Genomic DNA, 72,089 nt, shown 5'->3' on the forward strand with positions numbered 1-72,089 from the left:
CTCGTACACATACGGCTCCACTCCGTACACCTCGTACACAAACGGCTCCACACCGTACACCTCATACACACACGGCTCCGCTCCGGACACCTCGTACACACACGGCTCCGCTCCATACACCTCGTACACACACGTCTCCGCTCCGTCCACCTTGTACACACGTGACTCCACTCCGTACACCTCGTACACACACGGCTCCCCTCCGTACACCTCGTACACAGACGGCTCCGCTCCGTACACCTCGTACACACACTGCTCTGCTCTGTACACCTCATACACACACGGCTCCGCTCCATACACCTCGTACACACACGGCTCCGCTCCGTACACCTCGTACACACACAGCTCTGCTCCGTACACCTCATACACACACGGCTTCGCTCCGTACGCCTCGTACACACACAGCTCCGCTCTGTACACCTCGTACACACACGGCTCCGCTCCGTACACCTCGTACACACACGGCTCCGCTCCGTACACCTCGTACACACACGGCTCGGCTCCATACACCTCGTACACACGCGGCTCCGCTCCATACACCTCGTACACACACGGCTCCACTCCGTACACCTCGTACACAAACGGCTCCACTCCGTACACCTCATACACACACGGCTCCGCTCCGGACACCTCGTACACACACGGCTCCGCTCCGTACACCTCGTACACACACGTCTCCGCTCCGTCCACCTTGTACACACGTGACTCCGCTCCGTACACCTCGTACACACACGGCTCCCCTCCGTACACCTCGTACACACAAGGCTCGGCTCCGTACACCTCGTACACACACGGCTCCGCTCCGTACACCTCTTACACACACGGCTCCGCTCCGTACACCTCGTACACACGCCGCTCTGCTCCGTACACCTCGTACACACAAGGCTCCACTCCGTACACCTTGTACACACACAGCTCTGCTCCGTATACCTCATACACACACGGCTCCGCTCCGTACACCTCGTACACACACGGCTCCGCTCCGGACACCTTGTACACACACGGCTCCGCTCCGGACACCTCGTACACACACAGCTCCGTTACGTACACCTCGTACACACACGGCTCCGCTCCGTACACCTCGTACACTCGGCTCCGCTCCGGACACCTCTTACACACACGGCTCTGCTCCGGACACCTCGTACACACACGGCTCCACTCTGTACACCTTGTACACACGGCTCCACTCCGTACACCTCATACACACACGGCTCCGCTCCGTACAAATCGTACACACGCCGCTCCGTACACCTCGTACACAGACGGCTCCGCTCTGTACACCTAGTACACACGCCGCTCCGCTTCGTACACCTCATACACAGACGGCTCTGCTCCGTACACCTCGTACACACAGCTCTGCTCCGTACACCTCGTACACACACGGCTCCGCTCCGTACACCTCGTACACACACGGCTCCGCTCCGTACACCTTGTACACACACGGCTCCACTCCGGACACCTCGTACACACACAGCTCCGTTACGTACACCTCGTACACACACGGCTCCGCTCCGTACACCTCGTACACACGGCTCCGCTCCGGACACCTCTTACACACACGGCTCTGCTCCGGACACCTCGTACACACACGGCTCCACTCTGTACACCTTGTACACACGGCTCCACTCCGTACACCTCATACACACACGGCTCCGCTCCGTACAAATCGTACACACGCCGCTCCGTACACCTCGTACACAGACGGCTCCGCTCCGTACACCTCGTACACACAGCTCTGCTCCGTACACCTCGTACACACACGGCTCCGCTCCGTACACCTCGTACACACACGGCTCCGCTCCGTACACCTCGTACACACACAGCTCTGCTCCGTACACCTCATACACACACGGCTTCGCTCCGTACACCTCGTACACACACGGCTCCGCTCTGTACACCTCATACACACATGGCTCAGCTCTGTACACCTCGTACACACATGGCTCCGCTCCGTACACCTTGTACACGCGGCTCCACTCCGTACACCTCATACACACACGGCTCCGCTCCGTACACCTCGTACACACGCCGCTCCGCTCTGTACACCTCGTACACAGACGGCTCCGCTCCGTACACACGCCGCTCCGTACACCTCGTACACAGACGGTTCCGCTCCGGACACCTCGTACACACACAGCTCCGTTACATACACCTCGTACACACACGGCTCCGCTCCGTACACCTCGTACACACGGCTCCGCTCCGGACACCTCGTACACACACGGCTCTGCTCCGGACACCTCGTACACACACGGCTCCACTCTGTACACCTTGTACACGCGGCTCCACTCCGTACACCTCATACACACACGGCTCCGCTTCGTACAAATCGTACACACGCCGCTCCGTACACCTCGTACACAGACGGCTCCGCTCTGTACACCTAGTACACACGCCGCTCCGCTTCGTACACCTCATACACAGACGGCTCCGCTCCGTACACCTCGTACACACAGCTCTGCTCCGTACACCTCATACACACATGGCTCCGCTCCGTACACCTCGTACACACACGGCTCCGCTCCGTATACCTCATACACACACAGCTCTGCTCCGTACACCTCATACACACACGGCTCCGCTCCGTACACCTCGTACACACACGGCTCCTCTCCGTACACCTCACACACATGGCTCCGCTCCGTACACCTCGTACACACACGGCTCCGCTCCGTACACCTTGTACACGCGGCTCCACTCCGTACACCTCATACACACACGGCTCTGCTCCGTACACCTTGTACACACGCCGCTCCGCTCTATACACCTCGTACACAGACGGCTCCGCTCCGTACACACGCCGCTCCGTACACCTCGTACACAGACGGCTCCGCTCCGTACACCTCGTACACACGCAGCTCTGCTCCATACACCTCATACACACACGGCTCCGCTCCGTACACCTCGTACACACACGGCTCCGCTCCGTACACCTTGTACACGCGGCTCCGCTCCGTACACCTCATACACACACGGCTCCGCTCCGTACACCTCGTACACACACGGGTCCGCTCTGTACACCTCGTACACACGCGGCTCCGCTCCGTACACCTCGTACACACGCGGCTCCGCTCCGTACACTTCGTACACATGCGGCTCTGCTCCGTACACCTCGTACACACACGGCTCCGCTCCGGACACCTTGTACACACATGGGTCCGCTCCGTACACCTTGTACACGCGGCTCCACTCCGTACACCTCATACACAGATGGCTGGACCTTCATTGTAAATACACCATTGTAAATACACACCTGTACTCTGTATCTCCCTCACCTCATTGTAGATTGTACGCTCTCACGAGCAGGGTCGTCTTATTTCGTCTTATTTTGCTTTAATTATTGTATTGTTAGCGTTGTTACTTATGACTTGTGTTTTGAAAGTGTTAAACTGTAAAGCGCTGCGGAATATGTTGGCGCTATATAAATAAAGATTATTATTATTATTACACACACGGCTTCGCTCCGTACACCTCGTACACACGCCGCTCCGTTCCGTACACCTCGTACACACACGGCTCCACTCCGTACACCTCGTACACACGCCGCTCTGCTCCGTACACCTCGTACATACACGGCTCCGCTCCGTACACCTCGTACACACACAGCTCTGCTCCGTACACCTCACACACACACGGCTCCGCTCCGTACACCTCGTACACACGTGACTCCGCTCCGTACACCTCGTACACACACGGCTACGCTCCGTACACCTCGTACACACACGGCTACGCTCCGTACACCTCGTACACACACGGCTCCGCTCCGGACACCTTGTACACACACAGCTCCATTCCGTACACCTCGTACACACACGGCTCCGCTCCGTACACCTCTCCGCTCCGGACACCTCGTACACACGCGGCTCCGCTCCGTACACCTCGTACACACGCGGCTCCGCTCCGTACACCTCGTACACACGCGGCTCCGCTCCGTACACCTCATACCCACACGGCTCCGCTCCAGACACCTTGTACACACATGGGTCCGCTCCGTACACCTTGTACACGTGGCTCCACTCCGTACACCTCATACACACACGGCTCCGCTCCGTGCACCTCGTACACACGCCGCTCCGTTCCGTACACCTCGTACACACACGGCTCCGTTCGTACACTTAGTACACACGCGGCTCCACTCCGTACACCTCGTACACACACGGCTCCGCTCCGTACACCTCGTACACACACAGCTCCCCTCCGTACACCTTGTACACACGGCTCCCCTCCGTACACCTCATACACACACGGCTCCACTCCGTACACCTCATACACACACGGCTCCACTCCGTACACCTCCTACACACACGGCTCCGCTCTGTACACCTCGTACACACACGGCTCTGCTCCGTACACCTCGCACACACACGGCTCCCCTCCGTACACCTCGTACACACACGGCTCCGCTCCGTACACCTCGTACACACACGGCTCCGCTCCGTACACCTCGTATACACACACGGCTCTGCTCCGTACACCTCGTACACACACAGCTCTGCTCCGTACATCTCATACACACACGGCTCCGCTCCGTACACCTCGTACACACACGGCTCCGCTCCGTACACCTCGTACACACACGGCTCCGCTCCGTACGCCTCGTACACACACGGCTCCGCTCCTAACACCTCATACACACGTGACTCCGCTCCGTACACCTCGTACACACACGGCTACACTCCGTACACCTCGTACACACACGGCTCCGCTCCGGACACCTCGTACACACACAGCTCCGTTACGTACACCTCGTACACACACGGCTCTGCTCCGTACACCTCGTACACACGGCTCCGCTCCGGACACCTCGTACACACACGGCTCTGCTCCGTACACCTCGTACACACACAGCTCCGCTCCGTACACCTCATACACACACGGCTCCGCTCCGGACACCTCGTACACACACGGCTCCGCTCCGTACACCTTGTACACGCGGCTCCACTCCGTACACCTCATACACACACGGCTCCGCTCCGTACACCTCATACACACGCCGCTCCGCTCCGTACACCTCGTACACAGACGGCTCCGCTCTGTACACCCCGTACACACGCCGCTCCGCTCCGTACACCTCGTACACAGACGGCTCCGCTCCGTACACCTCGTACACACACAGCTCTGCTCCGTACACCTCATACACACACGGCTCCGCTCCGTACACCTCGTACAAACACAGCTCTGCTCCGTACACCTCATACACACACGGCTCCGCTCCGTACACCTCGTACACACACGGCTCCGCTCCGTACACCTTGTACACACACAGCTCTGCTCCGTACACCTCATACACACACGGCTTCGCTCCGTACACCTCGTACACACACGGCTCCGCTCAGTACACCTCGTACACACACGGCTCCACTCCGTACACCTCGTACACACGCGGCTCTGCTCCATACACCTCGTACACACACGGCTCCACTCCGTACACCTCGTACACACGCGGCTCCACTCCGTACACCTCATACACACACGGCTCCGCTTCGGACACCTCGTACACACACGGCTCCGCTCCGTACACCTCGTACACACACGTCTCCGCTCCGTACACCTCGTACACACGTGACTCCGCTCCGTACACCTCGTACACACACGGCTCCGCTCCGTACACCTCGTACACACACGGCTCCGCTCCGTACACCTCGTACACACACGGCTCCGCTCCGTACACCTCGTACACACACGGCTCCGCTCCGTACACCTCTTACACACACGGCTCCGCTCCGTACACCTCGTACACACGCCGCTCTGCTCCGTTCACCTCGTACACACACGGCTCCGCTCCGTACACCTTGTACACACACAGCTCTGCTCCGTATACCTCGTACACACACGGCTCCGCTCCGTACACCTCGTACACACACGGCTACGCTCCGTACACCTCGTACACACACGGCTCCGCTCCGGACACCTTGTACACACACGGCTCCGCTCCGGACACCTTGTACACACACAGCTCCGTTACGTACACCTCGTGCACACACGGCTCAGCTCCGTACACCTCGTACACACAGCTCCGCTCCGGACACCTCGTACACACACGGCTCTGCTCGGTACACCTCGTACACACACAGCTCCACTCCGTACACCTCATACACACACGGCTCCGCTCCGGACACCTCGTACACACACGGCTCCGCTCCGTACACCTTGTACACGCGGCTCTGTGATGTACAATGTCTGTGAGGTATGGGGTTTTGTCCACAAAATATGATGTTTTCTGTTGTAACTTTCCAGAAAGATCCGGCAGATATGACAATCCAGGCTGCTAGCTCTGCAGCTTCATCCCTCCTCCCTTCACACACACACAGAGCAGTGCCACCCCCCCTCCTCTACAGCCTGTGTTCGCACTAGTAATAGGAGACCCCCCTGCTGTTACAACCATTTGTTTCCTTCTCTCCTCTTCAGAGCGGGAAAAACTTCTTTGTTTGAAACGAATAAAACTATGAGAGACTATACCATAAGAACCAAATACCCTAGAGATATGAAAATCACATTTTTGTAATCCGGGTGGTCACAGCGTCGCTGCCGTGGTTCTGGCGAAGCGTAATCCTTTCAGAACCTGAGATATGTGTTCCAGCTAAACGATGTATCAGAACTGCTGCATATTTGGTCTTGAATTATTGTACTCAACAAATCACAACCAATGATGCCCTATATGTGTCTGTGCGGGCTGCCCCCACGGAGTTATGATTAGTATAAGTTTTCTAGTGTAATTCTAAATCCAAAAGGGAGAGGTGGGATTAACCCAGCATGCATCTCTCCGTGATGTCACATAGCAAGTCTATAAAGCATTTCCTGGACAAAACCAGGGCAGAACAGCTCAAGTTGTCGTGCTAGAAAGATCCCCAGATGAGCGGAGAAGTGCAGCTCCGCCTCCACCCACCTTAGCCGCATGGTCTGCCTAAGGAACAATATGGAACTGTGAGTGTACTCTCTTTGTTTTCTCCACTTTTATTTTATACCTGTACTGTACATATTTTATGTCTCAATTTTATAGCAACTTTTATCTGTAATCACTGTCCTCTTTCGGAAAATAAATGAAATAATTATTTAGATCTGTCTCTATGCTCTAAGACTCGAACTATACGCCTTTGATAGATAATCGCTACTAATTCAAGGGGTTTGCCACGGACCCTCTTAATTTAACACTGTGAATTAAGTAACCGTGACTGGTGGCAGCGCGCTGTGCACGGCTATTGCGGCTTGCTGGCAGTCTAGAAGGGTCTTATATAGCTGAATAAGGGTCTGCGGCACCAGCATTCATAATTCCCTTACTGCAGAAGCCTAATTGCCGGTTCACAACAGGCAGCCCGTCCGGCGACCAATTATCCTAGGTGCAGTTCCCTGACTGACCTGAGGGTAAGGGGGGCGCCGGAGAGCTGCAAGTTCCAAAGTGGAACTGAGAAAGTGGGATATACATAAATCCCCGCAGTACTTGGAAGATTGATAGCAGTGGTGGGGCATCCAAATTAAACTCCCCCTGCGGCAAATTGTAGAGCGAGATTAGCTTGCTGGATATTTTTGGTCACATGGTGCCAGTGTTGGGATAACTAAGATAAGCCCCACTGCGCCTGTGATAGCCGTGTGCCGGCATTGTGTCACGCCCCTCCGTCCGCTGATACACCGGTGTCAGTGGTGGGACTGTGACATAGTGGTGACACAGGGTCCGCTGTCCGTCACGTTTTGGTGGCAGCGGGACCCCCGTTAGTCGCCTCCGTAAGTGGACGAACGGCCGTGGGCTGTTCGTCACATATTGGTGGCAGAGCGGTGGGATAATCCTAGAGCATTAGTGATTTGGTTTGAGCAATCATTCCTCTCACTAAAGACCTGCACGGTTCCTGCGGGAATCCTGCATCATAGGTTTTGGAGAACAGACTCAGTGGTTACTAGTCCTGAGACATTAGTGTGTACTTGCAAGTATTCCCTCCCTTTTTCTCCGTTTTTCTTTTCTGTCTTTTATTTGGCAACCATGGCTACGATGGGAGCAGATTGGTATAAGCAGCATAACAAGGCATCTCTTATTGCCCTCTGCGGGGTGTGGCGGATCGACACCACGAACAAAAACAAAGCCCAAATGATCGCGGCTCTGGTGCAACGGGAACACGACCAGAGCCCAGCAAATGCAGAAGCGGGCTCAAGTGGCAATGGGGCTGCAGCAGAGGCTCCACTCATGAGCGCTGGCCCCACATTCAACCATAACGGGGTGGACCCCTATCTGCAAATGGCCTTGGACGAACTCCCCGCCGAAGACAGTGATGGGCGGGTGAGGCTGATCCAGCAAGCTCGAGAGAGAGCAGAGCAGCGAGCCGAGCGCCAAGCTGAGGCTGAGAGAGCCGAGCACCAGGCGCAGAGGGCCCATGAACTGGAGGTACTCCAGCGGGGTGGGAATGCCCCCACAGCCCGAAGCCGTGAGCCCAGCAGCGTCCAGACTCCTAAACCCCGGCCAGAGCATTTTCCCGTGATGGAAAAGGACGGGGACTTGGACACGTTCCTGCGAGCCTTTGAGAAAGCCTGCAGACAGTACCAGCTGCCTAGAGACCAATGGGCAAGGTACTTGACCCCAGGGCTAAAAGGCAAAGCCCTGGAGGCATTTGCTTCTCTTCCGCCAGAAGCCGATGACGACTATGTCGCCATAAAGCAGGCGCTGATCGCCAAATACCGGCTGACACCTGAGGTATACCGAAAGAAGTTCCGGCACCTCCAACGTGGCCCACATGATAGCTACAGTGATGTGGTGCAAGGACTCAGGACCCACTTTGACCAGTGGATCCATGGACTGTCCGTTGAAACCTTTGAGCAGCTACGGGACCTGATGATCAAAGACCAGTTCCTGCATCTCTGCCCAGCTGAGGTCCAACAGTTCATCCTGGACCGCGAACCAACGAATGCGGACAAAGCAGCGCAGATCGCCGACAACCACGAGGCCAACCGGAAGCCCGAGACGCGGAGGCCAGTCGCCACCAGCTGGAAAGGGGGTAAACCAGCAACCAACCCCAATGCCCCAGCTAGCCGTCCCTCCGGAGGCCCTGTCCCTGTTGCCAACAACAGGCCGGCTACTGACAGTCGCCTGTGTCACCACTGCCAGCGGCCTGGTCACTTCTTTTACGCCTGTCCGAACAGGCCGAAGAACCCCCCAGCCAAGGCCCCCGGGCCCAACGCCTCTGTTCTTTTGGTGGGAGGTGTGGTTGGGAGGGCTGACGACAACGTTCAACCTGTTCAGGTGGGGGCCCGTCTTGCTACAGGCCTCAAGGACACCGGGGCTGAACGAACCCTCATCCGTCCTGGACTGGCGGCCCCTGAAGAGTTTGTTGAGGGGAAAACCCTGACTGTCACCGGGATTGGAGGCACCCGTTGTCCCTTGCCAGTGGCACAAGTTTATCTCGATTGGGGTGCTGGGAGCGGGTTGAGGGAGGTGGGAGTGTCTGAAAACCTGCCCACTGATGTTTTATTGGGGACTGACTTGGGGCGGATGGTTGCATACTACGTCCCTGACACCCTTCCCCAAACTGATAATAAGGGTAACGTTAACCCTGATGATGATGATGATGACGGGAAACTGAATGTGTTACCTGCTAATGCCTTGAAGAGTAATGATGCAACTAACAACCATTCTTTCCCCAGGTACGATGCTGATGCTGATGTGAATGTACCAAAGCAAACTGATAACCATTCTTCTCCTAGGAAGGATGATGATGATGTTGATGTATCTGTGCCGACTGAACCCGTTAACCCTTTCTTTGAAGTGGTAGATGTGTCCACAGGTACCGAAGTGCTCAGCCCCGTCACTCTGCGGAGTGAGACGGCTGAGGAACCCCTGGCAGGAGTAAGCAACGGTGCTCAAGGAAATGGGGAGGTGCATGGGGACCATGAGGAAGGTAATGCCATGCAGCTGACCAGTGCCACCGAGGAAGGTAACTGGCCCATAAGTAGCACTGCTCCTGAAGTGTTGGGGGTGGATGGGGAGGTAGAGCCCAAGCCAGCACCGGCTGGTGGGTCTGTAGAAATCCCCAGGGAGACAGCATACATAGCAGCTGTCACACGCAGTCAGAGTGCCCAGATCGGACGTAACGCACTGTCTTCTGGACCCTCTGCTGCTACAGGAGAGACTGAACCAGAGGTGAACCCAGAGCCGGTTCCAGAGGGTCCCAGTAAAGAGGGGACCCTGACGTCACTTCTGGCAGCCTTCAGCATGGAGTTCCAGGCTGCTCTGCACTCAGATGCCAGCCTGGAGAAATTGAGAGGTCTCGCCGAGACGCCCACCTCCAAGTCTGATAAGGAGAGGGTGTTCTGGGAACGAGGAAGGTTGTACTGGGAGACAGTACCCGGAGATCCTAAAAAGGAGTGGTTGAGGGAAAGACAGCTGGTCGTCCCCTATCAGTTCAGAACTGAGTTGTTGCGGATTGCCCATGAGATTCCACTCGCTGGACACTTGGGGATCAGCAAAACAAAGGCACGGCTGTCTCAACACTTCTATTGGCCCAAGATGGGGACAGATGTAACACACTACTGCCGCTCCTGTGCCACCTGCCAAAAAGTGGGTAAGGCGGGGCCTGCTCTTAAGGCTCCCCTTATTCCTTTGCCGGTGATAGAGGAGCCTTTCCAGAGAATCGCGGTGGACATTGTAGGACCGCTGTCCGTCCCCAGCAGCTCCGGAAAGCGATACATTCTCACCATGGTAGACTACACTACCCGGTACCCAGAGGCAGTAGCTCTGTCTTCAACCAGGGCAGATAAGGTGGCTGACGCACTGGTGACCATCTTTTCAAGAGTAGGATTTCCCAGGGAGATGCTTACCGATCAAGGGCCCCAATTCATGTCTCGCCTAATGGAGGCTCTCTGTGAGAAAATGCAGGTGACGCAGCTGGTATCGAGTCCGTATCACCCACAGACTAATGGTTTGTGTGAACGTTTCAACGGTACCCTCAAACAGATGCTCCGCATACTGGTTGAGACCCAAGGGCGCGACTGGGAGCGGTACCTCCCACACCTGCTGTTCGCTTACAGAGAAGTTCCGCAGGCCTCTACCGGGTTCTCCCCCTTCGAGCTCCTGTATGGCAGGCAAGTCCGGGGACCCCTTGGGTTGATAAGAGAATCCTGGGAAGATGAGCCAAACCCCACAGAAGTGTCCATCGTGGATTATGTCATGCGTTTCCGTGACAAGATGCAGACCTTGACGCAGTTGGTGCATGACAACATGACGCAGGCTCAGGCTGACCAGAAGCGCTGGTACGACCAGAACGCCCGGGAGCGGACCTACCAGGTGGGTCAAAAGGTGTGGGCGCTGGTCCCTGTACCAACGGATAAGCTTCAGGCAGCCTGGGAAGGCCCATACGTCGTCCACCAACAGCTCAACCCGGTCACCTACGTGGTCACGCTTGACCATGCTCGGGGTAGGCGCAAGGCCTTTCACGTCAACATGCTGAAGGCGCACTACGAACGTGAAGCTTGCGTCCTACCGGTCTGCAATCTGCCAGAGGATGGGGAGGAAGATCCCCTCCTGGACATGCTGGCCCAGGCCAAGGCCGATGGGTCCATTGAGGACATGGAGATAAGTGGTTCGCTCACCGTGTCCCAGCGGTTGCAGTTGATGGCCACCCTGAAACTCTTCCTGCCCGTGTTCACCAACCAACCGGGGAGGACGGAGTTAGCGGTTCATGAGATGGACACCGGGAATCACGCCCCATTATGGCGAACACCCTATCGGATCTCTGAGACGGTGCAACAAGTCATGCGCCAAGAGATCGATGAGATGTTAAGGCTGGGGGTGATTCGACGGTCAAAAAGCGCGTGGGCTTCACCTGTAGTCCTCGTGCCTAAAAAGGATCGAACCACCTGGTTCTGCGTGGACTACAGGGGGCTCAACGCCATCACAACCTCTGATGCCCACCCAATGCCACGCATCGAGGATCTGCTCGAGCGGTTGACAAACGCCAACTACATATCCATCATGGATTTGAGTCGGGGATACTGGCAGATTCCCCTGAGCCCTGAGGCGCAGGAGAAATCCGCCTTTATCACCCCCTTTGGACTGTACGAGTCCACGGTCATGCCCTTCGGCATGAAGAATGCCCCTGCCACTTTCCAGCGGATGGTCAACCACCTGCTTCGGGGACTGGAGGAGTACGCAGTGGTGTACTTAGACGATATTGCCGTCTTCAGTTCCACCTGGGAGGAACACCTTCAGCACCTCCAGGAGGTGCTCAAGCGTCTTCACCAGGCAGGCCTGACCATCAAGCCGGGGAAGTGCCAGATAGGCATGCGCAAGGTCCACTACCTGGGGCACCGGGTAGGCGGGGGTTCCATGAGTCCGGAGCCAGAAAAAGTGTACGCAATCGTGTCCTGGCCCACCCCCAGGACCAAGAAACAGGTGAAGTCCTTCTTGGGCACTGCAGGGTACTATAGGCGGTTCGTACAGGACTATAGCGCCCTTGCCAAACCCTTGACTGACCTCACCAAGCAGAGGCTACCCCAAACAGTCAACTGGACAGATGACTGTGAGGCGGCTTTCCAAGCTTTGAAAGCAGCCCTGTGCAACTCTCCAGTGTTGAGAGCAGTCGACAGCAGTCGCCCGTTTCTGGTACAGACCGACGCCAGCGAGTTTGGCCTCGGTGCTGTGCTTAGCCAGGTCGACTCGGGGGACCAAGAGCACCCCGTGTTGTACCTGAGCCGGAAACTTTTGCCGAGGGAAGTGGCATACTCGACCATCGAGAAGGAGTGTCTGGCCATGGTGTGGGCACTGCAGCGTTTGCAGCCCTACCTGTACGGGCGTGCCTTCACGGTGGTAACTGACCACAACCCTCTGAGCTGGTTGCACACAGTGTCCGGAACCAATGGAAGGTTGCTCCGCTGGAGCCTTGCCCTTCAACAGTACGACTTCACTGTAAAACACAGGAAGGGCAGCGAAAACGGCAATGCCGATGGGTTGTCCCGCCGGGGCGAACCCGCTGAGGTGCGCATGGCCGATTACCGAGAGGTAATGCCTCCTTAGCGCCCTCTTAAGGGGGAAGGTGTGATGTACAATGTCTGTGAGGTATGGGGTTTTGTCCACAAAATATGATGTTTTCTGTTGTAACTTTCCAGAAAGATCCGGCAGATATGACAATCCAGGCTGCTAGCTCTGCAGCTTCATCCCTCCTCCCTTCACACACACACAGAGCAGTGCCACCCCCCCTCCTCTACAGCCTGTGTTCGCACTAGTAATAGGAGACCCCCCTGCTGTTACAACCATTTGTTTCCTTCTCTCCTCTTCAGAGCGGGAAAAACTTCTTTGTTTGAAACGAATAAAACTATGAGAGACTATACCATAAGAACCAAATACCCTAGAGATATGAAAATCACATTTTTGTAATCCGGGCGGTCACAGCGTCGCTGCCGTGGTTCTGGCGAAGCATAATCCTTTCAGAACCTGAGATATGTGTTTCAGCTAAACGGTGTATCAGAACTGCTGCATATTTGGTCTTGAATTATTGTACTCAACAAATCACAACCAATGATGCCCTATATGTGTCTGTGCGGGCTGCCCCCACGGAGTTATGATTAGTATAAGTTTTCTAGTGTAATTCTAAATCCAAAAGGGAGAGGTGGGATTAACCCAGCATGCATCTCTCCGTGATGTCACATAGCAAGTCTATAAAGCATTTCCTGGACAAAACCAGGGCAGAACAGCTCAAGTCGTCGTGCTAGAAAGATCCCCAGATGAGCGGAGAAGTGCAGCTCCGCCTCCACCCACCTTAGCCGCATGGTCTGCCTAAGGAACAATATGGAACTGTGAGTGTACTCTCTTTGTTTTCTCCACTTTAATTTTATACCTGTACTGTACATATTTTATGTCTCAATTTTATAGCAACTTTTATCTGTAATCACTGTCCTCTTTCGGAAAATAAATGAAATAATTATTTAGATCTGTCTCTATGCTCTAAGACTCGAACTATACGCCTTTGATAGATAATCGCTACTAATTCAAGGGGTTTGCCACGGACCCTCTTAATTTAACACTGTGAATTAAGTAACCGTGACTGGTGGCAGCGCGTTGTGCACGGCTATTGCGGCTTGCTGGCAGTCTAGAAGGGTCTTATATAGCTGAATAAGGGTCTGCGGCACCAGCATTCATAATTCCCTTACTGCAGAAGCCTAATTGCCGGTTCACAACAGGCAGCCCGTCCGGCGACCAATTATCCTAGGTGCAGTTCCCTGACTGACCTGAGGGTAAGGGGGGCGCCGGAGAGCTGCAAGTTCCAAAGTGGAACTGAGAAAGTGGGATATACATAAATCCCCGCAGTACTTGGAAGATTGATAGCAGTGGTGGGGCATCCAAATTAAACTCCCCCTGCGGCAAATTGTAGAGCGAGATTAGCTTGCTGGATATTTTTGGTCACATGGTGCCAGTGTTGGGATAACTAAGATAAGCCCCACTGCGCCTGTGATAGCCGTGTGCCGGCATTGTGTCACGCCCCTCCGTCCGCTGATACACCGGTGGCAGTGGTGGGACTGTGACATAGTGGTGACACAGGGTCCGCTGTCCGTCACGTTTTGGTGGCAGCGGGACCCCCGTTAGTCGCCTCCGTAAGTGGACGAATGGCCGTGGGCTGTTCGTCACAGGCTCCACTCCGTACACCTCATACACACACGGCTCCGCTCCGTACACCTCGTACACACGCCGCTCCGTACACCTCGTACACAGACGGCTCCGCTCCGTACACCTCGTACACACACAGCTCTGCTCCGTACACCTCATACACACATGGCTCCGCTCCGTACACCTCGAACACACACAGCTCTGCTCCGTACACCTCATACACACACGGCTTCGCTCCGTACACCTCGTACACACACGGCTCCGCTCTGTACACCTCGTACACACACGTCTCCACTCCGTACACCTCGTACACACACGGCTCCGCTCCGTACACCTCGTACACACACGGCTCCGCTCCGTACACCTTGTACACGCGGCTCCACTCCGTACACCTCATACACACACGGCTCCGCTCCGTACACCTCGTACACACGCCGCTCCGCTCCGTACACCTCGTACACAGACGGCTCCGCTCCGTACACCTCGTACACACGCCGCTCCGTACACCTCGTACAAAGACGGCTCCGCTCCGTACACCTCGTACACACACAGCTCTGCTCCGTACACCTCGTACACACACGACTCCGCTCTGTACACCTCGTACACACACGGCTCCACTCCGTACACCTCGTACACACACGGCTCCGCTCCGTGCACCTCGTACACACACGGCTCCGCTCCGTACACCTTGTACACGCGGCTCCACTCCGTACACCTCATACACACACGGCTCCGCTCCGTACACCTCGTACACACGCCGCTCCGTACACCTCGTACACAGACGGCTCCGCTCCGTACACCTCGTACACACACCGCTCCGTACACCTCGTACACAGACGGCTCCGCTCCGTACACCTCGTACACACGCAGCTCTGCTATGTACACCTCATACACACACGGCTCCGCTCCGTGCACCTCGTACACACACGGCTCCACTCCGTACACCTCATACACACACGGCTCCGCTCCGTACACCTCGTACACACGCCGCTCCGCTCCGTACACCTCGTACACAGACGGCTCCGCTCCGTACACCTCGTACACACGCCGCTCCGTACACCTCGTACAAAGACGGCTCCGCTCCGTACACCTCGTACACACACAGCTCTGCTCCGTACACCTCGTACACACACGACTCCGCTCTGTACACCTCGTACACACACGGCTCCACTCCGTACACCTCGTACACACACGGCTCCGCTCCGTGCACCTCGTACACACACGGCTCCGCTCCGTACACCTTGTACACGCGGCTCCACTCCGTACACCTCATACACACACGGCTCCGCTCCGTACACCTCGTACACACACGGCTCCGCTCCGTACACCTCGTACACACGCAGCTCTGCTCTGTACACCTCATACACACACGGCTCCGCTCCGTACACCTCGTACACACACGGCTCCGCTCCGTACACCTCGTACACACGTGACTCCGCTCCGTACACCTTGTACACATACGGCTCCTCTCCGTACACCTCGTACACACGTTGCTCTGCTCCGTACACCTCGTACACACGCTGCTCCGCTCCGTACACCTCGTACACACACGGCTCCGCTCCGTACACCTCGTACACACACGGCTCCGCTCCGTACACACACGGCTCCGCTCCGTACACCTCGTACACAGACGGCTCCGCTCCGTACACCTCGTACACACGCAGCTCTGCTCCGTACACCTCATACACACACGGCTCCGCTCCGTACACCTCGTACACACACGGCTCCGCTCCGTACACCTCGTACACACGTGACTCCGCTCCGTACACCTTGTACACACACGGCTCCTCTCCGTACACCTCGTACACACGTTGCTCTGCTCCGTACACCTCATACACACGCTGCTCCGCTCCGTACACCTCATACACACGGCTCTGCTCCGTACACCTCGTACACACGGCTCCGCTCCGTACACCTCGTACACACACGGCTCCGCTCCGTACACCTCGTACACACACAGCTCCCCTCCGTACACCTTGTACACACGGCTCCGCTCCGTACACCTCATACACACACGGCTCCACTCCGTACACCTCATACACACACGGCTCCACTCCTTACACCTCGTACACACACGGCTCCGCTCCGTACACCTCGTACACACACGGCTCTGCTCCGTACACCTCGCACACACACGGCTCCCCTCCGTACACCTCGTAAACACACGGCTCCGCTCTGTACACCTCGTACACACGGCTCCGCTCCGTACACCTCGTATACACACACGGCTCTGCTCCGTACACCTCGTACACACACAGCTCTGCTCCGTACACCTCATACACACACGGCTCCGCTCCGTACACCTCGTACACACACGGCTCCGCTCCGTACACCTCGTACACACACGGCTCCGCTCCGTACACCTCGTACACACACGGCTCCGCTCCGTACACCTCATACACACGTGACTCCGCTCCGTACACCTCGTACACACACGGCTACGCTCCGTACACCTCGTACACACACGGCTCCGCTCCGGACACCTTGTACACACACGACTCCGCTCCGGACACCTCGTACACACACAGCTCCGTTACGTACACCTCGTACACACACGGCTCCGCTCCGTACACTTCGTACACACGGCTCCGCTCAGGACACCTCGTACACACACGGCTCTGCTCCGTACACCTCGTACACACACAGCTCCGCTCCGTACACCTCATGCACACACGGCTCCTCTCCGGACACCTCGTACACACACGGCTCCGCTCCGTACACCTTGTACACGCGGCTCCACTCCGTACACCTCATACACACACGGCTCCGCTCCGTACACCTCATACACACGCCGCTCCGCTCCGTACACCTCGTACACAGACGGCTCCGCTCTGTACACCTCGTACACATGCCGCTCCGCTCCGTACACCTCGTACACAGACGGCTCCGCTCCGTAAACGTCGTACACACACAGCTCTGCTCCGTACACCTCATACACACACGGCTCCGCTCCGTACACCTCGTACACACACGGCTCCGCTCCGTACACCTCGTACAAACACAGTTCTGCTCCGTACACCTCATACACACACGGCTTCGCTCCGCACACCTCGTACACACACGGCTCCGCTCTGTACACCTCGTACATACACGGCTCCACTCCGTACACCTCGTACAGACACGGCTCCGCTCCGTACACCTCGTACACACACGGCTCCGCTCCATACACCTCGTACACACACGGCTCCACTCCGTACACCTCTTACACACACAGCTCTGCTCCGTATACCTCATACACACACGGCTCCGCTCCGTACACCTCGTACACACACGGCTACGCTCCGTACACCTCGTACACACACGGCTCCGCTCCGGACACATTGTACACACACGGCTCCGCTCCGGACACCTCGTACACACACAGCTCCGTTACGTACACCTCGTGCACACACGGCTCCGCTCCGTACACCTCGTACACACAGCTCCGCTCCGGACACCTCGTACACACACGGCTCTGCTCGGTACACCTCGTACACACACAGCTCCACTCCGTACACCTCATACACACACGGCTCTGCTCCGTACACCTCATACACACGCCGCTCCGTACACCTCGTACACAGACGGCTCCGCTCCGTACACCTCGTACACACACAGCTCTGCTCCGTACACCTCATACACACACGACTCCGCTCCGTACACCTCGTACACACACGGCTCCGCTCCGTACACCTTGTACACACGGCTCCACTCCGTACACCTCATACACACACGGCTCCGCTCCGTACACCTCGTACACACGCCGCTCCGTACACCTCGTACACAGACGGCTCCGCTCCGTACACCTCGTACACACACAGCTCTGCTCCGTACACCTCATACACACACGACTCCGCTCCGTACACCTCGTACACACACGGCTCCGCTCCGTACACCTCGTACACACACAGCTCTGCTCCCTACACCTCATACACACACGGCTTCGCTCCGTACACCTCGTACACACACGGCTCCGCTCAGTACACCTCGTACACACACGGCTCCCCTCCGTACACCTCGTACACACACGGCTCCTCTCCGTACACCTCGTACACACACGGCTCCGCTCCGTACACCTTGTACACGCGGCTCCACTCCGTACACCTCTAACACACGGCTCCGCTCCGTACACCTCGTACACACGCCGCACCGCTCCGTACACCTCGTACACAGACTGCTCCGCTCCGTACACCTCGTACACAGACGGCTCCGCTCCGTACACCTCGTACACACGCAGCTCTGCTCCGTACACCTCGTACACACACGGCTCCCCTCCGTACACCTCGTACACACACGGCTCCGCTCCGTACACCTCGTACACACACGACTCCGCTCCGTACACCTTGTACACGCGGCTCCACTCCGTACACCTCATACACACACGGCTCCGCTCCGTACACCTCGTACACACGCCGCTCCGCTCCGTACACCTCGTACAAAGACGGCTCCGCTCCGTACACCTCGTACACACGCCGCTCCGTACACCTCGTACACAGACGGCTCCGCTCCGTACACCTCGTACACACGCAGCTCTGCTCCGTACACCTCATACACACACGGCTCCGCTCCGTACACCTCGTACACACACGGCTCAGCTCCGTACACCTCGTACACACACGGCTCCGCTTCGTACACCTCGTACACACGTGACTCCGCTCCGTACACCTTGTACACACACGGCTCCTCTCCGTACACCTCGTACACACGTTGCTCTGCTCCGTACACCTCGTACACACGCTGCTCCGCTCCGTACACCTCGTACACACACGGCTCCGCTCCGTACACCTCGTACACACACGGCTCCGCTCCGTACACACACGGCTCCGCTCCGTACACCTCGTACACAGACGGCTCTGCTCCGTACACCTCGTACACACGCAGCTCTGCTCCGTACACCTCATACACACACGGCTCCGCTCCGTACACCTCGTACACACGTGACTCCGCTTCGTACACCTTGTACACACACGGCTCCTCTCCGTACACCTCGTACACACGTTGCTCTGCTCCGTACACCTCGTACACACGCTGCTCCGCTCCGTACACCTCGTACACACACGGCTCCGCTCCGGACACCTCGTACACACACAGCTCCGTTACGTACACCTCGTACACACACGGCTCCGCTCCGTACACTTCGTACACACGGCTCCGCTCAGGACACCTCGTACACACACGGCTCTGCTCCGTACACCTCGTACACACACAGCTCCGCTCCGTACACCTCATACACACACGGCTCCGCTCCGGACACCTCGTACACACACGGCTCCGCTCCGTACACCTTGTACACGCGGCTCCACTCCGTACACCTCATACACACACGGCTCCGCTCCGTACACCTCATACACACGCCGCTCCGCTCCGTACACCTCGTACACAGACGGCTCCGCTCTGTACACCTCGTACACATGCCGCTCCGCTCCGTACACCTCGTACACAGACGGCTCCGCTCCGTAAACGTCGTACACACACAGCTCTGCTCCGTACACCTCATACACACACGGCTCCGCTCCGTACACCTCGTACACACACGGCTCCGCTCCGTACACCTCGTACAAACACAGCTCTGCTCCGTACACCTCATACACACACGGCTCCGCTCCGTACACCTCGTACACACACGGCTACGCTCCGTACACCTCGTACACACTCGGCTCCGCTCCGGACACCTTGTACACACACGGCTCCGCTCCGGACACCTCGTACACACACAGCTCCGTTACGTACACCTCGTGCACACACGGCTCCGCTCCGTACACCTCGTACACACAGCTCCGCTCCGGACACCTCGTACACACACGGCTCCGCTCGGTACACCTCGTACACACACAGCTCCACTCCGTACACCTCATACACACACGGCTCTGCTCCGGACACCTCGTACACACATGGCTCCGCTCCGTACACCTCATACACACACGGCTCCGCTCCGTACACCTCGTACACACGCCGCTCCGTACACCTCGTACACAGACGGCTCCGCTCCGTACACCTCGTACACACACAGCTCTGCTCCGTACACCTCATACACACACGACTCCGCTCTGTACACCTCGTACACACACGGCTCCGCTCCGTACACCTCGTACACACACAGCTCTGCTCCCTACACCTCATACACACACGGCTTCGCTCCGTACACCTCGTACACACACGGCTCCGCTCTGTACACCTCGTACACACACGGCTCCACTCCGTACACCTCGTACACACACGGCTCCGCTCCGTACACCTCGTACACACACGGCTCCGCTCCGTACACCTCGTACACACACGGCTCCGCTCCGTACACCTCGTACACAGACGGCTCCGCTCCGTACACCTCGTACACACGCAGCTCTGCTCCGTACACCTCATACACACACGGCTCCGCTCCGTACACCTCGTACACACACGGCTCCGCTCCGTACACCTCGTACACACGTGACTCCGCTCCGTACACCTTGTACACACACAGCTCCTCTCCGTACACCTTGTACATACGTTGCTCTGCTCCGTACACCTCATACACACGCTGCTCCGCTCCGTACACCTCATACACACGGCTCTGCTCCGTACACCTCGTACACACGCGGCTCCGCTCCGTACACCTCGTACACACGCGGCTCCGCTCCGTACACCTCGTACACACGTGACTCCGCTCCGTACACCTTGTACACAGACAGCTCCTCTCCGTACACCTTGTACATACGTTGCTCTGCTCCGTACACCTCATACACACGCTGCTCCGCTCCGTACACCTCATACACACGGCTCTGCTCCGTACACCTCGTACACACGGCTCCGCTCCGTACACCTCGTACACACACGGCTCCGCTCCTTCCACACTGTAAACCCCTCCTGACCCCACACATAAACTTCCCCTCATCCAGCATCATGACAACCAGCACAACCAGCACACACTGAGGCCCCTGATCATGTGACCCCTGACTCCTCCCCTCCTGTGACCTCATCACAGGTCCTGTGCGCACAGAGCAGGTGGAGGTCGGTGCTGGAGATTCCACGTTATTGGGAGCATCCAGTGGATTTGGATTCTGGAGAACCAACCTTCTGAGTGGCCCCACACCAGGTAATTCTGATTACACTATGATGGCGCCCCCCTCAGGCCAGAGTCACACTGTTAGGGCTGGCGGAACGCACCAAATATTAAGAAGGTAGTAATAAGGTGCATTCGCAGCCCGGGGTCCACCGTGCAGGGATGTTACCTGCTGCCCGGTAATGGCGGACGCTATATGGCGGTATGATCGAAGAACCCATTTGGGTTAGCCTCACCCGGTTTGTACAGGGATAAGTGGATGCTGGCCGTAGTTAAGGAGGAATGGGGTCTGTCCAGTAGAGTTGGCTACATCATTGTTCAGTGCAATTTCCACCCACGGTAGCAAGGATGCCCAGTCATCCTGCCTGGCCGAATCAAAATGTCACAGCTATGTGACCAGGGTCTGGTTGGCCCTCTCTACCAACCCGTTCGTCTCAGAATGGTAAGCTGAAGATAGATTCAGCTCAATGCTGAGTAGGCGACAAAGTTCTCTCCAGAACCGAGACGCGAACTGTGGACCCCGGTCGCTGACAATTTTGTCAGGCATACCGTGTAGGCGAAAAATGTGCTTAATGAACAACGCCGCCAAGGCCCATGCAGAAGGTACCCGCGGAAGGGGCACAAGGTGCACCATTTTACAAAAATGGTCGGTGACTACCCAGTTGACTATGCAGCTACGGGATTTGGGTAAATCCACCACAAAGTCCATCCCGACCATTTCCCAGGGCCTGTCCGCCACCGGCAGGGGATAAAGTAGCCCAGCAGGCCGTTGTCGAGAAGACCTATTCTTGGCGCAGGAGATACACGCCAGATATGGTCTCCGACGCCACGGGCCATATGTGGCCACCAGTACGTCCTCGCCAGAAGCTCAGATGTCCTCTTGGTCCCAAAATGTCCACCCACCCTTGACGAGTAAGAGAGAACCTCAAGCGAAACCGGGGCCACGGTCCTCAGGCTCTCAGAAGGGACAATTAACCGAGGCTCCTCCTTCTCCTCTGATGACACTACGGAGCAGGAGAGAGTGTCGACATGAATGTCCTTCTCCCCAGAGAGAAAATGGAGGGTGAAATGGAACCGCGCGAGAACATGGACCATCTAGCCTGGCGAGAATTTAGCCGCTGGGCGGTTTGTAGGTACACCAAATTCTTGTGGTCGATGTAAGCTTGGAAGGGAAAACAAGCCCCCTCCAGGAGGTGTCTCCACTCTGAGAAGGCCAACTTCATAGCTAGCAACTCCCTGTCCCCCATGGAATAATTTCTCTCCGCCGGTGTGAAGGTCTTGGAGAAAAAGAAGCAGGGATGCTTCCGACCTTGAGCATCCTTTTGGAAGAGGACTGCTCCAGCACCGAAGGATGAGGCATCCATCTCCATTATAAATGGTTTATCTACATCGGGGCGACGTAAAATAGGGGCGCTAGCGAAGTGGGACTTAATAGAGAGGAAGGCTTTGGAAACCTCATCCGACCACAATTTGGGATTTGCTCCCTTCTTGGTGAGAGGGCTACCAAGGGAGCTACCAAAGTTGAGAAGTGGGGAATGAACTGGTGATAATAGTTAATGAGCCCCATAAAGCGCTGCACCGCTTTGAGAGAATGGGGTTCCTGCCAGTTCATCACAGCCTGTAGCTTGGCAGGATCCATGGCCAACCCCCGGGTGGAGGTGATATTGCCCAGGAAAGACAAGGACTCCTGCTCAAACACACACTTCTCCAACTTGGCATAGAGGGAGTTTGCCTATAGGAGGTCAAAGACTAGGCAAACATCTCTCTGGTGGGAGTCTATATCTGGAGAGTAGATGAGAATATCATCCAGATAGACTACGACCGAGGTGGTGAGCATGTCCCGGAAGATATCGTTTACAAAGTCCTGGAAAACCGCAGGAGCATTACAAAGCCTTAAGGGCATCACCAGATACTCTTGATGGTCGTCCCTGGTATTAAATGCCGTCTTCCATTCGTCCCCCTCACGGATGCGTATCAGGTTGTAAGCACCCCGCAGATCAAGTTTAGTAAAAAACCCTGGCTCCCCGCAACCTATCAAATAGCTCAGATGTCAGGGGCAGAGGGTACTTGTTCTTATGGGTGATGGCGTTAAGACCCCTGTAATCTATGCATAGACGTAGTTCTCCATTCTTCTGCACGAAGAAGAACCCCGCCCCTGCAGGTGACACTGACTTCCTAATGAATCCTCTTGCCAGATTCGCCTGGATGTACTGAGTCAATACCTCCGTCTCCGGGAGAGATAGTGGATAGACTCGACCCTGGGGAGGCTCAACACCAGGCAAGAGGTCAATAGGGCAGTCATAGAGGCGGTGAGGCGGAAGGCAGCCTTCTTGGAGAACACGTCTGCATAGGGCCAATAATGTTTGGGGAGAGAGGAAAGATCTGCGAGTACCTCTGTAGTAGCAACCTGAACGCACTCCCTCTGACATCTACCCTCACAGGATTTACTCCATCCCAGAATTCTCCCTGAGGAAAACTCTATATGAGGGGAGTGGTAGTGTAGCCATGGTATCCCTAAGAGGACCTTATCAGTTCCCTCGGGAATGACTAGCAAGGAGATGATCTCCTGATGGGATGGAGACATGGATAGAGTAAATGGGATGGTCTGATGAGTTACCTGTGAGGGCAGTGTCGACCCATTTATCACTCGTACGGTCACTGGCGAGCATCACCAGAAGAATTGCGTGCCATTGGGCATAAAGTTGCCTTCCGCCCCGGAATCCACGCAAAGCTCTACCGTATGAGTGGGTGGGCAAATTGTAATTGTACCCTTGAAGGACAGATTGGAGGAAAACGCTGCTGTGTCTAGTGTCAGTAAACGGGGACGTTCTCCCGACCGCTGAGGGCATCTGGAGGCAAGATGTCCTGACTGCTGGCAGACATTACAGACTTTGAGTGCACGAGCGGTCCGAGAGTTAGATCCTGCTCGTGACACCCCCATGGCCTCATGTGTCTTGGTCGCCTGGACTGGAGATTCCGGAGATATGGCGAAGGTGGGAGCCAGACGAAACCTCTGCCTACACTGGGCTCGCTCCTACCTTCGCTCATTAAAATGAGCTATTAGCTCCTCCAGTGTGGCGGGAATCTCCCTAGTGGCCAAAGCGTCCTTCACATGGTCAGACAGTCCCCTCCAAAATACAGGGATAGGGACATTGTCCGGCCACTTCAGCTCAGATGCTAAAGTCAGGAAGTGGACGGCAAAATGGCTGACCATGGACAAGCCCTGTGTCAGTGCCAGCAGTTTGAGCGCCATATCATGGGGAACTCGAGGTCCCAAAAAAACCTGTTTCAGAGTGCTCAGGGTGCCGGGGGTCCACCGTGCAAAGATGTTACCTGCTGCCCGGTAATGGCGGACGCTATATGGCGGTATAATAGAAGAACACACGTGGGTTAACATCACCCGGTGTGTACAGAGGCAGACTCGGTTGCTTCACAGAACCGCACTACCGTGGAATATAAATGCCGTAGCCTGTTAAAGCTCACAGACTCTGCAAAGTGAGCGCTAGTGTACAGTCACAGAACTCTGCCCCAAAGACACAGGGTTAGAGTCCCTCTAGACCCACTAAGCGTGGCATTGCACCTGCGAACACCACTAATAGACGCTGGCTACCATGGAGTGCAGACCAAGTGCACAGTGGCGTACAGGCATAGCCACTACTTGGCGCTGAAGCTAGTACCTGGCTCTGCCTCCTACCTGCACTATCAGCCTAGGCACTACCTGGCAAGGCTGAGCAACACATGTGTACCAAGGGTGGTTTCTTAATGAGTGAGTCACCAGACACATTCATACGTGCATACATCACTCACTCCACATGGTCTATACTAGCGCACGGCCGTGCAAACCTTTTATAACTGTAGCCTTCCAGGACCATGTTGATGGCCCAATCCAAGCTGCTTGAGGACCTGAGCATGTGACCTCCGACCACCAATGAGCGATCGTCTCAGGGGCATGCTCAGATGGAGAAAAGCAGGGCTTAGTCCCACGGGCGTCTGCTTGCAGCTGACTAATGTTGGATGCTATAGCTGAACCTGGGGTGGCAGCAGCAACCAGATGCATAGCATTAGCCTGAGCAAGATGCTGGGACCGACATCTCTGCTGAGCAGGAACCTCTGCGGCTGAAGGAGAATGGGAGACCACAGAGGACATGGCTTGAGATTCCCCCTGTGCAATGGTGGGAATTTGACGCCTAAGGCCTCTTTCACACATCAATTTTTTGGCATCAGTCACAATCCGTCATTTTGTGAAAAAAATGGATCCAGCATGGATGCTGCTGGATCCGTTTTTTTCTCATAGACTTGAATTTGCAACGGATGGCGGCACGTTTCATCCGTTGTTCAACGGATCCATCAGAAATTCTTCGTCCGTTGGCTGGATACAACGGACATAGGAACGATTTTTGTCTACTTCGAAAAGTCTGACAGCGACGGATCCAGCGCCATCCGTCGGTTGCTATAGTAGAAGCCTATGGGCGCAGGAACCATCGCTGTCCGTCAAAAGACGGAATTCGGCGACGCCCGGAATAATTTCTATTCCTTTAATTTAACCCCTACAGCCTTTCTGGCACATACAAAATCTCTCTGTCTCTCTCTATCTCTATCTCTCTCTCTCTCTCTCTCTCTCGAATTCTATTCCTTTAAAATTCCTATGATGGCTGCTGCGACAGATCCCTAAAAAAAAATGGATGCGGTGCATCCGTTTTTTATTATCTGCGCAGGATCCGTTTTTTGCACACTTTGACGGATTGTGACTGATTCTGAAAAACTGATGTGTGAAAGAGGCCTAAGGCTGCTTTCACACATCCGGCTTTTTGAATCCGGCACGATGCGGCGAAATTTGGAACAGCCGGATCTGGTTTTGTCCCATAGAGCTGTATTGTCGCCGCACCGTGCCGGATGGGTATGCGGCGCATCCAGTTTTTGCCGGATACGGCAAGAAGTAGCCGGCTGTCCGGCGTCTGCAAAAAACGTTCGCTGCAACGTTTTTTGACAGCGCCGGACCGGTTTTTCTCACAGCGCATGCGCTGAGACTGTGTGTCTCGCGCTGCTCTTTTAAATGTGGGCGCCACCGTATCCGGCCACGCAAGCATCCGGTGTCTCCGGCACATCCCGGATCCGCCCCTACGGCTTTTTGCCGCACGGCGCCGGAGACACAAAGCCGGATGTGTGAAAGAAGCATTACACACACCAGTGTACGGCATCAGATGTGAGGTAGTGATGACTTCGGCTCCTGCTCTGCTGTGATCTCAGTGTCAGTGCTCGGTGCTCTGATTCTCTCACATGACAGGATCAGAGCACAGCTGTGGAGAAAGTAATGTCTCCATCTCCTCTGCTGCCTGCGTATATCGCACTGCACTCGGGTAACACTGTAGACTTGTATGGGGGCAAGTGAGCCGAGTAACACAGGGCTGAGTGCTGTGTGATGCTTTATCCCATAGCCCTCGGCCGTGTTATACAGGAATGTGACTCCAGCCTAATAGTGTATGTAGGAGAACCTCAGCAGATGACCGCGCTGTTACTGAAAATGTCTATACAAAGACCAGCACTGATATTGTCGCCATATGGTGACAGATCTCAGCCCTGCAGAACACATAGGAGATTACAGCACAGTTATAGATGGTGACTTACCGTTGACGTCTTTTCCATTTGGCCCAGACTGACATGACAACTTCTCCAGCCAGGACTCGACTGCAGAGATTACAGAAGACACACTTCACGTCTCATTTTCAGCCCCGTCCCCATCTATTCCCAACCTGCACAACCTCCTCATCCTGCGGATACCCCAGTACTGAGCTGCTGCTGCCGTATATGACCATATTACTGCGCCTTTTTGTGGCACTGTGACCCCTTTATATGGTAAAACAAACCTCTAGAATATAGTAATGTCCTCTTCTCCAATAATGCCTCCCTGTTATGATTGAGTCACCGAGGAGGAAAAACAAAAAGCAAGCTAAGCCCAGAAAACCGGAGAGGTTGGTGACTAGCGGATTGCAGACCCCTGATCCTATCCACACAACTAATAGTAGCCGTGGAGCGTACCTACGATGATCCTAGATGCCTCGTCACAGCCGGAGAACTAAATAAGCCTAAAGAAAGAAAAGGGGAAACCTAAACTGCCCCAGAGCAGACCCCAACGCAATAGACAGCCCCCAACATGTATTGTCGGTGAAACAAGATGAAAACACAAACACAGATAGAAAGATAGGCTGAGCAAACGATGGGGCCCACACTAACTATAAAGGACAGGAAAGGAAAGATGCTGTCTGCAATCACGCAAAAGCCCTGCCAAAAATATGTCCAACACGTCTGATAGAAAAAACCCTGATATATTTTGAAGACAGAGCAAAAGGAGATCAGCTGATCAGGGATAAAAGCGAACTGAAATAATCAGAGACAGAAATTGAATCCAGCACAGCCCCAGCCAGGGCTGGCTTAACACAAAAAACTAAGTAAACAGACCAAAACTCATATGAACAATAGCAGAGCAAAACTTAGCTTGAGAAGGCAGGAATCAAACTGGAAACCAGAAGCCCCAGGCAGGAGAAATCACCAGCAAGAAAATAGGGAGTCGGCTGCCTTAAATCCTGTCAGAGACTCCTGATGTCCAATCGCAGTCCTCCTCCTCAGGTGGCAGTTCTTTGCCATTTAGATCAGCTTCATTACCTCTTGTCACCAACAGAGGGAGTCCAGATAGAGAACTCACGACTCCTCTGTCAGCACAGCCAGCTCCATCACCCTCACCAGAACCCAGAGGCGAACCAGAAAATGAGTTCACAACACCGCCCTGTGTGACCATTTGACACTCACAATAACCAGAGTGCCCCTACAACAAAAGTGCCCACTTAATGTTTAATAATATCCCAAGTCTCCCCCCATTCAGCTCCCCTCTCCACAGCATGATGCTCTCTTATACACAGTATTCTGTCCCCTCACTGTATAGTACGCCCTCACAGTATATTGACTCATTAGTGGCCACCAAACTGTTTGATGGCCCCTTCATTGTAGCCCCCACAATGATGGCCCCATAAATAGCCCCCATATAGTATAATGCACTCCCTATAGGCCTCCATATAGTATAATACACTCCCCATAGGCCTCCATGTAGTATAATACACTCCTTATAGACCCCCATATAGTATACTACACAGCCCATAATCCTCCATATAGTATAAAACACTCCCCATTGTCCTCCATATAACATAATGTACTGAGGGGATTGCCCTCAGTATACTGCACTCCCCATATTCCTCCATGTAGTATAATGCACTCCCCATAGGCCTCCATATAGTATAATACACTTTCCATAGGCCTCCATATAAACACAAACACATGGGCCATGCACAGAGCGAACAAGCCTGTATGACAGTGTTCACACCACCATAAGACTGAAACACAGAAAAACACAGTAAAACAAACGTATAGAAATACTCTGTTGTAAAAAAGTCAACAGCAAGTGCTAGTAAAAAGATAACAAAACAGGGTATTTGGTTGATACTTTTTTTTGCAAAAAATGTATACTAAGCCGCTCTACCAAATGTCAAGTTATACCCATCTCAGAGCAGTCCCTAACCGATGTATTTAAAAACCTGGTCATGTGTATAGTACCTGTATGAGCAGGATTTAGGCAGGTAATGTCCGATGTGGACACGCTATGGAAGACTGCTTTTGTGTGCATGGCCCATAAGGGAAGGGTGGAACCTCCCAATCTTGCAGAAACAAGAAACCAATTAGACATAAACATATGGGCCATGCACACAGCGAACAAGTCTGTATGACAGTGTTCACACCACCAAAAGACTGAAACACAGAAAAACACAGTAAAACAAATGTATAAAAATACTTTGTTGTAAAAAAGTAAACAGCAAGTGTTAGTAAAAAGATGATAGCAAAACATAAAAAAAGTATACTAAGCCGCTCTACCAAACGTCAAGGTATACCCATCTCAGAGCATATAGTATAATACACTCCCCATAGGCCTCCATATAGTATAATACACTCCACATAGTCCTCCATATAGTATAATACACTCCACATAGTCCTCCATATAGTATAATACACTACACATAGTCCTCCATATAGTATAATACACTCCCTATAGGCCTCCATATAGTATCATGCACTCTCCATAGTCCTCCATGTAGTATAATGCACTCCCCATAGGCCTCCATATAGTGTAATACACTTCACATAGTTTTCCATACAATATAATTTACTCCCCATTGTCCTCCATATAGTATACTGCATAGCTCATAGTCCTCCATATAGTATAATACACTCCCCTAGTCCTCCATACAGTCCTCCATACAGTATAATGTACTCCCCAATGTCCTCCATATAGTATACTGCACTCCTATACACACCGATAAAGAAAACCGTAGCACAGCTTCGTGTGCGCCTCTCGGAGCAAAGGTTCCGGGGCGAACTCCCTGGTTACTACGCTGCTGCTGGTTATGATGCTGACATTGGTTTCTTATTTGTCCAGTTTCTTATTCAGGGCTGAAATTTGTTTCTTATTCGGCAGACAAAAATAACAAATTATAATAAAATGCAATGCAGCGAGGTGCCCTGATATGAATACACTTAAAAACAGCTACAAAATGATAAACTGGCACAAAAATGTCCATCAAAGTGGACACTAAAGGGCGTTATTGAAAAGGTTAAATGCATTACAGGCTAGTGTGACCTGAATTTGATGCGGCCATCATCATGTATGTATTGGTGATGTAAGATCAGTGGCCCAAAGTCATTTAGCTCCTGTAAAACACTAAAGAAGTTGTCCATTACTTGGCCAACTTCTCCTCATACCACTTGATGAGCCCTGATAAAATAATAAAGCCTATACTCGCCTCCCATGCCGCCGGCGTTCCCACATTGTTGGCATAGGTCTCCCGTGACTCCCATGCTGTTGTTGTGAAACGTCCCCAATCAGCGCTGGTGTCTTTGTCTCCGCTTTCCGGCAAATCAAGCAAGAACCGGACTTCCTCTTCATGTTTGATTTGTCCGAAAGCGGACACAGTAACGCCAGTGCTGATTGGGCGCCGGGCATCATGTGTCACAACACCGTATGAGAGCCCTGGGGAGAGCGAGTACAGACACCGTGGGAACGGCGACGGCATGGGAGGTGAGTATAGGTTTTATTATTATAATTGGGGCCAAACATATTAATCAAGAAGGGGTTGTGCTATTGGACTAACTGGACACTGTAACAACCCTGCTGGCATCACGGCATGGCCTCCCATCCCCCGCGCACCAACTTACTTTCTCCTTCAAACCATGCTGTGAAATCTGTCTGTTGCCAGCCCTGAGCTCCATGTGCTATGCCTCTTGTTTTCCTGCTTGCTCTCCATGTTTCCTGACTGTGTGTATAGGGGGCGGCGCCTGAACTCTCTGGTTCTTATGCGGTCTGGGTGCACCTGGGTAATCTGTCCCTGACCAACCACCTGGAGCCCTTGACTATTTAGTTTTGCCACTCCCACTGAAACATTGCCTGAGCAATGTCTATACTCAGTTAGTATTCCGCTGCTGAGGAAGCCAGGCCCTGTTCTGTCTGTCTCCTTCTTTGGAGGATTACTCTAGTCTTGCTTTGTACCCTGTCTGCCTGCCGGGAGGCTGAATATCCTGGCCCTTGAGTCTTGTTCCCTGTACCTTGTCCGTACTCTGTCTGCCTGCCAGGAGGCTGAATATCCTGGTCCTTGTGTCTTTGTCCCTGTGCCTCTGTCTGAACTCAGTCTTACCTCTGTCTGTCAGTCTCCTTGTTTGTGGTTCCTTCCCTGCCGTGTCTTTCCTTGTGTCCTCTTTATCTGTGCATCTGCACGCTCGCAGCTCTGTCTGCACGGCTCCCTAGCCACTCTGTCTGCACAGCTCCCTAGATGCTCTGCCTGCTCCGCACTCTTGCGGCTCTGCCTGCTCCGCACTCTTGCGGCTCTGCCTGCTCCGCACTCTTGCGGCTCTGCCTGCTCCGCACTCTTGCGGCTCTGCCTGCTCCGCACTCTTGCGGCTCTGCCTGCTCCGCACTCTTGCGGCTCTGCCTGCTCCGCACTCCTGCGGCTCTGCCTGCTCCGCACTCCTGCGGCTCTGCCTGTCGTATCCACCTGCCTGCCTGTCTATAACCTCTGTCAAGGTGTCCTGTTTCCGAGTGGGATCAGCAGCCACAGCCAGACACCACCCTGGAGTGGCACCCAGCAGCTACCTGCCGCACAAGCCTGACCTCACCATCAGAGGCTCCAGTGAAGACCAAGGAAGCTGCCGTAGTTACGCCCCTTCCAGAGTAGTCTGGTTTGTGGCACAGTGGGGCCACAACCCCCCGGCTCGCGCCATTCAGCCAAGGCGCGAGCGTGACAGTTTGCTCAGGCCATGGTCCCCGCTGAGTCCCATGTCCTTTCGCCCTCGGAGCAAGATGAACTTTTTTGCCAGTATGGGCAACCAAATAAATTTACCCGGTCTGAAGCCCAATCCTTCACTGCTCCACCCACCATTGTGGTCTCCAATAGACTGTTTGCTCAACTAGAGGCTGGCATACCTAAAGTTGAACCTCCCTTGGACCCGCCAAGATATGATGGGGACCCCAAGCAGTGTCGTGCCTTTATGGAGCAGTGCCTACGCTATTTTCAATGGCATGCTCCCTACTTCGCCAGCGATCGGGTAAAGGTAGGATTACTAATGTCCAACCTAACAGGAGATGCGTTGCAGTGGCTCAACCCCCTTTGGGAAGCAGGGGATCCCATCACCTCGAGCTTACCGGCCTTCCTGGTGGCCTTCTGCAAAGCCTTTGACAAGCCTAGTACAGTGTCTCCTGAAAAGTCTTCCCCTCCTAGCTTCCAGGAACGGATCGGACGAAAGAGACCTGTGGCCAATTCATCTTCTCCGTCTGTGACCGTCCATGACCCATCTGTTCCTCAGCCTGCCAAAGCAGCCCCCCATGCAAGATCCAAGAGGTCTAAGAAAAAGGGGCTGGCTAGGTTGTTGCCAGAGGCCAGTCCTGAGAAGGAACATCCTGATGGTCTCAGCCCTGTGAAGCCAAAGCTCCAGAACCTTGGGCCAGTAGGAGAGACTGCCCTTGGTGAGAGTACCTCCTCGCTACTAAAGTCTGTGACTGTTCCGGTGCCTTGTGGGAGTTTCGGCCGTGCAGATGTATGCAAGTTACAAGCCAGACGAAGTCTGTGCATGGTTCCTGCTCCACCGCTCCAGAATCCATGCAGGGGGTTTGGTGATGGCCGAGCCCTACTTGTGAACAGTCCAGCATTGAGGGGTCAACTACAGCTTCTAATCGGAGCATTATACACAGAGACATTTGTCTTCCACCTGCTGACCAACTTGCCCACCGGTCGTTTAGAGCCGGGCACTCTATTGCCCCTTCCGGTCCAAAGACCCAGCATGGTGCTATATTTGGATCTGCCTAGCCAACAGAGGTGTCTAGTTCCATTACTGCAAGGTCAGTCTTCTGTATCGTCTCCTTCTCCACCTGATCTGCCGGCTATCAAGCCATGGTGTACTGACGTCACTGAAGAAAAGGAAACAGTGGCGCCCTCTCCGTACACCTCCGGTGACCATACCAGTGACCAGTCCTCAGGAACATCCCTGACACTTGATAGTCTTCCCCAGGATAATGGGCTGAAGATTGATCCTGAGTGGATGCCCTCGGCTCCTCTATGGTCTGTGGGTGAAGGTCCCAGGATTAAGCAGTACTCGTTCGCCTACTTGAAAGAAGTGGTCCAGTCTGTTCCGGGTAACAGGCGGAGGTGGCTCCCCGTATGTATGCCTCCAACTTCCATGTGGCAGATGGATGAAAAGGTGAGAACAGTGGCCTATGCATTTCTGTTTTTTACCCGTCTGGAGGAGGAGGTCCAATTTTCTTGGGATATCGGGCTGAAGTTGGACTCGGTAAAGGTCTCTTCGGTTTCCAGCTGGCCGGCTGATGTAGGGGTCAAATCTGAGGCTTCCAGGTCCCTGCTTTCTTCCACTCTGGAGGAAGAGATCCAAGTCCTTATACCCTCGGTGTTGGAAGCTGACTCCATCGGGCACCAAGAAGCTTGGCACTCTGGGATTCCTGATGGCACACATATTCCACCCTACGTGAAGGATGTCGTGTCAACCTGGACTGTGTGTGGTCCCATACTCCTTCAGGTCATTCTGGCAGGCTTGAGGAAGAGGGGCCGTAAAGGGGGGGGTACTGTAACAACCCTGCTGGCATCACGGCATGGCCTCCCATCCCCCGCGCACCAACTTACTTTCTCCTTCAAACCATGCTGTGAAATCTGTCTGTTGCCAGCCCTGAGCTCCATGTGCTATGCCTCTTGTTTTCCTGCTTGCTCTCCATGTTTCCTGACTGTGTGTATAGGGGGGCGGCGCCTGAACTCTCTGGTTCTTATGCGGTCTGGGTGCACCTGGGTAATCTGTCCCTGACCAACCACCTGGAGCCCTTGACTATTTAGTTTTGCCACTCCCACTGAAACATTGCCTGGGCAATGTCTATACTCAGTTAGTATTCCGCTGCTGAGGAAGCCAGGCCCTGTTCTGTCTGTCTCCTTCTTTGGAGGATTACTCTAGTCTTGCTTTGTACCCTGTCTGCCTGCCGGGAGGCTGAATATCCTGGCCCTTGAGTCTTGTTCCCTGTACCTTGTCCGTACTCTGTCTGCCTGCCAGGAGGCTGAATATCCTGGTCCTTGTGTCTTTGTCCCTGTGCCTCTGTCTGAACTCAGTCTTACCTCTGTCTGTCAGTCTCCTTGTTTGTGGTTCCTTCCCTGCCGTGTCTTTCCTTGTGTCCTCTTTATCTGTGCATCTGCACGCTCGCAGCTCTGTCTGCACGGCTCCCTAGCTGCTCTGCCTGCTCCGCACTCTTGCGGCTCTGCCTGCTCCGCACTCTTGCGGCTCTGCCTGCTCCGCACTCTTGCGGCTCTGCCTGCTCCGCACTCTTGCGGCTCTGCCTGCTCCGCACGCCTGCGGCTCTGCCTGCTCCGCACTCCTGCGGCTCTGCCTGTCGTATCCACCTGCCTGCCTGTCAATAGCCTCTGTCAAGGTGTCCTGTTCCCGAGTGGGATCAGCAGCCACAGCCAGACACCACCCTGGAGTGGCACCCAGCAGCTACCTGCCGCACAAGCCTGACCTCACCATCAGAGGCTCCAGTGAAGACCAAGGAAGCTGCCGTAGTTACGCCCCTTCCAGAGTAGTCTGGTTTGTGGCACAGTGGGGCCACAACCCCCCGGCTCGCGCCATTCAGCCAAGGCGCGAGCGTGACAGACACTGCCTCTGGCCCGGCCTAATAGACCTTCGTACATTGCAGGTCCAGACACCATTATTAGGTATGTAAGTAACTAGTAACTAGGCCGCCTCTTACTATCGAGTACTTGGGGGCGGAGGGGATTCAGCCGAACTCTGTCCTACCTTCTTAGATGCCATGTTTGCTTTTCACAGCCACAAGATGTTAAACTGTCAGGGTTTTTGTTGCAGCCGCCCCTGTGCCGTCCCTGCGGTGTACATCTATGTTCTGGGCCCCAAAAGAGTAAAATAAAATGTAAAACAAGTGATTGACGTTATAAAAAAAATAATTTTTAATATCTGATTAATTTTTTTCTGGTATTTTTCCTGTAATATAGGAAAGCCTATGGCCAGAAATAAACCCCATAAATCACTGTACATGGAGACTTTGGGATCAGATCATTTCTGTCCTTGGTGTTTGTGGAAACAAAAATCTTTTCTAAAAGCCTCAAACTTCTGTGTGTGAATCAGAGCTGAGATCTAACGTGATTACAGTGCGGGGAAGACGGGAAACCTTCATATAGACGGCCGGTGGTGATGGAGTCAGGGACGGACTCTGGACAAATATGTTTCTAGAGCCGTAGTAGAAGATGAAGATGTCGTCCTCATCATGAAGTAGTTATTTCTCCTGTCACGTGTGATGAATATCTCCTGCAGTATTGCTAATGCCGATTCCAGTGTCGGTAATGAGACGAGAATTAGCGTTATGGAAGATGAGTCTATGAGAAACGTATTCAGCTGCCGACTCCGAGGAGGAAACTGCTTGTTGTCTGTGGCCTAAATATATAGGTTTTATTAGTAGATGTAAAGAAGAAAACTAAATACTGTAAAATAATAAATCTCATATGTTTCCCTTATTATCTCCAGTAATTGTATTATTACACAGGATTTTATGATGTTACATCGGCTCATCTTCTCATTCAGGTCTCTACAATATCAGATCCTCTCAGTGAAGATCTTCTATATAAGAAAACTTTCCTGATTTACACATCAAGGATCAATATGGACAGAGACAAGATGGCGGAGAGGATATTACACCTCACCCTAGAGATCCTCTTCCGGCTTACTGGAGAGGTGAGAGATTCTGATGACGTCACATTACATCATTCTTATCTATGGGAATAACAGATGGACAGAACTGGAGAGGTGAGGACTCTGGAAATGTCTGTAGTGAGATTTAATAATGTGTCTCTCTATAACCAGGATTACACAGTAGTGAAGAAGACCAATAGTGAGCGCTGTCGGGACCCTGAGTCTGAGGGATGTGGAAGACCACTAAACCCAATCAAGGAGCCTCCACCTCACCCCCTGAAACATGTGGACATCAATGACCAGAAGATCCTAGAACTCCTCTACAAGATGATTGAGCTGCTGAATGGAGAGGTGACACTACTGGGAATGCTGGGACATTACACAGTAAAGCTATGAGGGGATTGGGGGGATGACGGTTTCATTGTATGTGTCAGGTTCCTATAAGGTGTCAGGATGTCTGCGTCTATTTCTCCATGGAGGAGTGGGAGTATTTAGAAGGACACAAAGATCTGTACAAGGACGTCATGATGGAGGTTCCCCAGCCCCTCACATCACCAGGTAATAGACAGGACTAAATACACACGGCCTATAATTATCTGTATGTAAAGAATGGATTCAGTCCCTGTATGTGTTTCCTCCAGTTTTATCCAGTAAGAGGACAACACCAGAGAGATGTCCCAGTCCTCTTCTTCCTCAGGGCTGTAAACAAGGAGATCCCAATGCTCCTCAGGATCATCAGGTAGATGGAGAGAAGGTGTCATGAGATCTCCCCTATGATGTGAAGGTCTTGTGCTCAGTCTTGTTTTATCCACCAGTGTTATATGTTTCATACTTGTGTTATGAGAACGGTGGAGATGGCAGGATTAGAGTTGATCATAGATGGGACTTCTCCATCTGTCTGTGACTTTTACAATATTTGTTGTAGGGTGAAGATCCGACCCATATTAATATTACAGAGACATATGTGAGAGGTGATGAACGGAGTAAAGAGGAGATTCCTACATGTGACTACCCAGGTGAGTAGTAACCACTAAATGCAGAGAAGTCACAGATTCTTCTCAGTCACCGACTGTGGCTGCTTTATAGGTGGTGTAGTTTGGCCGTATCACAATCGTATGATCACCATTCTGCCTCTAGACCACAACATTCTCCACCCAAAACTGTTCAAATGACTTTGGGCATTAAAAGCCCTTTTCTATAGAACGTATAGCCTGGAGGATCCACCTTCCCCCTGAGATAAGAAGACGCTGACCATTACATGTCCAGATCTGTAAACTACAAAGCCAAATGACAGTGTATGTAGAATGTGCTGACAAGTTGGAAAATCGCTTGAAGAAAATATTATGATGGGTCTGTAGGGAGGAGGGCCCCCGCAGAGTGTCCGGGCCGGAGAGTGACAGGACAGCAAGGGGAGGGGCGAGTATAAAAGGGACAGGGAGCGCGCATGGGAGTCAGTTGGTGAAATGGCAGACACGAAGCAAGAGACTGTGGGAGTTTGAAAGAGCCAGAGTGACAGACGGTGACCAGAGAGGAGACCATCGGCAGAGGGGAGACTTACAGTGGCCTGCGGAGAGTAAGCGTCGAACCTACCAACAAGAGACTGTCGCTCGACTCCAATCCGGGGTCACTTCTTGCCCACGGTCGTCCGCAGCTGTTACCGCTGTGCTCCAGCCTGTTGCGGCTGGTCCGCCGCCCCTCGCAGCCGCTGCCTCCCCACTTCAGCCCGCGGTTTCGGCCTCTTCATCATCGGCCGCATCTGACATCACCCCGCTGCAGTCGGCAGTTGGGGCCTACTCCTCGCCTACAGAGAAACTCTTCGCCCAGGCCGTGCACGTGGCCTACCAACCGCCACTTCTGGTAACTGCGACACAACCCTGCTTGGAGACTGGAGTCTCAATGAACTCGCTTACGAGCAGAACCCCGCTGTTCCTACAGGGGGTTACCTCATCAAAGGACTTCCTCAGGGCCTGTTGTGCCCCAACTCCTCCTGGGTGCTGGGCACCCGAAGACTACGACAGATCCTCAGCAGCTGGGCCCAGCGGCTGCGACACCAACGCAGCCTCATCAGAGACGCCGAGGGACGTCAGGACGGATAAGTGACACTAGAGGAAATAAGGACCCGTAGTCGGCCATATCGCTGCCCTATAGCAACTGGCCTTTCCCGGATTAGTCGTGTTCTCTTTTAAAGTGTTTTGTTAGTGCAGAGTCCCTGCGAGGACAATAGCTGTTTTTGGTTGCTTAGCATAGCCCTAGCGGCTTAAATTCATAAAAATTCTCTAGCCAAAGTTCAACTCAGTCTCGCGTCTCGTCACTGCATCCTGCGTACCTGTTGTTACCAACATTTGGCGTAGTCGGAAGGATGCAGTCTCTGAGCACGGACAACGACGCCCCAGACCAGGGCAGGGCCGTGAACTCTACAGATAGCTAGGGCCCCCGCTCCAGCATTTCGTTGGTGGCTATGTTGAGCAACCTGCCTAGGTTTTCCGGTTCTAATACCATGCTATGGAGCTGGACAGAACGGATGCAGAGGCTCTTTTGGATGCACCCGATGACTCCTGACCTGGAAGCATAAGTATCTCTCATGGCATTAGATGGGGAGGCTCGGAATTCAGTAATGTTGAGGCCCCCGGGACACCGCAACACCTTTGATGAAGTTTTACCTTTATCACCTTTGATAAAGATTGTAGAACAGACCCATGGGGACCCAACTAATGTGGGAGAGTTAAGGACCCGGTTGTTCAGTCGGATGCAGGGAGAGGGGGAGACCATCACCCAGTATATGAATGTCCTCCAAGAGTTGCATACGACCATCGTGTTATGAGTGTGGGGAGCCGGGCCACTTCGCCCAAGAGTGTCAGCGGCGTGGGAGATACCCACCTCAGCGGCCATTAAATTAGAGGGCTCCGGGCTGGGGGGACGCCGCTCGGAGCCAAAAACCACGATTAGGGGTGGTGGAAGTCCCGAAGATTTGGTCTCAAAATGTCCGGTGGAATGGGCAGAAGTAGGGGGCCGGGCCGTCCGGTCCCTAGTGGACACGGGGTCACAAGTGACAACTGTTACAGAACCACTTAGCACCCAGAATATGTTGTGCAGTTATATGTACAGTGCCTACAAGTAGTATTCAACCCCCTGCAGATTTAGCAGGTTTGATAAGATGCAAATAAGTTAGATACGAACAGGACCAGTTCATATGGCAACAAAAACTGACACCTCCGCAGACCAACCCAAGTATATTGAGGCCCACGCCCGAAAACTGGCGAGCATACAGGATGGAGGAGTGTAGGGAGGAGGGCCCCCGCAGAGTGTCTGGGCCGGAACTAAGGGGACCGCCATCTAGGTTCCTAAGGGAACAGTACCCGGGGAACGAAGGAGGAGAGTGGACTGCTGAGAGTGACAGGACAGCAAGGGGAGGGGCGAGTATAAAAGGGACAGGGAGCGCGCAGGGGAGTCAGTTGGCGAAACGGCAGACACGAAGCAAGAGACTGTGGGAGTTTGAGAGAGCCAGAGTGACAGACGGTGACCAGAGAGGAGACCATCGGCAGAGGGGAGACTTACAGTGGCCTGCGGAGAGTAAGCGCCAAACCAACCAACAAGAGACTGTCGCTCGACTCCAATCCAGGGTCACTTCCTGCCCACGGTCGTCCGCAGCTGTTACCGCTGTGCTCCAGCCTGTTGCGGCTGGTCCGCCGCCCCTCGCAGCCGCCCCACTTCAGCCTGTGGCTGCGGCGTCTTCATCATCGGCCGCAGCGGACGTCACCCTGCTGCAGTCGGCAGTTGGGGCCTACTCCTCGCCTACAGAGAAACTCTTCGCCTAGGCCCAGGCCGTGCACGTGGCCTACCAACTGCCACTTCTGGTAACTGCGACACAACCCTGCTTGGAGACTGGCGTCTCATTGAGCTCGCTTATGAGCAGAACCCCGCTGTTCCTACAGGGGGTTACCTCATCAAAGGACTTCCTCAGGGTCTGTTGTGCCCCAACTCCTCCTGGGCGCTGGGTGCCCGAAGACTACGACAGATCCTCAGCAGCTGTGCCCTGCGGCTGCGACGCCAATGCAGCCTCATCAGAGACGCCGAGGGACATCAGGACGGATAAGTGACACTATAGGAAATAAGGACCCGTAGTCGGCCATATCGCCGCCCTATAGCAACCGGCCTTTGCCGGATTAGTCATGTTCTCTTTTTAAAGTGTTTGTTTGTGCAGAGTCCCTGCGAGGACAACAGCTGTTATTGTTTTTGGTTGCTTAGCATAGCCCTAGCGGCTTAAATTCATAAAAGTTCTCTAGCCAAAGTTCAACTCAGTCTCGCGTCTTGTCACTTCATCCTGTGTACCTGCTGTTACCTACAGGTCTGTAAGAGAAAGTGGAGGGTAATGATGCTTTTGTCTTCCTAGATCCCTGATATCTTATTGGATGAATATACCGTCTCCCCTTCTGTGCTGCTGAATGTGCTCATATGATCCCTTCAAGACCAGGTCCAGTTTTTCTGGCCAGTCTTCACTTTTATGATCAACCAGCTGAAGAGCCCGGCGCTGCCCGGGCATAGTAACTAGCAAATTATAAGGATTATATCTATATATATAAAGCTGAGTGTAGAGCCCCGCCCACTCCGCATAGCCACATTCACTATAATATGCCACATCGTCCCGTCAGACAGAACCACCGGACTACTACCCCTAATATCCCACAATATCCCATCAAAGCCACCGGACTACTACCCCTAATATCTCACATCATCCCGTCACAGCCGCCGGACTACTACCCCTAATATCCCACATCATTCCGTCAGCCAGAGCCACCGGACTACTGCCTCTAATATCCCACATCATCCTGTCAGCCAGAGCCACCGGACTACTACCCCTAATATCCCACATCATCCCGTCAGAGCCACTGGACTACTACCCCTAATATCCCACATCATCCTGTCAGCCTGGGGTCAGAACCAGAGTGCTGAGTGGAACGGTCCTAATTTCCATACCAGGGATCTCTTTAAGAGAGGCCTGGCGTCAGAACCAGAGCGCTGAGTGGATTTGCACTGACTTCCATACCAATGATCTCTTTAATAGAAGCCTAGTGTGAGAATCAGAGCGCTGAGGGATTTACCCTAACTTCCATACCGGAGAGGCCTGGGGTCAGTACCAAAGCGCAGAGTGGATTTGCCCTCACTTCTATACCAGGGATCCCTTTAAGAGGGGCCTTGGGTCAGAGCTAGAGCGCTGAGTGGAATTGCCCTAGCTTCCATACTGGGGATCCTTTTAAGAGAGCCTGGGATCAGAACCAGAGTGCTGAGTGGATTTGCCCTGACTTGAATACCAATGATCCCTTTAATAGAACCCTGGGTCAGAATCAGAGCGCTGAGGAATTTGCCATAATTTCTATACAGGAGATCTCTTTAAGAGAGCCTGGGGTCAGTTCCAGAGCATTTGAAGGCAATTGCCCTAACTTTAATACTGGGGATCCCTTTAAAAGAGGCCTGGGGTCAAAACAAAAGCGCTGGATGGAATTGTCCTGACTTCCATACTAATGATCTCTTTAAGAGAGGCCTGGGGTCAGTATCAGAGCGCTGAGGGATTTGCCCTGACTTCCATACCGGAGATCCCTTTAAGAGGGAAGATGTGCCTATGGGATGGAGGATGTGTGATGGGTATATGGGCACGGGAGGGAGGATTCATTTCTGTCATGTGCTCTTTACGCCTTTCTGGGGGGCAGACAATGGCTGGGAGCTTATGTTCCCAGGGATGCTAGATTTCTCCCACCATGTCAGTGTCTGCTGAGGTGTTGTCAAGTGGGAAAACTTGCTCATAGCAACCAATCACACCTCAGCTTCTATTAACCAGCTCTGGTGAAATGAGAGGTGCTTAGTGCTTGGTTGCATGGAAAACTGTTGCTCATAGCAACCAATCACAGCTCAGCTTCTATTAACCCGCTCTGGTGAAATGAAAGATGCTTTGTGATTGGTTGGTGATACACACACACACACACACACACATACATTCAGTTTTATATATAGAGATAACATTAAATGTGCAGTGAGGCAAAGTGTGAATTTCTGTACAATAACAACAGAGTTTCCCTTTATCCTGACTTTTCAACTTCTTTTAAAACCAACTAACTTCAATAAGGATTGTGATAAACTACATAAAAACCATTACACCTGTGCCATGATATATCTCTAAGCTGTTCGAGGCTGATGGCTGTAATATACATTTATTCACCCCTGCAGGAGATGTGTTGGCATGGCTCGAGCCCTGGTTTCATGGATTCACTCCTCGTCATTAATTCCATTAGGTTTTCAATCCTAAAGGATTTGGATTACTGCACAATCTCTCCTGAAATGAGGAGCACTAATACTTTCTCTCCTCTTCTGCTCAGGACTCATAGTCGCTCCAGTGGTCCACCATAAATGAGTGCACGTCCGGATTGGTGTTGTGGTTATCCCCTCATACATTACTCCAAAGAGGTTTCACCACTAGTTACTCATTTTTTTTACACTTAAAAAGGCTGTTCAGTTTGAAAATTTCAGTAGATACGTTGTTGTCTATAGTCACATTTTTGCCCACCACCCTTTATCTTCTTTAACCCCTATTCATGAATCTGGACGTAAACACAGACCCCTAGGTTGAGCCACATTGAAACTTGTTTTCTGTACTATGAGATGGCAAGAACAATAGTCAGGTACTCCGGCAGGGCAGAGAAAATACAAAATCAGAAGACACAAGAGTAGTCAGTAAACAGGTCTGGGTCACAAGCTGGGAGCTGAGAACAGAGGACTGAACCAGAGGAGAACAAGGCTGTATCTCGCAGCTTCCGGCAATATGCTTCGAGCTTTAGTAGGGTGTGGTGCTTTCTAGTTGTCTGAAGTAGGGAGCAGATTACTTTAACTGGACAGTGTACACACCCAAACTGCCAGAATGAATGGTACCACAGGTCGCAGGCACCTTAACCTTAGTGGCTGGACAGAGTCTGCACCCCCCCAGATCTTCTGGTTCCGATGTGTCCTCCATTACCAGCGCCGCCTTCCGAATGAATAAGAAGATCCAAGAGGAGATGGGACACCCCATTTGCAGACCCACTAATATGACAAAATGGCAGAAAACCAGAGCAGTAAAAATCGCCACATAAACCAATGTGGTTTGGGCACACTACAAGGCTCAGAAGGGAGGAGGAAATTTGTCTTTGGGAGGGCTGATTTTTCTAGATTGGTTTATGAAAGGCATGCCTCTTTTAAAGGGACTTTAGACACTAATAATGTGGAAACCTCTGTGTTTCCATTGACAGATTATGGACTTGAGTTTGTACTTGTTTTATGTAAGATGTGTAGAACTTTTTTTTGGTATTATTTTCATCTAAATAACATTGTTTGGTGGCTTTTTATTCTTTATTGGGAGTAAGAATGAATGAACACTTTAACCCCTTAGTGACAGAGCCTATTTGCAGCTTAATGACCAGTCCAATTTTTACAATTCTGACCACTGTCAATTTATGTGGTTATAACTCTGGCACGCTTTAACGGATTTCGCTGATTCTGAGAGCGTTTTCTCGTGACATATTGTACTTCACGTTAGTGGTAAAATTTCTTCGATATGATGCGTTTATATATGAAAAAATGGAAATATGGTGAACATTTTTAAAATTTTGCAATTTTCAAACTTTTAATTTTTATGCCCTTAAATCAGAGAGGTATGTCACACAAAATACTTAATAAATAACATTTCCCACATGTCTATTTTACATCAGCACAATTTTGGAGACAGCATTTTTTTTGTTAGGAACTTAAGGGTTAAAATTTGACCAGCGATTTCTCATTTTTGCATAAAATTTACAAAACCATTTTTTTAATGACCACATCACATTTGAAGTCTCTTTGAGGGGTGTACATGACAGAAAATACCCAAAAGTGACACCATTCTAAAAACTGCACGCTTCAAGGTGCTCAAAACCACATTCAAGAAGTTTATTAACACTTTACGTGCTTCACAGGAACTGAAGCAATGTGGAAGGAAAAAATTAACATTTAACTTTTTGTTACAAACATTTTATTTCAGAACCAATTTTTTTATTTTCACAATTGTAAAAAGAGAAAATGAACCACAATTTATGCAATTTGACCTTAGTACGCCGATACCCCATATGCGGGGGTAAACCACTGTTTGGGCGCACAGCAGAGCTCAGAAGGGAAGGAGCGCCGTTTGACTTTTTCAATGCAGAATTTCCTGGAATTGAGATTGGACGCCATGTTGCGTTTCGAGAGCCCCTTATGTGCCTAAACAGTGGAAACCCCCCCACAAGTGACACCATTTTGGAAACTGGACTGCTTTAAGGAACTTGTCTAGATGTGTAGTGAGAACTTTGCACCCCCAAGTGTTTCACTAAAGTTTATAGCGCAGAGCCGTGAAAATAAAAAATCTTTTTTTTTCCAATAAAATGATTTTTTTTAACCCGTAATGTTTTATTTTCACAAGGGTAACAGGAGAAATTGGACCACAAAAGTTGTTTTACAATTTGTCCTGAGTATGCTGGTACCCATATGTGGGGGGAACCACTGTTTGGGCACACGTTGGGGCTTGAAAGGGAAGTAGTGACGAATGCAGACTTTGATGGAATGGTCTGCGGGTGTCATGTTACATTTGCAGAGCCCCTGATGTGCCAAAACAGTAGAAATCCCCCTCAAGTAACCCCATTTAGGAAACTAGACCCACCAAGGAGCTCATCTAAATGTGTTGTGAGCACTTTGAACCCCCAAGTGCTCCACAGAAGTTTTTAACGCAGAGCCGTGAAAATAATCATTTTTTTTCCACAAAAATGATTTTTTATCCCCCAATTTTTTATATTTATTTTTTATATTCCAAAGTGTAACAGGAGAAATTAGACCCCCAAAGTTGTTGTGCAATTTGTCCTGAGTATGCTGATGCCCCATATGTGGGGGTAAACCATTGTTTGGGCGCACGGCAGATCTCAGAAGGGAGGGAGCACCGTTTGACTTTTTGAACGCAAAATTGGCTGGAATCAATGGTGGAACCCTGTCGCGTTTGGAGACCCCCTAATGTGCTTAAACAGTGGAAACCCCCATTTCTACCACCAACCCTAACCCTAATCCCAACACACCCCTAACTCTATTCCTAACCATAACTCTAATCACAACCCCAACCCTACTCCCAGCCCTAATCCTAACCCTAACCCTTTTGTTTCCATGGTGAGAAAAGGGCAGATTCTAGAGATGTTCTTTAGGTGTAGGCGGCAAGAGTGGGCAAGAGATTGTATATGGGATATGAAGGAGAAATTGGTGTCAAACATAATACCCAAACAGCGAGCCTGCTGCCGGGGTGTTATTATGATGTCACCCACGGAGAGGGCAATGTCAGGTTTAGGGAAGTTAGTAGATGGCGGGAGCAGAAGAAGTTCAGTTTTGGAGAGGTTGAGTTTCAGATAGAGAGCGGACATGATGTTGGAAACTGCGGACAGTCACTGGCGTTCTGTAGTACAGCGAGGGTAAGGTGCTGATGGTCTGTCCAATTGGGACCGTGTAGAGAGAGAAGAGAAGGGAGCCAAGGACTGAGCCCTGAGGTACCCCAACAGTGAGAGGAAGAGGAGATGAAGTGGAACCAGCGAACAAAACACTGAAGGAGCAGTCAGAAAAATAGGAAGACAACGAGGAGAGAGCAGTGTCCTTAATGCCCAGTGACTGGAGCCTATAGAGTAGGAGACGGTGGTCAACAGTGTCGAAAGCTGCAGAAAGGTCGAGAAGAATGAGCAGAGATTGTTCACCGTTACATTTTGCTGTCATGAGGTCATTTTTAACTTTTAGTGTAGTTTCAGTCGAATGTAGGGGGCAGGAGCCTGACTGTGAAGGGTCTAGGAGGGAGTGAGTGAAGAGGTAACGGGTAAGGGGGGAGTAGACTAGGCGCTCCAAGAGTTTAGAGATGAAGTGAAGGGGAGATTGGAGACTGGTCTGTAGTTGTTTGTGCAGGATGGGTCGAGAGCGGGTTTCTTCAATAATGGAGTAACGATAGAGTGTTTGAAGGAGGATGGGAAAAACCCCGAGGAGAGGGAGAGATTAAATATTTTAGTTAGGTGATTTGTGACAACTGGAGAGAGAGATTGGAAAAATCTTCCTATTGGGGCTGGCCGGCAGATCTCGGCTGGCGCACTGCACATGCGCTCACCATTTTCTTACAGTAAGAAGATGCCGGCGACCGTGGGGGGAAGCCAGGAGACCCAGGGACACTGGAGAGGTACCAGAGGGGTGGGGATCGGGGACCCTATTTCGCTCTCCTCTGATGTGCAATCACATCAGAGGAGAGACCAATTAAATGGCACATCAGACTTTTTTTTGTGGTCGCTGTTATACGGTTAATAACAGCGATTGCAACACCGGGGTTGGTAAAACCCCGGCAGCTGAGACCCCACAGAATTTCTGACTCTGGGGGGGTGCTATACACTTTTTCCACAGCGCCATGAATTCACAGTTCTGTGGTTTAAGTACCCTTTAACTACCGCTGTTAAAAGGCATTTCAGCGGTCGTTAAGGTTCTCTACTACTTCGTCCTATGGGGTTTTCTATTAGACTGTGGACTGTCATTGTCTTGGTGAATAATTCAACATTTTTACATAACTTGCCATTTTTACTGACAGATTAAGTAGAAATGTTCAACAATATGAAATTCAGTTATTTTTTTCAAAAATATTAATTTGGTTTTATTCTTAACAGATGAATGTACCAGGAAATCAGAGGGACAGCTGACATCTTCAAATTTGAAACCAGATAATCTTGAGATCCCACAGGATACAATTGAAGTAAATGAGAATACTCCAGATATACCATCATCCCTTCACAGCAAAGATCTGTCATCTGATCCTTCCAAAGTGGTCCCATCTTCTGATTCATTACCAACTACTAAGGAAAATCAAAGTCACAAAAAAAGCATTAAAAAACTAACTGCTCCTAAAGCAAACAAGCCATTTTCACTTTCAGAATATGGAAATGATTTTCCCCTTGAAAAGTCTTTTCTTAAAAATCAAAAAATTCACAGAGCAGCAAAAAGATTTTCTTGTGCCAAGTGTGGAAAATGTTTTAGCCAGAAATCAGATTTTGTTATTCACCAGAGAACTCACACAAGGGAGAAGCCATTTTCTTGTTCAGAATGTGGGAAATGTTTTAACCAGAAATCAGATTTGGATAAGCATGAGAGAATTCACACAGGGGAGAAGCCTTTTTCATGTTCAGAATGTGGGAAATGTTTTAACCAGAAAGGCAATCTGGTTTCACACCAGAGAACTCACACAGGGGTTAAGCCTTTTTCTTGTTTAGAATGTGGGAAATGTTTTAGCCAGAAATCAGATTTGGTTAAGCACCAGAGAATTCACACAGGGGAGAAGCCTTTTTCATGTTCAGAATGTGAGAAATGTTTTAACCATAAATCAGATTTGGTTAAGCACCAGAGAATTCACACAGGGGAGAAGCCATTTTCATGTTCAGAATGTGGGAAATGTTTTAACCAGAAAGGCAGTCTGGCTTCACACCAGAGAACTCACACAGGGGATAAGCCTTTTTCTTGTTTAGAATGTGGGAAATGTTTTAATCATAAATCAGATTTGGCTACGCACCAGAGAACTCACACAGGGGAGAAGCCTTTTTCATGTTCAGAATGTGGTAAATGTGTTAACCATAAATCAGATTTGGTTAAGCACCAGAGAACTCACACAGGGGAGAAGCCTTTTTCATGTTCAGAATGTGGGAAATGTTTTAACCATAAATCAGATTTGGTTAAGCACCAGAGAATTCACACAGGGGTGAAGCCTTATTCTTGTTCAGAATGTAGGAAATGTTTTAAGCAGAAATCAGATTGTGTTAAGCACCAGAGAACCCACAGAGGGGATAAGCGTTAATCATGTTCAGAATGTGGAAAATGTTTTAACCATAAATCAGATTTGGTTATACTCTAGAGAACCCACACAGGGGTAAAGCCTTTTTCAAGTTCTTAATGTGTTAAATGTTTTAAATGGAAATTGTATTTTCATAAAGCGGTTGTCATAATGTTTGGCCTCGTTAAAATAAAAAAAATCATATTCAACTTCCATGACAGTGTTGTTCCAGTGGTATCGGCACTCGCTTTCCTGGAGCTCAGATGAGGTTGTTACATCACATGAACCCTGTGCCCAATCAGTCCCTGCTTCAGTGTCCCCGCCTTTGGACGTATTGAACATCAACAGGAAGCTAGGGCTGGGACTTCTCTTTGACCTCTTATTGTTCGATTTGTCTGAAGGTGAGAACAGTGATACCAGTGCTAATTGGACACAAGGCTCACCTGACAACAGTCTTATGAGTCCCTGAAACCCAAGTGCTGACACCACTGGAATCACACTAGCATGGGAGGTTTATAGAAGTGTTTTTACTTTAACAGGACCAAACATGAGGAATGAGAAGTCAAAATCCCACACAGAGAAGTTATCATACCTAGAGTGTGAAAAATGAATTACTGGAAAGTAGCATTTTGTTGAGAAACGATATACGTTATGGACAAATTGTACAAAAACATATAATAGAGAAAGGGAAATTACTTTAAAACTTACTGTATTTCTTGGACTATGACACAATTTTTAATTAGATCATTCTTATTAAAAAAATTACACAGTCACGTTTTTTCAAAGAGACATCAGTAGAACAAAGATATTTTCAATGTTAAATGGTATTATTATATGTTATTGTTATACATATAATGCAATAAAGTTGTCATCTTCTTCCAAGGATTCAATTTTTTTCATTCAAACTAATACAACACCCCTCCCACTATAACACTCCAAAGAAATCTGTACATATACATTATAATGTCTGCCATTCAGTTATCGTGATTAGTTTGCATGTGTACTGAGCCTGCTTATATCATTTAACCTGGATTCATCATACTACAAGTATTCCTGAAGTCAGAAATTGCCATATGTTATCTCTCAGGAGTACTCCGGTTTGTAGACATTCAACCAGTGTTAGGCATCAATTTTCCCCTACTGCACAGGGGGAATCTTAAGCCATGTCCTCTGCGGTCTCCCATTCCTCTGTGGCCGCAGAGATTCCTGCTCAGCAGAGGCATCGGTCCAGATGTCTTGCCCAGGCTAATGCTAGGCGTCTGATTGCTTTTCAGGCTCTGCTGTAACACCATGCTTGAATCAGCAGCAAGCAGGCGCTTCAGGGACTAAGTCCTGTATTTTGCCTACTGAGCATGCTCGTGGGACGACCTCTCATTGGAGGTCGGAGGTCACATGCGCAGGTCCCGCTCCTGCTCGGATTGGTCCACCACTGGGAAGGTCCCGGAAGGACGCCACTATAAAAGAGTCGCATGGCCGCTCGGCCATGCGCTTGTATAGACTCTTATGCTAAAGGTGTGTATGATGATGGATGCATGTATCTGGTGACTGACTCATTTGAAACCCCTACCCTTGATTGTACTTGTTGTTAGGGTCTAGTGGTTAGAGTCAGCACCTGTCAGTGACTAGGCTTTAGGCCACAGTGCTCCAGGTCAGCACCTCATGTAGCACCACATTGTGCCATCCAGCGCAAGGCACATAAGTGCCGCATCTACTGTGGCGCCCAGTGCTGGTGAGTCTAGAGGGACTCAGACCCTGTGTCTTGGGGCAGAGTCCTGTGACTTTACACCAGTGCTCACTTTGATGAGTTCTGTGAGCTTAACAGGCTTCGGCGATTATATTCGGCGGTAGTGTGGCTCTGTGAGGCAACAGAGTCCGCCTCGTACACACCGGGTGACGTTAACCCACGTGTGTTAGCTTATTACACTGCTATATAGTATCTGCCATTACTTAGCTGCAGTATTCCATCTCTGCACGGTGGACCCCAGGCTGCGAACGCACCTCATTATGTTATTATTTGGTGCGTTCCGCCAGCCTAACAGTTTACTAGCGCCAGGGTCTGGGTAGTAATGGCAGATGAGCAGCGACTCCGCAGGTACATCCAGCAGCTGGAGGGCAGGTTGGCGACTTGAGGGCTCAACCTCAGCTGTGGATCTTACCGCGGTCACTGTTCAGGCAGCCATGGAGGCTGCCTCCTGTGTGCCCACTGCCATTCCTGCCCCGACTTTATCCCGCCTCCCGAGAAGTTCTCGGGCGATAGTGCCTCTTGTAGGGGTTTCATGAGCCAGTGCACTATACAGCTGGAGCTGCTGGCTGCATGATTCCCCTCTGAGTGGCTAAGGTGGGATTTATTATTTCCCTCTTGTCAGGCAGGGCTTTGGAGTGGGCCACACCGCTGTGGGAGCGTGGTGATCATGTGGTACTGAGTGCCTTGCAGTTCTTTGGCACTCCGAAGCAGGTCTTCTTGGGACCGCGAGTCACCCATGACACCGCGCTCCGGCTGCTGACATTGTCACAGGGCTCGTCCATGGTCAGCCACTTTGCCATCCAGTTCCGGATGCTGGCCTCTTAGTTGCAGTGGCCAGATAAGGTCCTCATTCCGGCATTCTGGAGAGATTTGGCTGACCATGTGAAGGACGCTCTGGCCACTAGGGAGATTCCTGCCACACCGTCTCCACCCGTATAGACCTTCGCTTTGCCGAGCGAAGGTTGGAGAGGTCCCAGTGTAGGCAGAGGTTTAGGTTGGCACCAAGTTTTGCTAAACCTCTGGAATCTCTCGATCGGGCGTCCGAGCATCAGGGGGCTTCCTGTGAGGGATCCAGGCCCCGGTCCGCTCAAGCTCCTATGACTTGTCATCTTTGCCGGCAGTCCGGTCACCTTGCCAACCGGTGCCCACAGCAGCTGGGAAAACGCTCGCGACCTAGTGGCCATAGGAGGCGGTGGACTAGAATCAGTGGCGTTTTCTTCCAAGCTGTCCTTTAAGGGGATACTTGAGTATGGTTCTTCCACTCTGGCACTGGAGGTTTGCGTGGATTCCGGAGCAGAGGGCAATTTTATGTCATCTGCCTTCGCTCAACGGCATGCAATACCCCTGGTTATGATATCTAAACCAGTCACCATCAGGGGGGTGAATGTCGCAAATCTACCCACACAGATTACCCCCCAGACCGCCCCCTTGTTACTCTCGGTGTCTCCATCTCATCAGGAGTCGATATCCCTCCTCGTCATACCCGAGAGTATCGACCAGGTTCTTCTAGGGGTCCCCTGGTTGCGGTATCACTTTCCCCATATAGAGTGGTCCTCGAGGAGGATTCTTGGGTGAAGTAAATCATGTGAGGGTAGATGTATGAGGGAGTGCGTTCAGGTTGCCTCCACCAAGGTCCCCGCAGATCTCTCCTCGCTCCCCAAACACTATCGTCAGTATGCAGACGTGTTCTCCAAAAAGGCGGCGGAGACCCTTCCACCGCATCGCCCCTATGACTCTCCTTTTGACCTCTTGCCAGGTGCTGAGCCTCCCCGGGTCGAGTCTACTCCTTGTCTCTCCTGGAGACAGAGGCCATGTCTCAATACATCAGGGAGAATCTGGCAAGAGGATTCATTAGGAAGTCCGTATCACCAGCAGGGGTGGGATTCTTCTTTGTCCAGAAGAAGAATGGAGAACTGCGTCCCTGCATCAATTACAGGGGTCTTAACGACATCACCGTTAAGATCAAATATCCTCTGCCCCTGATATCGGAACTGTTCGATAGATTACGGAGAGCGAGAGTTTTCACCAAATTAGATCTGCGGGGGGCCTATAACCTGATACGTATCCGTGAGGGGGATGAATGGAAGACTGCATTTAACACCAGGGATGGGCACTGCGAATACCTGGGGATGCCCTTCGGGCTCTGTAATGTCCCGGTCGTCTTCCAAGACTTTGTGAACGATATCTTCCGGGATATGCTTACCACCTCGGTAGGGTTCCGGAACATGCAGCCCCAACGCGTGTTTCGCGTTGGCTTCCTATTGCTGATGTTTGGGTTGTTATCAGGGATCTGCTGGGAGACCCTAGATATGACCCTTAGTGAGGGACGATGGGTAAGAGTGTTTTTTTATGTCAATACCTATTGCTGATATATGGCTTGTTATCAGGGATCTGCTGGGAGACCCTGGATGTGATACGGCTAATTAGTTAATCTACTTCTATGGTTTACACTGAGGCACATGCACTTTAGGCCGTACATTATTATATATATATGAAATTAATATTATTCTAAACCACCTTCCCACCTCTTAGATGTTTTTCTAAGGCCCGGTTTACATATTTGCTTGTTTGTTCCTTCCCTGTATTTGAACCCTCTTTTCTATGTGTATGTATATTTATATGAATTCTGTATCACATATTGATTGCTTGAATAAAATTTGGATTTTATATTATTGGATTTACACTCAGTCTTTTTGTATATCATGTCTGAGCGAGTGTACCATTTGGGAAATCCCCCTGGCCCTTACGTAATCTTATCCAATTGAGGATCATTTGCTATATATCTACAATGTATTCTGTTCTAATTTGTATAATGTTGTGCAATAATTTTGCGAGCTTGATACAATGTTTGTGAAATACGTATAGCCATCATGGGTTTCAAAACTTCCATAATCAGCCCCACATCTGCTTCCTATTTTAATGTCGTATTCAGGGGAATTTGTAGTTATACTCCGCGCCTCATCCAACCAGCACCATGATGACCACCAGCACAGAGGACTCTGCTGTGCTGGTGGTCATCATGGTGCTGGTTGGATGAGGCGTGGAGTATAACTACAAATTCCTCTGAATACGTGATTACTTCTGGTCGTTGAGGACCGGTGGATCTGCAGCAGCCGCCAGCCTTTATGCTTTCTTTCATCCTAACCAGGTGAGCAAGTTTCTTGGTGTAATCTCTCCTTGTAACGTGGATAAGATGCTATTGCGCTTTTGTGTCTCCTTTTCTTTGCAATAGTCCTATTTTAATGTAGCTGTCAGGGAATGGTCTCCCATGCGAAACTGTGAGAGTTTCTGATAGATGTTTGAAATTAAACCGGTCATGTATTTTGCTGCTGCTATTGAGTCAGATATGCATGCCTAAGTTGTAGGTATCAAAAGAAGAGGCCGTGAGGCTATCAAAACTCTTGTTGTAGTTTGTTAAAGCTTTTGACTGTTCCATTTTCTACCAATTGTTCTAAAGTTTGAATTCCCTTTTATTCCCAACCTCTGAAACCAGTAAATTTGTCAAAGTCTACCAGTCGCTGATTTTTCCATAATAGGGTAAAATTAGAGTATTCCCTTATCCCCAACATTCTCTCCCTGTCCCACACGTTGTACCTCATTGCTAAGGTCAGTCTCTTCTGTACTTAGTCCCACCTCCAGTATGTATATGGGTGACACACATTTTTTGTCTTGAAGAACAAGACTATGATTCTTGCCCACATTCCCTCTCTTTTCCCACCCATGAAAATGTTGCATCTACGAAGCTATAAAATAGATCCATGGATCTGGAATCTCCAAACCTCCCTCAGTTTTGTCCCTTTGAAGTGACGCAAGTTTTCTCCTTGCATTTTGCTTGCACCATATCAGTTCTCTGAACAATGACTGCACCTATGGGAATATGGGAGGCGGGATCCAACATGGGGAATTGTGAAACAAATACAAGAATTGTGGCATCAAAATCCCTTTAATGAGATTCCTCCGACCTATTACAGACAGAGGCAATTTACACCACGCAGATATTTTGGATGTAAATCTCTCTCGTAAGGGGTTAATATTTAACTCTGCATAGTCTGTAATATTAGACCCGACCACCACACCGAGATATTTAATCTGTTCCACCACTTGTGTCCAAACTGGTGCAATTGTTTCCATTTGTGGGAGAGGGTAAGTGGGAATATAGATGACTTATCACAGTTGATGTTTAGGCCTGATCTCGGACCAAACTCCTTTATAGCTGTCATTATTGGGCCAGCAGATGACTCTATATCGCCCACATACAGTAACGTCATCGGCACAGACTCACCTTCTCTATGATGTTATTACACATAAAACCATTGAAGTCCTTGGAATCTCTCTGTTTACATGCCAGGGGCTCATTGCTAATGCAAATAGGAGAGGTGAGAGCGGGGACCCCTATCGTGTACCCCTGTCCAACTCACGTGACCCCGACAATTGAACATTTACTCTGAATCTAGTGGACGTTGACCCTCAGAGAACAATGACCCAATTTATAAACTTATGACCAAATCCCATTTTGCCCAATATTTTCCATAAATAATTCCACAGGACGCTGTCGGAAGCTTACATAGCGTCACGGACATTACTGCTCTATTTCCAGCCTCGTTATTACTCATCTGTATAGTAAGATATCACCGTCTGATGTTGGTGACGTAGATGTGTTCGGCATAAATCCTGTTTGTCTTCATGGATCACTTCCGCTATCATTTTATTTACCTGTTGGCCAGTACTTTGACTAATATTTCATTATCTGCAGGGAGTCGGGATATCGGACGATACAAGTCTGGGGACTCCTGGTTTTCTCCTGGACAATAATTGCTTCATTCATAGATGTGGGGGATCTTCCAACTGATGCGGATCCTCAAAACTCCCAATAATTCTGGTAACAAGATCTCCCCATATACTGTACTTTATAGGATTCTCCTGGGAAACCATCGGGCCCAGGGCTTCTTCATTCTGGAGTTTACTCACTGCCTCCTCCATCTCCTCCACTGTTCATGGCCCGTCCAAGAGCAAACTAGGATCTATGGACAGTTCAGGGAGCGAAGAGCAAACTAGGATCTACAGACAATTCAGGGAGCTTTATACGGTATAAGTACAGGGATATACACCTTGTACACACATGGCTCCACTCCGTACACCTCGTACACACACAACTTCGTTCCGTATACACACATGGCTCTGCTTTGTACACCTCGTACACACACGACTTCGCTCCGTACACCTCGTACACACACAGCTCCACTCTGTACACCTCCTACACACGGCTCCGCTCCGTACACCTCGTACACACACAGCTCCACTCCGTACACCTTGTACACACAACTCTGCTTCATACACATGCGGCTCCGCTCCGTACACCTCATACACGCAACTCCGCTCTGTACACATGCGGCTCTGCTCCGTACACCTCAGACACACACAACTCCTCTCTGTACATGCATCTCTGCTCCGTACACCTTGAACACACACGGCTCCACTCCGTACACCTCGTACACACAGGACTCCGCTCTGTACACCTCGTACATACATGGCTCCGCTCTGTACACCTTGTACACACACGGCTCCACTCCGTACACCTCGTACACACAGGACCCCGCTCTGTACACCTCGTACATACATGGCTCCACTCTGTACACCTTGTGCACACACGGCTCTGCTCCGTACACCTCGTACACACATGACTCCGCTCTGTACACCTCGTACACACACGACTCCGCTCCGTACACCTTGTACACACATGGCTCCACTCTGTACACCTCGTACACAAACGACTCCGCTCTGTACACCTCGTACACACACGGCTCCGCTCCGTCCACACTGTAAACCCCTAATGACCCCACATGTAAACTTCCCCTCATCCAGCACCATGACACCCAGCACAGCAGAGTCCTGCATCCACTGAGGCCTCTGATCATGTGACCCCTGACTCCTCCCCTCCTGTGACCTCATCACAGGTCCTGTGCGCACAGAGCAGCCATATATGTGACAGACACTCCTGGATCCTCTCCTTTCTGGGCCGGTTCCTCCTGTGGGTCCTATTAACCCCTTCTCCCCTGTTTCCTCTTTCCTGACCGGCATCACGTTATGAGGTAATGACTCTGGAGCGTCAGTGGATCCCGGAGATTTTGACATTGTTTTATTGTGGCAAATTGTTCTTCGTGTTACTGGGAAATTTAGGACAATATTTTTTGCGTTTATTTGTGAAAATATCGAAAATTTGATACATTTTTTCCACTCAATTTTCAAACTTTTTATGCCCTTAAACCAGAAAATTATGTGACACCAAAAAGATAATAAAAAGCAATAAATATTTTTTGGTTAAAAGGGTTAACCCCTTTCTGACATCAGATGTATTTATTTGTCCATGTGCCCAGGGTCTATCTGACCAGGAACGGATTATTACATCATTGTAATCACCTATGCACACGCACTATGCGCGGGTGATTGCCGCCGGTTGTCATCTGATTCTCACAGCTGACGCCTGGCACTAAGTGCCAGAAGTGGTCACGCACCAATCCTGGCACTTTAACCCCCTAAATGCTGTGATCGAACGCGATCGCAGCATTCTGTGAGCCATCAGAGGGCTGACAGTCTCTGCTTTTGGATCTGAGACCCCGCGGCGTGGCACAGGGTCAAGATCGTTGCCATGGTGACCCAATGTCATCATGACGACATCCAGGTTACCACAGCTAGGAAAGTTGCTGATCATGCACAGTGCATGATCAACTTTCTCTGTCAGTGCAGAGCTGACAGTTTGTATAGCATGGGGATGCTGCTGCATCCCCATGCTATACAAGCGATCAGCCTGCAAATAAATGTTTGTCCCGTAGTGGGACAAAGAAAAAAGTAATATAAAAGTAAAAAAGAAATTTTAAAATATTTCTAAAAATAGTTTTAAACAAGTAATAATAAAAAAATCAAGATATTGTATCTATAAATAAATATTTGATTAAAAAAGCATAAACAATAAAAGTACACATATTTAGAATTGCCGCGTCCACAACGAGCCGACCTATAGAACTTTCCCACTAGTTAACCCCTTTAGTGAACACCATATAAAAATAAAAAGCAGGGCAAAAAACAATGCTTTATCATCATACCGTCGAACAAAAAGTGGAATAACACGCGATTAAAAAGACAAATGTAAATAAACATGGCACCGCTGAAAACGTCATCTTGTCCCGCAAAAAAAACAAGCCCCCATACAGCTCCATCGTCGGAAAAATAACATGCAGACATGTCCGTTTTTGAGCACACGGACCCATACAAGTCAATGGGTCTGTGTAAACACGTACTGCACACAGATGGTGTCCGTGTGCCATCCGTGTTCGTTTTTAAAGTCATAGGGTTAAAGTTGAAACAAATTGTTTCAATACACGTACAGCACACTGATTACACACGGATGGTACACGGATGTGATGGACATCTACGGTACCGTTTTTTCCGGTACCAGAAATATCAGGACGTGTGAAATTGGCCTTAGTGTGTGACAGTAGCCAAACATAAAACCACCGTATAAATCTGGTATTGCTGTAATTGCACCGACCGAAAAAATAAAGTCATCTAATCACTTATACCGCGCGAGGAACGGCATAAAAAATAAATAAAACCAACTCTTCGCCTGCTTTGATTTATTCAGTCTGCCTCCCAAAGATCACATTAAGGCTGTGTGCACACGTTGTGGAATTGATGCTTTTGCGCAGCATTTTTGGACCCACGGATTCGCATCAAATCCGCAGTGTAGTGCACAGCCAATATTAATCTATGGGAAATGGAGTTTTGCTATGCACATGCTGCAGAAAAAAAGTGTGGATTTGCAGCATTTTATTTTCTGCAGCATGTCAATTCTTTGTGCAGAGCTGCACCGTTTCTGCACCCCTTGACTTGCAGTAAGTCAGGCACATCCACAGTAAAAACGCAGGTGTAAAAATTATCTGGTAGTGTGAGAAACGCTGCAGATCGGGAGGAGGGAAGTCTGTGGGCAGTGACTGTGCATGTATGTGTGTGTGGGGTGTCTGCGTGTAGTGTGTGTGTGCACTGGTGTCTGCGTGAATCTGTATATGTGAGGGTCTGCGGGGCTCTGTATGTCTGTGTGTATGCAGGCATCATCCGATGGGACTACTAGTCCCATCCGGCTATGTCTGCTGCAGTAACACCATTAGCCAATGAAGGGACAGTATTAGTCCCATCATCCGGCTAGTGTGATGAATGTAAAAAAACAATCCCTGAAGCCCTCGCTCACCTGAAAAAAAAATTAAAACAATAAACAAACAATATACTCCCTGTGTCCCACGTAATCCAATTAATAACGATTGTCCCATGACAATCCCCCGTGGAGAGCTGTCACATGAGCTGATGCGACCGCTCTCCTGGGGCTCCGGTGTACAGTGACGGAGATAATCCTCCACACTGTATCACTCAGCCGCTGACAGGTTACCGGAGTTCATCCTGTCACTTTGCGGCACTACAGCGTGAGAATTTTCTATAGATCGATCTATCTACGGGCTAGATAGATAGATCGATCTATCGATCGACAGGGGCTAGATAGATCGATTGATCTAGCCCTTATCGATCTAGCCCCTATTGATCTATCTATTGATCTGTGTGTGTAATTGTGACGGGAGTATTCTCCAGAGCAAGGAGGGACAACAGGCCTGGGAATAATCCAACAGATTTATTGACCAAAAAACAGGAACAACACGAAGGTAATTTGCAGAGTCCCAAAATAAGTCCACAGGAAACTGATTCGGGGGCACCTCCCGACAATCCTTGTGCCAGATCACAAAACCATAGTCCTTTAAGAGTCCCAGAAATCCACCACGATCACACAGAGGCCGAAGCTTCCTCAGACAGCCTCATCCTTCTCTTTTAGCATCCAACTCACATCTGATCTTAAAACAAGAAAGTATTGTCAGGGCTCCTGGGATCAGTCCATCTGAAGGGGGGTAGGGGTCACACCTACTATTCAATGGTTTGGTCCATCAGAAGATTCTAGAAATGTAAGGGCTCCACTTAGTCTACAGGATGTGTATTGTAGGTTATCTTCTGCTTAGGAAAACAATAGCCAAAGTTCCACTAGCTGTTGACACAAGCCTAAATTAGATTATGGTCCAGGTACATCACAAGACATTGCAAAGTATTGGGGGAAGGAGACATGGTTAATTTACAGCAAATGAATCAGAGGAAAGTTAAATGACCTATTATACAAAATACAGGACAGGGCAAGACTACAAATCATGACAATCCCTTCCCCTCCTAATTTGTGTACGTACTAGGGACCTCTACAGGTCACTGGTTAAGTACACACAGGCATGGCGTAACTTACATGTGGCTTCATGCAGCCACGAATTGGCATCGTAGCTTTCCCACATCATTGCCCAGGAGAACAGCTGCAGGCAGACCACCCATCACCCCAACCAAACATCGCCTGACCCCAAAACCAAAGTTCAGATCCACAGTGGCTGTGGGAATAGTCCTCCATTGTCCACCAGCCAGTTCAATGACAATTCCAGGTCCTCTATGGATTGCCTCAGGCCGAACCACTCGGGGATCAGCCAGCGTGAGGAAAGCCCCTGAGTCACAAAATCCAACAAGTCTTTGTCCATCCAGCACGACCTCCTGCAAGTGCTTACCTCGATGAGCTGAAGTCGTCATAGCTGCGGGTCGCACACCATAAACTCCTAGTGGTGCAACATGGGTGGGTGAGGCACTAGGCCAGTCCTCACTTAGTGGTGACACGTCTTCCTCCATGGCACTTGGCTGTACATAATTAATAATATGATTGGGTACAGGATCAATCCTCATTTGAACAGCTGGGCAGGAGGCTTGCAGATGCCCAGGCTGCCCACATCGATAGCATCTGTGCTGTGTCTCACTCCATCCAATGCGTCCTCTTGGGTGAGGAGTAAGGGAACCTGCCGGTCGGCTCCCACCTGAAGGTGCTGTAGGGGTTTGAGGACGATTCCTCCATGAGCTGGCTGGACATGAGGCCTGCAGATGCCCCGGATGCCCACAACCATAACACCTGCGCTCTGCTACTTCCTCTCCTCGTCGTATTCCAGAAAACGCAGTGGAAGCAACAGGAGGCACATTAACACAGGTATCAACACGAGGTGGTGGCTCAGAGGAACGGGGAACAATGGGGACAGAAGAACTGGGGGCCACCGGTGTTGTGGAGCTGGTAGGCCTCTCTCCATCCTCCAACAGAACTCTCCACCGAGGCTTGATGGTGAGAGCCTCATCAGCGAGAGATGCAGCTTCTTCCACTGTAGCAGGTTTCCTCTCACGCACCCATTCCCTGATCTCAGCGGGGCACTGGGCAAAAAATTGTTCTTTTAGGATAACCTGGAGACAGGTGTTCCAGGTTAAGGCCTCCTCTGCCTCCAGCCAGCGATTACATATTTGTTTGAGTCTGTGGGCATACATCTTGAAAGACACTTCCTCATTACAGGCTAAAGTACGAAACTGGGTCCTGTAAGTGTCTGGGGTCACAGCATAATGTTCTAGAACAGTCCGTTTAATCTCTGCATACTCACAGTTCCACCGAGGGTCCATAGCTCTATAGGCTGCGGCAGCTCCACCCTCTAAGAGCCCCACAAGATGTCGGACGCGCTCCCTTTCCGGGACTTCCATTAATCGACACTGATGCTCAAAGTCCAGGAAGAAGCCCTCAATGTCACCGGAAGCCTCATTAAACGGCTTGAAGTCTTTGCGGGACACTCTGGGGAGTTCCCTCATGGGGGATGCTGTGGGTACAGTCTGTCTGGAGCTTCTCGCTGCCTCCAAAGCGATCTCCCTCTCCAGCATTGCCCTCTCCTCCATCCTGCGCTGCCTCTCCTTGGCTGTGCGCATGACCTCCCTCTTATCTTCTATGGTAGCCTCTTCTCCCAGTAAGGCCATCTCCTCCTCGTACCACACAACCCACTGACTTTTTTGGGTATTTACCTCCGACTGCCGCCTTTCCTCTCTTTGCTGTGAGGATCCTTCCTCAGCATCATCTTGCAGGCGAACTGCTTCCAAAGCTTCAATCAGCTGCTCCTTGGAGAGTCCCTTGCAGCTGACTCCCAGTTCACGGGCCTTTGTTTGTAGGTTCTTTGCAGTCCAGTTCTTGTACTCTGAGGCTCTGGTTCCAGAAGTTGATGGGCCGTTGTCCTCCATTTCTTCTGCTCTGATCCCACCGCTGCCAACCAGTTTGTGACGGGAGTATTCTCCAGAGCAAGGAGGGACAACAGGCCTGGGAATAATCCAACAGATTTATTGACCAAAAAACAGGAACAACACGAAGGTAATTTGCAGAGTCCCAAAATAAGTCCACAGGAAACTGATTCTGGGGCACCTCCCGACAATCCTTGTGCCAGATCACAAAACCATAGTCCTTTAAGAGTCCCAGAAATCCACCACGATCACACAGAGGCCGAAGCTTCCTCAGACAGCCTCATCCTTCTCTTTTAGCATCCAACTCACATCTGATCTTAAAACAAGAAAGTATTGTCAGGGCTCCTGGGATCAGTCCATCTGAAGGGGGGTAGGGGTCACACCTACTATTCAATGGTTTGGTCCATCAGAAGATTCTAGAAATGTAAGGGCTCCACTTAGTCTACAGGATGTGTATTGTAGGTTATCTTCTGCTTAGGAAAACAATAGCCAAAGTTCCACTAGCTGTTGACACAAGCCTAAATTAGATTATGGTCCAGGTACATCACAAGACATTGCAAAGTATTGGGGGAAGGAGACATGGTTAATTTACAGCAAATGAATCAGAGGAAAGTTAAATGACCTATTATACAAAATACAGGACAGGGCAAGACTACAAATCATGACAGTAATGGAGTATGCAAAATAAGAGGTTGGACAAATAAATGACATCATAACTTTTTTTGCTAAAAAACATATCTTTACTTAGCTTACAAAAATGCAGACCAATCCGCAGTAAAAATGCATCAAAACCGCGTCAAAAAGGCAGACACTGTTGACGCCATCTGACCTGTGATATGGCGATGTCCATCTTTTTATGATTGCATAAAAGTGCCATTGGCCACAGTTTTGTGCACTTTTGAAAAGAAGAACACCACTGCACAGAGGCCAGAAGCATACCTCCCAACTTTTGAAGAAGGGAAAGAGGGAACAAGGCTGCGGTGCGTGCAGCGCCTCATGGCAAATTTTAGGCCATGCCCCGGCTGTTACGTGTTACAGAACCACTCAGCACCCAGAATATGTTGTGCAGTTATATGTATGTATAATAGGTTCTATGTGAGATGCATGTCCCTAATGCATCAGCCCACAGGCTGCGCCCCTGGGCAGAGGGGACACGATATTCTCCTTTTGTCCGCCCTCCCCCCACCTTTGTAATTCCCACAGTAAACATCGGCAGGCTCCGGCCACCTGCGACTTTTGTAATGCATGTCTGACCTGCCGCTTTTCTATTGGCCTGCCCTCTGTATCAGTGTGATATATTCTGTGTCCTGTGAGTAAAGTGTTGTCAGACTGGAAATATGTGGAGAAGCAGTGATCTTTTATATGCGCCCATGTAACCAAGGAATTCCAGCCAGCGTCATTCATTCAGACTCCAGCCAACGCAGAGCGGACCTCTGAAAACACGGGGTGGTACTGAAAGAGGTACTCCAGCTTGGTAGACCCCGTTACACCAGCCACACCCATTTCACAACTAGCCACACCCATGTCCACACCCCAACTGCACCCATTTAGCACTGCTGATCACACTGACTGGTACTGAGGGCTGGCATGGGCACAGTGGCTGGTACTGAGGAAAAGAAAGAACAGAGACAAAAAAAGAAAACAGAGAGGAAGAAAGAAAGGAGAGAGAAAGAAAGAACAGAGAGAGGAAAGAAAGAGAACAGAGAAAGAAAGAAACAAAGAAAGAAATAACAGAGAGAAAAAGAAAGGGGAAAGAGAAAGAACAGAGAGAGAAAGAAAACAGAGTAAGAAGGAGGGGAAAGAAAGAAAGAGCAGAGAGAAAGAGGAGAAAAGAAACAGAGAAAGAAAGAACAGAGCAAGGAAAGGGGAAAGAACAGAAAGAAAGACATGCGCCAAACGCACTGTGTTGCATTTTGGTGCGCTCGACGCAGCGCCAAAAGGGCGCATGCGCCCGCAAAAGCATACCAGCGCATGGCCTGCGTACCCAATTGTAAATATAGGGGACACAGGTCGCAGCGTCATGCACCCATAGGAGGAGCTGACTGGAGGGGTCGTGGCAAGGGGCGGAGCTGCACAGCGGCCGTGCGCTGCGCCTCCTAACGCTAGTGTGAAACTAGCCTTACACACACGGCTCTGCTCCGTACACCTCGTACACACACGGCTCTGCTTCGTACACCCTGTGCACACACACGACTCCGTATACTTCATACACACAGGGTTCTGGTCTGTACACCTCGTAAACACACAGCTCCGCTCCGCACACCTTGTACACACACGGCTCCGCTCCAAACACCCCGTCCACACACACGGCTCCGTACACTTCATACACAGGGCTCTGTTCCGTACACCTCATACACACACGGCTTCGCTCTGCATACCCCATACTCACACGGCTCCGCTCCATACACCTCGTACACACACGGCTCCGCTCCGTACACCCCATATACACGTGGCTCCGCTCTGCACACCCCATACACATGCGGCTCCACTCCGTGCACACATGGCTCCATTCCGTACTCCTTGTACACACACAGCTCCGCTCTGCACACCCCATACACATGCGTCTCCGCTCCGTACACCTTGTACACACACAGGTCTGCTACATCCACTGTGTAAACCCCTCCTGACCCCACACATAAAATTGAAACTTCCCCTCATCCAGCACCATGACGACCAGCACACAGAGTCCTGCAGACACTGAGGCTCCTGATCATGTGACCCCTGACTTCTCCCCTCCTGTGACCTCATCACTGGTCCTTTGCGCACAGAGCAGCCCAGCGAAGTCATTGCTGTTATTTATCAGAGAGGGGCTGCGGTGGGTTTCTCTGGGAGGGTGAGGAGTGGATAGGGTCGGGGCATGGAGGCGTGGCGGCTCGTTGCAGTGCAGGAAAGTAAAATCTCTGGCGGGACAGCGGGTGAGCGTGTCAAAATCGAGACTGTCCCACTGAATCTGGAACAGTCGGGAGGCTTGCAGGAGGAATCCAGAGTAACTACTGCCTCATTATAGTGAACTAGCTGAAGAGTCCGGCATTCCCGGGCATAGCAACTAACTGTGGTTAGTTATAAAAAATTATGATTATATTGCACATAAAAACATTTCACATTATATTTTCAACACTACAGATTTGTAACACAAATTTGCATTCCAATTTATTTTTGCAGCCTCCACCTGCAGTGCCTCACTCTTCTCTGTAAACAGCCTCATACTGCAGCAACACATCACTTCTCTCATTTTCCCCTCACAAATCATTTTCCCCCTCACATCTCTCATTTTCCCCCTCACTCCTTTCATTTTCCCCCTCACACCTGTTATTTTTCCCTCACACCTCTCATTTTCACCTCACTCCTCTCATTTTCACCTCACATGTGCACAGCAACTTCCTGTTATGAGCACAGCAGTGTAATCCATGAGGCTCCTCCCTTTCCCTTGACGTCATGCCTCATAGGAGCAACTCCATTCTAGACATGACAGAGCTAGATGTGGCCTGTGCCTGCCGTGCACTGATACTTGAAGGTGGCGGCCCTGATTGTAGCTCGCAGTGGCTGGGAAGTCACAGCCGATGAGTTTTGCAGGGTGGCTTTCAAGGTGAATGTGTCTCCGCCCGTGTGCGCCCGTCGGCCTTGTGGGGGCTTTGCGTGTGGAGTGTAGCTATGCAGAGTGGGCGGGGCTATGTGGAGTGGGAGTGGCTTGATAAATACACACATACACTCAGCTTTATATATATATATAGATGGATCCCTTGGGGGTTTTAGCTGAGTCGCGTCTCTCCGAGATTTAGATGGAAACCTCAAAAAAGTGCTAAGTGTAGAGTGCTAGATAAATGTGATCCCTAACATTATGTAAAATCTTCCCAATAATAGCTTCAACTCAATCCACAAAAAAGCAGGTCCTCACTCAGATTTGTCATCTGTTAATGGAAATATAGGGTGTTTCCAAGTTGCTGGTTGCACAAAAGTGCTGGAAAAGTGAAGTGGCTCCTCACCCTCCAAAAGAAATCCTGCTCCTATATCCAAATGCCCCCCTCTTCTGACCCCCACAGTGTACCTAAACCACATATTGCATCCACGTTTGGCATTTCTGAAGCAATAAGAGCCCGCCTAACTGACGGGTGCGTGTCTCGAGAAACAAGGGTTGGGCATAACGCACTGGTGGCTGCAACCTACTGGTCACTATAGCTTACTGCTCACTACAACAGAAGTTTGTAATTTTCAATCGGCAACATTCATTGCTGCTTGTTTCTGGAAAACACCCATGGAGTCAAAATCGTCACTACACCTGCAGATACTTTCCTCAAGGGGTATAATTTAGAAAATGGGGTCACTTGAGGGGGGATTCTGCTCTTCTAGCAATTAGGTGCTCTGTATAAAAGTACACAAACTGTTCTAGGAAAATCTGAGCTCCAGGAGGCAAATTGCGCTCTTTTTCTCCCGAGTCTCTGGCTAAGTAGCACTGTACAGCCACATATGGGGTATTGCCACGTTCAGTAGAAATTCAGTAGAATTTGTGGGACAAATTTTGGTGCCAATTTTACTCACTTCAAGTGTGAAAATGTAAAATCTGGGGCTAAAACAAAATTTGGTAAAATTGTATTTATTTTGTCTTCATTGCCAAGTGGTATAAAATTCTGTGACACACCCATGGTGTCAAAATGATCACTACACTCCTAGATAATTCATTGAGAGGTGTAGTTTGTAAAATGGGGTCACTTATGGGGAGTTCTGCTGTTCTGAGACCTCATGGGCTCTCCAAGAGGGTCATGCTACCTACATAGCAGTAAAATCTGACACTACTTGCCTTAAGAGATTTGCACTGTGCCCGATTTACATGTAGGGTATTGGCACACTCAGGACAAAATAGACCTCAGTTTGTTGTAAAAAAAAAAAATCCTATTAGCCCTTAGGAAAATTAGAAACTTGGGGCTAAAACAACAATTTAGTAGTAAAAATGGAATTTAATCTTTCTTCACTGCTAAGTGGTATAAAACTCTGAGAGGCACATGTCAATATGATCACTGCACCCCTAGATGAATTCAGTGGGGAGTGTAGTTTGTAAAATTATTTCAAATATAGGGGGTTTCTGTTGTTCTGGCACCTCAGGGGCTTTGCCAATGTGACACAGCACCCTCAAACCATTCCAGCAAAATCTGAACTCCAATATGGCACCTCTTCCCTTCTGAGCTTTGCACTTTAGTACTTCCCCACATATGGGGTATTGGTGTATTCAGGAAAAATTGCACAACAAATTGTTTGGTGCAATTTCTCCTGTTACCGTTATGAAAATGCTAAATTTTGTGCTAAAAATATTTGTGGGGAAAATTTGATTTTTTTTCTAATTTTACAGCTCAAAGTTATAAACTTCTGTGAAGCACCTGAGGGTTCACTGTGCTCACCACACTTTTAGATCAGTTCCCTGAGGGGTCTAGTTTCCAAAATGGTGTCACTTGTGGGGGTTTTGGGTACATCAGAGTCTCTCTATATGTGACATGGCGTCCGCCAATTGTTCCAGCAAATTTTGCATTCAAATAGTCAAATGGCGCTCCTTCCCTTCCGAGCGCGACCGTGCGCCCAAACTGTAGTTTTCTCCCTCATGTAGGATATTGGCATGCTCAGGAGAAATTGCACAACAAATTTTGGGGTCCATTTTTTCCTATTACTCTTTGGATCTGCAGTAATTTTTTTCTGAAAAAAGTTAAATGTTTTTTTTCCACAATTCAAAAATTCCTGTGAAGCACCTGATGAGTTTAAAAAAATCTTGAATGTGGTTTTGAGCACCTTGACGGGTGCAGTTTTTAGAATGGTGTCACTTTCTGGGTATCTTCTATCATATAGACCCCTCAAAGTGACTTCAAATGTGATGTGGTCCCTAAATAAAATGGTGCTGTAAAAATGAGAAATCGCTGGTCAACTTTTAACCCTTATAACTTTCTAACAAAAAAAAATTGGGTTCCAAAATTGTGCTGATGTAAAGTAGGCATGTGGGAAAGATGGTCACACGCTGGAACTTATCTTCACCCGCCTCTGTTCCCTTACTAATCTCACTAACTCACCCCTCCCCCTGTCTGACCACAACCTACTGACATTCTCTTCCCTCTCCTCTTCTAGTGCACAACCCCCACTCCACAAACTCGATCACCCTGGCAGAAATCTCACACCTCAATTTACAATTGCTCTCTGAGTCCCTCCTCCCTCTTACAGACATAGCTTCACTTCAGGGGCGTATCTAGGGGGGGGCAGCCGGGGCAGTTGCCCCGGGCGCAGCCAGCAGGGGGGCGCAGTCGGGCCGCCTAATGCAGCGGTCCGCAGTGTCCTCCTTGGCGGCTGCATTCTGCCGCCCCCCCTGGCCTGAGAGTCGGCGGTTCTCTGTGTCAGCTGTCAAGCTGACAGCCGGCGCAGAGAAGGTGCGCGTGCCGGCTCCCAGGGAACAACCACATACTTGTGCTGACATGACTGTATATCGGCAAGGGAGAATCCTAAAAGTGTGTAGTGCATTCGTTGTGAGAATTCAGAAGCTGCAATGTCAGGATTCAGCTCTGCAGGTTCCAGTACTCATCACATGGACACTTCACTCATATGCGATTTTCATAGGTATGGTCCTGTGACAACGAGCTTCTCTTCCTGCTTCTCTCAGTTTTTTACTGAACATTGAGAGCATTAGGAAGAGCAGCTCGCAGGTACATGGCTAAGTGTGCAAGTCGCATATGTACTTGGGCAGGGGGGGGGCGCCGAACCGAATTCTTTCCCCAGGTGCCAGAAAGCCTAGATACGCCTCTGCTTCACTTTATGACGCAGATGCTGCTGCCACCTTTTATAACACCACAATAACAGCAGCACTTGATTCGGCCGCCACCCTCATGCATAGCAAAACTCGTACAATCAACAGGCAGCCCTGGCTGACCACCCTCACCAAAGAACTGAGATGGGCTTCTAGGGTTGCTGAGTGGAGATGGAAGAAATCCCGCTCTGCCGAGCACTTAACCGTATACAAGCAGTCTCTCACCAGCTTCAAGTCCACGCTCACTGCCGCAAAACAAACTTATTTCTCATCTCTCATATCCTCCCTGTCTCACAACCCTTATCAGCTTTTCAACACTTTCAATTCTCTACTCCGTCCCCCAGCACCTCCTCCTTCTCTCATTACCGCTGAAGACTTTGCCTCTCTTCAAGCAGAAGATTGATACAATTAGAGAAAGCTTTGGCCCACAGCCCCCAATACCCCTCTTAGCTGCTCAGCCCTGTTCCTCCAAAACCAACTTCTCCACCATGACAGAGGATCAGCTCACCACACTCCTATCAAGATCAAATCTCACCACTTGCATGCTTGACCCACTCCCATCAGACCTCATCCCTAATCTCGCCACGGTCTTCATCCCTTCTCTAACACACCTCTTCAACCTCTCACTTACAAATGGTGTGTTCCCCTCATCCTTCAAACATGCCTCGATCACACCAATCCTCAAAAAGACCTCCCTTGACCCATCCTCTCTGTCTAGCTTTTGCCCGATATCTCTTCTCCCTTATGCCTCAAAACTACTGGAACAGCATGTATATCTTGAACTGTCCTCCCACCTCTCCTCTTCCTCTCTCTTTGACAGCTTACAATCAGGCTTCCGACTGCATCACTCAACTGAAACTGCCCTAACTAAAGTCACCAATGACCTACTAACCGCCAAGAGCAAGCGACACAACTCTGTCCTCCTTCTCCTGGACCTGTCTTCTGCCTTTGACACTGTGGAACATTCCCTCTTGCTACAGATTCTCTCATCTCTTGGTATCACAGGCTTGGCCCTATCCTGAATCTCATCATATCTAACAGACCGAACATTCAGTGTCTCCCTCTCCCACACCACCTCCTCAGCTCACCCCCTGTCTGTCGGTGTTCCTCAAGGCTCAGTCCTAGGACCCCTACTCTTCTCCATCTACACCTTCGGCCTGGGACAGCTCATAGAATGCCACGGTTTGCAGTATCATCTCTATGCCGATGATACACAGATCTACTTATCTGGACCTGACCTCACCTCCTCACTGACCAAAATCCCACAATGTCTGTCTGCTATTTCAGCTTTCTTCTCTGCTCGCTTTCTAAAACTGAACATGGACAAAAGAGAATTCATAATCTTTCCCCTATCTAACTCTACCCCTCCACCAGACCCATCCATCAATGTCAGTGGCTGCTCACTTTCCCCAGTCCCGCATACTCGGTGTCTCGGGGTGATCCTCGACTCTGCCCTCTTTTTCAAGCCACATATCCAAACTCTTGCCTCCTCCTGCCGTCTCAAACTCAAAAATATTTCCCGGATCCGTGCATTCCTTGACCATGAAACCCCAAAAACACTAGTGCATGCCCTTATCATCTACCGCCTCGACTACTGCAACCTCCTACTCTCTGGCCTCCCCTCTAGCACTCTGGCACCACTACAATCCATCCTACACTCTGCTGCCCGACTAATCCATCTATCTCCCCATTACTACCCAGCCTCTTCTCTCTGGCAAGCCCTTCATTGGCTTCCTATCGTCCAGAGGCTCCAGTTCAAAACCCTAACTATGACATACAAAGCCATCCACAACCTGTCTCCTCCATACATCTGTGACATGGTCTCCCGGTACTTACCCACACGCAACCTTTGATCCTCTCATGATCTCCTCTACTCCCCTCTTATCTCTTCTTCACACAACCACATACAAGACTTCTCCTGTGCTTCCCCCATACTCTGGAACTGTCTACCCCAACACATCAGACTCTCGCCTACCATGGAAACCTTCAAAAAGAACCTGAAGACCCACCTCTTCTGACAAGCCTACAACCTGCAGTGATCCTCAGTCTACTGAACCGCTTTACTGCCAGCTTTACCCTCTCCTAGTATGTCCTCATCCATCCCCTGTAGACTGTGAGCCCTTGTGGGTAGGGTCATCTCTCCTGTACTTGTGTGTGTCTTGCATTGCTCATGTTTATTGTACTTATCTATATTTGCCCCTTTTCACATGTAAAGTGCCAACGAATAAATGGCGCTATAAAAATGTATAATAATAATGAATGTTATTTATTAACTATATTGTGTGACATATCTCTGTGATTTAAGGGCATGAAAATTCAAAGTTGGAAAATTGCAAAATTTTCCAAATTTTTGCGAAATTTTTTTTTCTGCAAATAAATGCAAGTCATATCAAATTCCCTAGTATTAGGCATCTTTTTTGCCAATACCTACAGATCAGACATCTGCTCCAAGCTATGCCAGACTCCTTCTTCCTTAAACCCCCTGTGAATCACAAAGTCATGGGCTTCCTCCTACGACCTGAATCAGGCCCCAAAGGGGTTTCAATCCTCTATAGCAGGGTTCCCCAACTCCAGTCCTCAAGGCCCACCAACATGTCATGTTTTCAGGATTTCCCTTGTATTGTACAGGTCACCTATCAGGTCAATTATCACCTAGGCAATACTAAGGAAATCCTGAAAACATGACCTGTTGGTGGGCCTTGAGGACTGGTGTTGGGGAACCCTGGTATAGATGGACAGAACTGGAGAGGTGAGGACTCCGGAAATGTCTGTAGTGAGATTTACTGTATATACTAGTGTACAAACTTTTATTTGTGCTGAAAACGTCCCCCTTGACTTATACACGAGACACGGTCCAGAAAGCCGGTGGGGGAGGAGGAGCGGTGGAGCAGCAGTAGGAGCCGGTGGCTGTGGCACAGTGACAGCTGCAGTTACAGCCACCAGCTTCCTGAAGACGTCAAACTCACCCGCCTCGCGTGTAATCCCTGCATCTCCGAGGGTCCCGGCGCTGGCATCTTCCTGTTCTGAGCAGTCATGTGGTAACGCTCATTAAAGTAATGAATATGCACGAGTCTCCACTCCCATAGGCGTGGATCGCATATTTATTACCTTAATGAGCGGTATCATGTGACCACTCAGAACAGGAAGAAGATGGCCGCTACCATCAGAGATGCAGGGACCACGCGAGAAGGTTGAGTAGGACGACGACAGCGGCGGCATGTGGAGGTGCGAGCCCAGTCATGCGAGCAAGGATGGGTGTGTGTGTGAGCCCAGCCTTGCATACAATGATGGGGTGAGCCCAGCCATGCATATAATGAGGGAACAGGGGTAGCCACACATACCAGGACAGGATGGGGGGAGCCACACATACCAGGACAGGGAAAGGGGACAATGCATACCCGGCTTATACTCGTGTCAATAAACTTACCCAGTTATCTGTGACAAAATTAGGTGCCTCGGCTTATACTCGGGTCAGCTTATACTCGAGTATATACGGTATTAATGTGTCTCTCCATAACCAGGATTACACAGCAGGGAAGAAGACCTGTAGTGAACGCTGTCAGGACCCTGTGTCTGAGGGATGGGGAAGACTCCCGAGTCCAATCACAGGAACTAATCCTCACCCCATGATACATGAGGATATCAATGATCAGAAGATTCTAGAACTCACCTTCAAGGTGACAGATGCTTATTAGAGAGGTGACACTGCTGGGACATTATACAGTAATGCTATGAAGGGGTCGGGGGGATTACTGTATCATTATATGTGTCAGGATGTCGCCGTCTATTTCTCCATGGAGGAGTGGGAGTATTTAAAAGGACACAAATATCTGTACAAGGATGTCATGATGGAGGTTCCTCAGACCCTCACATCACCAGGTAAAAGACAGGACTAAATTCACACGACCTTTATTTATCTGTATGTAAAGAATGAATTCATTCTCTGTATGTGTTTCCTCCAGTTTTATCCAGTAAGAGGACAACACCAGAGGGATGTCCCCGTCCTTTTTCTTCCACAGGACCTTAAACAAGAAGATCCCAATGTTCTTCAGGATCATCAGGTAGATGGAGAGAAGGTGTCATGAGATACCCTATGATGTGTAGACGGCTATGAAGGTCCTGTGCTCAGTCTTGTTTTATCCACCAGTATTATATGTTTTATAATTGTGTAATGAGAACGGTGGAGATGGCAGGATTAGAGCTGATCATAGATGTGACTTCTCCATCTGTGACTTACAAAATTTGTTCCAGGGTGAAGATCTGACCCATATTAATACTACAGAGACATATGTGAGGGGTGATGAACGGTGTAAAGAGGAGATTCCTACATATGATTATCCAGGTGAATAGTAACCACTAAATGCAGAGAAGATCTAAGCAACATGTGAGTGTCTCTTTTCTCCTTTAATCCTCTTTATTTTGTAATTGCTTTGTACATACTTTAATTGTCTCATACTGTAAAATCTTTTTATACCTTCTGTAAACACCATCTACCTTTTTGGAGTAAAATATAAAATTACTATTTCGTCTCTATGCTCTGTAATGAATTTGCACGTGCCTGAAGTGAATTACGCTACTAATTTGGGTTGGCTTTGGACCCCCTTTATTAATTAATTATTATTAATAATATAGAAATCGGAGCTGGTGGCGGCGAAGTGTGTTCTGGGCTAGGTGGGCAATGCT

The 72,089-nt window shown here is 50.5% G+C and overlaps 1 protein-coding gene across 1 annotated transcript; it reads left to right on the plus strand.

Moving 5' to 3' along the window:
* Positions 1–21,430: 21,430 nt before the first annotated feature.
* LOC141094284 (uncharacterized) lies at positions 21,431–48,463 on the plus strand. The gene is made up of 7 exons (XM_073580121.1): positions 21,431–21,629; positions 35,772–35,921; positions 36,051–36,230; positions 36,314–36,437; positions 36,521–36,618; positions 36,805–36,895; positions 46,583–48,463. The coding sequence occupies exons 2-7, from the start codon at positions 35,850–35,852 to the stop codon at positions 47,758–47,760; spliced, it is 1,743 nt and encodes a 580-aa protein (XP_073436222.1). The 5' UTR covers positions 21,431–21,629; positions 35,772–35,849; the 3' UTR covers positions 47,761–48,463.
* The last annotated feature ends 23,626 nt before the right edge of the window (positions 48,464–72,089 follow it).

The sequence above is a fragment of the Dendrobates tinctorius genome, unplaced genomic scaffold, assembly GCF_039654945.1.
Source record: "Dendrobates tinctorius isolate UK_male_01 unplaced genomic scaffold, ASM3965494v1 ptg000063l, whole genome shotgun sequence".
In the NCBI taxonomy this organism is placed as follows: domain Eukaryota; kingdom Metazoa; phylum Chordata; class Amphibia; order Anura; family Dendrobatidae; genus Dendrobates; species Dendrobates tinctorius.

Excerpts from the sequence above, each read along its gene's own strand:
- LOC141094284 (XM_073580121.1), top strand. The coding sequence starts at position 35,850 with ATGGACAGAGACAAGATGGCGGAGAGGATATTACACCTCACCCTAGAG. Across the intron at positions 35,922-36,050 it reads TCTTCCGGCTTACTGGAGAG|GATTACACAGTAGTGAAGAA; the intron begins GTGAGAGATTCT and ends CTCTATAACCAG. Across the intron at positions 36,896-46,582 it reads TCCTACATGTGACTACCCAG|ATGAATGTACCAGGAAATCA; the intron begins GTGAGTAGTAAC and ends TATTCTTAACAG.